The sequence below is a fragment of the Epinephelus fuscoguttatus genome, linkage group LG19, assembly GCF_011397635.1.
Source record: "Epinephelus fuscoguttatus linkage group LG19, E.fuscoguttatus.final_Chr_v1".
Lineage (NCBI taxonomy): Eukaryota > Metazoa > Chordata > Actinopteri > Perciformes > Serranidae > Epinephelus > Epinephelus fuscoguttatus.
Window position 1 is genome coordinate 11,053,617 of NC_064770.1, and position 72,089 is coordinate 11,125,705.

Here is a 72,089-nt window from a genome sequence, read left to right on the forward strand (position 1 = left end):
AAAACAGTCGCGGAGTTCAAAAGTAGAAGCAGCTGTTGCTGCTGAGGGTTTGGAGTAATCAAGTTCATCATATCTAAGTCAGTCAGATAGCTTTGTCACGTAACAATGTTATAAATGATTCAATATTCATGAACAAAAACTCTGACACTGAAAAGTAGTAAGAGCCACCACAATAATGTTTATATACAACTAATCTGAAACAGCAAATATGTTTTCAGGGAAACGTAGAGCAGAGCAAATTACTTTTTCTCTGTTGACAAAATTAGGAAATGTTGCTAATTAACACCTGGAAAGTCACATAAATGTTGAATTTGTTGGACTTGGAGCTTTGTTTATTTTACAAACGTGTACGAAGTTTGAATTAGCAATTAAAAATAAATTCACACTGTCAATCCACCCGCTGCCCTCCATTCATACGCAACAATGTGCTAAAGCACCTTTGACATTAACATGAGTTTATGTGTCACTTTGCATGAGAACAACCGCACACAATATTGACACCAAGAGGCTGGATTGCTTCATAATGTCTAATGTTGAAGACTAGTGATTATAAGAAGTGATTATGTAAGGGATAATGTATAGTGAGCCGGTGACTGTTGAAAAATAACTCCCGACGGGGGAATGGAACCCTGACGCACAGTGGAGTTATTTTTCAACAGTCACCGGCTCACTATACATTATCCCGCTTAGAACATGGCTTACTACTAAAACATTCAAATGTTACAACTGGCATCCATATTATTAAATTGCTGGCAGAGCGTATTGACAGAGGAGAGGCGTTCACCAGACAAACAGGAGCGGAGGAGAGGATTTTACTCCACTTCTCTCAGTGGGAGATGCTGGGTGCCCAGTAGCTGCGAAGGCTGCCCTCACATTTATGGCCAGTGACCGATATGATCTCCCTGCTCTCCAGGACAGCTTGGGAGAGCTGTGTGGACTAACGTTAACTGATTTTGATGCTCATCAGTCTAAGGCTGTTGCTAAGGCGTTCCTAGCAACGGAGCAGCAGAGCAGCAGTGACACCTCAAGAAATAAACACCGCAGAATTTTGTTGATTGACCAATCAGAATCAAGTATTTAAGAGTGCCATGTTCTAAATGCAAAGAATATGGTAGGAAGCCATTATTCACCACCACCACCATTAGCCCAATCCCAAACTGCATCCACTTCATGTGTTGGACTCATGATGACCTTCAGCAGGCCCCAGTACCATAATGTTGGTTTATGTCTTTCTTTTTATTTATTTGTTTGTTTAAAGGAACAGTTGGGTAGGTTTGGTTTTTTTTGTATTTGCCGTCAAACCAGACTCAGATTGGAAAATACATCAGTTTTACCTCTATGTGCTTAGCACACAGATATGTAGATGTTCGGCTGTCTTTCAACATAAACCACACAACAGGTTGTCATGTTTTCAAAAACAGCCAAACTACCATATAACAAACTGCCACTGGTATTATTGGTTATTATCTTTTCCGTTCTCCCAGCTCATTTTCATTCCCAGGGCATCATTGGTGCTTTGTCATGGCCCTCAGCATGTAATACTGACACTAAAGGCATCCTGTAGTGTGTTTATGAGACACATGTGGCTTTCAAATGAAGCTTAGTGATGGTTTAGTCAGGAAGACTTTCTTTACACTCTCACTTCATTCACAGATCTCTCTGCCACTCTGGATTTTACACTATCAGCTGACTATGGGCGTCACTCTGAATTAATCCAACCAGATTTTGCCAAGATCTCCCTGAGGCAATCATTTTGTTGCTGTCAAATTTAGAACTGTCCTGTCATTTCAGGACAAGCAGATGCAATCCTCCTGCACCCCATTCACCTTAGCTCTTCATCACATCCACTGCCCAGTCCTGCTACTCATCCTATCATCCTCAGCCTTCAGCCATCCCTCTCTTCACTTCCATCACCAGTGTTTACTCCATCAGGGGGAATATTCCTAAACAAACCATGGCATCTGTACTCCCTAAATATAAAAGCCATGATGGGGTCTAATTGCTTTTGGTTATTCATCTTTATTGTGCAATGGGGCGTCGTTTCAGCAAAAGCTAAGGTATGGCAATATGACATGACGTCACAGAGCTACTGATGATGGAACTTATATAAAACTTCACTTTGGTCTTTGACCTGTCAGAAATACATACTATGCTACTGAAAACTGTTTGAAAGAACATGAAGCTGTTTCTCACATTCATAACACCTCATGTCTGCATGTAATGCACGACTTGGTGAGAGCAGTGAAAACATCGGACCTGTTTCGGTGTATATTTCAGCACCACGGACAGCGAGCGGACGTTTAATTATCATTAGTCAGGTGTTTAACTTCACAGAAAATAAAGAAAATAAATTAATTACAAGCTCATTTCTAGAAGATAAGCAAGGGGTCCGGTGTATGAAACACAGTAAAACAAAGGCCAATTTGGTACAATACTGTATAGGTGAATTTATTGGAGTGTCTCCAGAGACTGAAAATACAAGCTTAACATGCCAACATGAAGGAAAAAAAAAACCCACATACAATCAGACAGGCTTCAAGACATCATTTAGACAGGCTGTCTACAGCAGCAGAGCAAAATGCTTTTACAACACACAGATAACTCTCATAACTCATAACTCGTGGAGGAGCGAAGTGGCTAACAATTTGATTCAATAACACTCGTATTCACTGATGTGCATATTATTGACCTATTTAAGTGCAATACAATGAAAACAACCAGCCAGTGCGCCTCGGACTATCTAACATATCACATCTGATCACTTGTAACAAATATGAAGGACACTCACAAATAAGATGACTACAGAACCTCTCTCTTTTTTTTCTCCCGATTCCAAGGTATTGCAGCTGCCATACCTCGCCATACTTAAATGACACCTGCAATGTGTAATAAATTATTGTTCACTCTAAAAAATGTGTCTCTGCAGCATTATGTTTTTTTCATTAACATTTAATTGAAGTTGTGATCTTTTCCCCAACCTTAACTGAAGCACTTTTGTTGTCTAAACCTAACCACAGACAAGAGTCTGGATTTGAGCCCAAGGTTCTGGGTTCAAGGTCCTGCACTTTGTACACCCCCCATCTTGCCCAAGCACCTCCTTCTGAAGCAGTACATAAATGTAGTGTTTCATTACCTGAAACAAACGTTTTACAGAACATACTCCTGTAGGGATTACATTGCCATTAAGAGAGCAGTTTAGTAACATACAAACATGAGATGTAGGAGACAGGGTTGCAAATCTGGTAACCATAAAGGAATATGAGAGGTCCATCTGGTTTTCACTTTTTAAATTTAGCTAACAAATTAAAATAATTGTATCACAGAAACACACAGGTAGAGCTCCTACTTCCACATTTACCCACATCGTAAACCACCTAAGTCTTGAACATGCCTTATCTGTGCCCTAATATTTGCATTAAAGCGTGTGGGATGCCTGAAAGGGACAAATAAACAGCAGCAATGTTCCATTAACTTGTAATATTTTTACATGCTGCGGGCCTATTAAGAAATTCACCGGGTTCATTTTCTGAGCCATTTCACGCTGGCTATCTGTACGCTTGTCAGCAAGAATTAATGTGCAAATTAAGCTTTGAGAAGTAGCTGTAGGCCTCTTTCACAGGTCTGATGCATAATGGTCTTGGGTGTATTGTAACAGAGGCTCTCTGTCCATAAGGAGCACAGTCACACTGCAGCTGGAGCCCATCACGCCTACAGCCTAAACTGCTTTGTTATCACAGCCGGCCTGCAGAAGATTTAGGGGTCAAGATGATTAAGCTGTGCCAAAATAAATGCGTTTTTTGTTTACTTTAGTAAACAAACTTAAACATGGAGGTTGTTATGCTTTTGGTGTTCAACAACTTGGACATTTTGATAAAGTTTCAAATATGCCAATTGGGAAATGTAAGATAAATACGAGGGACTCAGTTATTTTATTTTTAAAAAAACACATTTTAGTTTAAGCATTCACCTTATTTAGCTTGCTTCAGTACCTGATCTGATCAACAGTGTGCCTGTCTTTAAGACTTTCTGATGCACAAGAACTTTGTAGTAATTATTGTTTCACCTTTTTTTACCACAACACCTGACAATATTTACTCATGCAGTGTAGCCTTCTGAGGTACTTGTACTTGTATTTCCATTTCTGCTGCACCACATTTCGGAAGGAAATATTGTCCTGTATACTGCTCCACATTTCTCTGACAGCTGTAGTTATTTTTCAGATTAAGATTTTATAGTAAAAAACATAGATGGACTGTATTTATACAGCACTTTTCACATTTCACATTCGTACACTGGTGGCCAAGACTACCACACAAGGTGTCATCTGCTTATCAGATAAGCACTCACATGTTGTGCTGACATGTTGATGGTACAGCCATCAGGAGCAATTTGAGGTTCAGTTTCTTTCTCAAGGACACTTAGACACGTAGACTGGTGGGACAGGGATCAGACTACCAACCCGATAATTGCTCTTCTTTGTGAGCCACAGCTGAGGCACATCAGCTGCATTGAGCTGACGAAGGTAAAAAAAAAAACTTCATTCATAGCATCATGGTTTGGCTCAAAATAACTACGCTTGTTACTTAGGTAATATTATGTCACCAGACACATGATATACATAACTAGCACAGAATGCTACACATACTAGCACACTACGATGTTATTAAAATTACCAGATTGATTTTGGTTTCACATGGGACCCAGACAGCAGTCTCCTGGTGAAAGTCTGGAGGTTGTGCAGACTTTCTCCTTCTTTTTACTACGATAGTGTCTGTAGCGTTAACAAATGCCTCTGCCTGGGTAGTCTCATATAAGGATGCCTCTGTTCGTCTGCATCTGACACTGACAGAAGCCTGCCCCAGCAGAGTCCTGCATTGGGTCAAGTAACTCGCAAAAAGCTGGGTAAATATATATATATGTAAAAATATGAGGTGGCAGCCTGCATCAAGTTTAAGACACCCAAGGAGGATCCTTTTGAGGTTTTATGGTGGTGGAAGGAGCATGTTAAAATGTTTCCTAACCTGGCAGTGATTGCGCAGAATGTTTTCACAATCCCGGCTTCGAGCACAGCCAGTGAAAGAGACGTCTCCACCGCTGGATTTGCAACTCAAGAACGGAGAACCCAGCTTAATGTGAATGACTGTAGCCTGTGTGTGTCATGAGTGCGGGTTGAGTTGTGGGACTTTTATTAACAGATGTGGCTGTGACTTCGACATAATCACAGGTGACGGGTCTGTTTTGGTACTAAGCTTTACAGGTATGGGCGGGTGCGAGTTTTCAAAAATGGACCCATGCAGGACCAAGTGTCGGTATTAGATGAGCTGGAAGTAAGACCAGATTGGTTCTGGGCTGCCGCAGGATAACATGGTGGACTCCATGGGAGAGGAATCGCTCTGTGTGTAGATACAAATGGCTCATTCTAAGATAACAAAAACACAATGATCCTTATTTCTTGGGCTCCTAAATCCTACACATTGGAACCTTTAAGTAAAGAATGCATACTTGCTCCACCACTGTTTAACAGACGTTAGTAAAAGCTGCCATCTCCATCTATCCTCTTAAAAGTAAGGTAAGAATATATATTAAGAACAAGAGATAAAATGAAGAACAAAATAGAGCGAAATCCACAGACTACTTGGCAGTTTGCAGGATATTCAGTGTTGTGGATAGGATTTGTCATCATTTGTCTTCCATGCCTTACTGAGACATCCATCCCTGTCAAAAGTGTGAACAGTGAGGAAAACAAAACTTGTGGGCCATGATAAGCTGTCAGCCGTGGTCATCTAGAGGTAGTGCAGTGTCTGAGCCTACCATAGAGAGAGGATTTATCTGCCCCACTACAAATTGAAACAAGCGTCTAGGCAGAAGATTCGAGAAGCAATTAGTCATATACCGTCAAAGGGAATTGCATTGAGGCGCCTTTATGTATGAGAATCCCCAGGTAGCTGGAAACCTGCTGGTTGTTACGAACAGGCTGCTGGTGAACATATGAAACTCAAACCCAGGCGGCTTCTGTGGTGGCAGTGCCAAATCAATGACAGCTCGAGTTTGAACAGTGACCCCTGATTGTCTCAGAGTCGTGAGGAAAAAGTACAACTTTCCCTGCAAAGTTTTCTCATTTTCACAACATCCGGGTTTAGCTGAGGAGAGAGTCGTCTCCTGACTGCTTTCTTTGCCCTTTATGAAATTAAGAGAGGGGGGAAAACAATTCCATCAGTAATTCCATTTTCCTCTTCGCAAACTGCATATTGCTCATTAAATATTAACTGACAGTCCTGAGCCTTCCCTGCATTTTGATGATTGTTTTTTATATAATTATTTATGGCTGACAGGTTAAGACAGTCTGCAGAATGTCAATAAGAGCATTTCAACTGATACAAATTGAAAAGCAGGAAAACAACCAATTAGATGTTTTCTGAAACATAATTGCCACATAATTCACCTGAAATGAGTGATTTCTGACTCTGAGTGATATCTGGGCCAGAATTATCCTTTACTTCCACGTGACAACAGGGATGACTAGGCGCTGGAGGTTGTATGGAGTCCCAGAGGTGACACTAATAGGCAGTCTGAATAGTCAAACATATAATTGAATACATAAATAGCAAAGTAAATACGTAATAAGAGTGAATTCAATAATTTAAACGGATTGAAGAATTATCAAGTTATATGTTTTCATCTGTTATCTCTTATATATATAATTTTTGTGATAATGAGAAGAGATGCTTGTTTGAAGTGTGCAAAGATCACACAGTCTACATCAAAAACAGTGTGCTGATAGTAAAAAAAAAAAAACACAGTCACACTAGCAGCTCTGTGAGGCTGTTCTTAGGCACAACAATGCTGTGAGCAACAAATGCTGTCTTTGCCTAAATGTGGGACGACAGAAATAGTACGTCCTTTACAGACACTACTAGCCCACAACTGACCTGAGGCCTGTCAGTTGCTTTTATGGTGCATTCACATGGTCTTCACTAGGGCTGGGAGGATATTCTTTTGTCCCGATTTGATTCTATCATGATTCTTGGGTCCCGATTCAATTTATATTGCGATTCTGAATAATTGCAATTTTACAAGTATTGCAATTCGATTTTTAAAGTATTGTGATTCGACATAACTGTCCATGACAAAGTTTACACACAGCTTTGGTCATGTCTAGCTCTGCCTTTCCTGGAAGTGTGTAAAACCCAAAGTGTGTCCACACTTTGGATTTAAAATGAAGCGGTGCAGGCTTGATGTCAGGGGGCTTGGTTGGTATATTAAAACTTAATGTGCCGCCTCTCTTGATGTAGCAGCTCCACCACACCACTAGGTGGCGCACGAGTTGAGTTCACAACAACAAGGCTAAAGTTTAATAGAGCACAGGAAACATATGTCTGTAAGTACATAAGAATGTATTTGCTTATGTAGAGTTGCTCACTTGCACCTTATTGTTTGTCATTGTAATGCCGTTGCGGCGCCGATGCTAATTTCTGTTAGCGCATCTATGAAGATTTCCATTATATGTTAGCATTATGCTAGCGGACCATGCTCTAATTGTTTTTCCACATTTGTGGCACTCATGCCAGCTATATTTTGAGTTAACTCTTGTCTTCTTTTTATTAAGTAAAGGAGCTCCAGGTCATATTCCCTTGATGATGATTAGCCTAAATCTTCTTTTTTTGCCATTGCTCACAGGGCAGCCTACATATTTGTGGCCAGCATGTACTGTAGAAGCTTCAGTGTTGATTGGCTATCACTCTAACTGTGCATTCACACCAAAAGCGTCATGAGCGTCATAAGCGGCCGGCAGCCATTCATTTTCAATGTACGCTTGCTACGAAGGGCGTCTGGAGCATCGGCGGCAGCGAGCAGCGCGATGCCAGCGACCAGAGCGTCACTGTGAAGTTGAGAGAAGTTCAACTTTATGCAAATGAGCAGCGACGCTGCCGAAGCAGCAGTGAGCGGCAGCCAGTTGCAGACTGTGAATATTCTCAAGACGGGACAGTGAAAGAAAAAGAAAGAGAAGACGAAAATGGAGGAGAAGTTGATTGTGACGGTCTCTGGTTTCCCGGAGCTATATGATGTGTCTCTGTTTATTTACAGAGACATCCAGAAGAAGTCAGATGCCTGGAAAAGGGTATCTGAAATTGTTGGTTTGTCTGGTAAGTAAAATAGGCTCGTGTCAATCCTACGAGTCATCCTGTGCACAGCTGATCAGCTGAACGCATATGGAGCGCAGCTTGAAAGCCCCGCCCCTTAGCAGCCTTCTGCAAGCCCTGCCAGAGCTGCCAGGCAGCGCGATGACCTGAGCGACCGCTGGTGCTCATGACGCTTTTGGTGTGAATGCGCAGTAATATTTTTGAAGATGCATGAGTTCATCTTTACCTTCAGGCCCAATTACAGACTCACATTGTCAGTGTCTTTTGAAGCATTCAGCCTATCAATTAAGATACAACTAAGAAATAGCCAATGACGAATCAACCAGGAAAGCTCACATAATCATATATGCAAAGGCAAAAACAGGAAACGTCAGGAGGAAAATTAGACATTTTTAACTTGGCTGTGTAATTTATTTATGTATTCAATTAGACTTTTGACTGCACACTGGTGACATTTGTCGCTAGGACGTGACATCATGGCAGTCATGGTTTGTGGAGTTTGAGTTTCAGACTGTAGAGGAGTCACTGACTGCATTGTTGGCATCGCTGCCTTTCCCCCCCGCCTGTCCCCAGACACCAACGTTTGCTCTGATCATAATGTACCACAAGACATGCTCACTGGTAAGATTTGATTATCAATAAGCCAGCTGAATCCAGAATGTACTTGCCATAGCTTTCTTGACAAGCTCTGACTAGCACCCGTCCACCAGGCTAGTGAATTATGAAAACCATTGATGGATGAAATATGAACATCAATCTTTCTCCGCTCCTGTCTGCTGAATAAATTACTTTTAAAGTTCACTGCCATGTTTGCAGACATGTGCTTCAGACAATGCCTCCCTGCGTTCCTTCTCACTTAAGTCATCTTCTGAGTGGAGGAAAATAATCTCACTGAAAAGCAAAATGAGTTACAATGAGAACATGAGGATATTTTCTGACTTGTATCTGGATTGATGAGAGGTTTGTCCTCTTGAGTACAGGAGGCATGAAGGCAGCGGAAAGTCAGCTTGATTGTCTAATGATTTGCTGTATTGTAAATCAATAAAATAAGATACAGTGCTTTGAAAATGCCCCATATGAGAAACAGTCTGCTGTTCATTCTGACACTGTTCACACTCTGCGGGGTATTTCTGCTGTGTGGCAGGGACATTTCTCAAGTTTTACAGGTAATGAATGGGGCTGTATTTCTTCTCTTTTGACCTGAGTACCTATAAATAATACACTTCCACACAATAGAGGGGGAAAAAGAGCAAGGGGGTGTATGACATTTTCTGGATCAATTTTAAAGACATTCTTTCTCTATCATGATACTTTACTTCTAACTCTGAATCCACTGTTTCCATTTTAAGTCTCATCCCTTATTAAAAGACGCAGTATATGGACAAAATGTCTGGAACTTTAATGCTGTGGGTGTCTGAGCCAAAGTCCTCCTGAATTCTGTGTGGATAGTCAGTCTGGACTCATGAATCTTTTATGGAATAAGCACATCTTAAAATGCAAATACATGTTCTGTCCACAAAAAGTGAGAGAAAGCACAGTTAGACAGGTAGTAAGTTTGGCATTGAAACAGCAAGGTGGAAAGTGAGAGTGGAGGCCTTGGGTTAGAGGAGTGTATGGCACATATATATATTTCTACACTTACATTTAACCTTGAAAGTGAAAGGTCAATATAATATACATTAATGCACAGTGATAAAATGATGCAAAAATAGAAAAACTTATGCTTAATGTTAGAGAAATGCGATTGAGAAATCCGAAAACTAATTCATTAATAATTTTGTAATGGAATACATAATTGATAATGTACATATTAAAAGCTTGATATAAAGATCACCCAAGACCATAAAAGTTTCTTGGTTTTTGGTCAAACTTAAATGGAGAATTGTCATTATTTCTGTATTATTATCTCATGGGGATCATGTGTTTGTGTGTGTGTGTGTGTGTGTGTGTGTGTGTGTGTGTGTGTGTGTGTGTGTGTGTGTTTAAGTGTGTATATCTATTTGTCTGCAGTTAATTTCACAAACTACTGGACCGATCAGCCAAAATTTTCCAGAGTTTTCCAGAAATGTTTGGTCTCTTTTTGAGCCAGAGCATCTGCAGATTAATTCCATACCCAATGTTCTATGATCCACTAAAAGTAGGGACAATACCAGTTCCCAGTTTTTGTTATCTTCATCACCATGTTGACTAAAAGGGAGACAAGAGAGACAAAACCACAGCTGCAACTCTCTGCAGTCCAGTTGCAGTTGTTTTTTTTTCCCATCTGCCACAAAGCCTCGTACCACAGTGTAAGTGTCTCAGAAGGTGAGCATTTTTCCTTGATATTTTTGCTTCTACCGTAAGTAAGCAGGCTGCGTTAAATGGTTTCTTTTTTTGTCTGTTTTGTGTTTATTTTTATTTCCTACTTTGTTGTGCTGTAGCCTACTGACAAAGTTGATACTGAGGGTCCAGTTATTAACAAGATGGATCAAACATTTGGCTGTGTTGTAGTTATTAAAACAACATTCATTCTCATAATTACATTATAGGCTATCTCTATTTCATATACAGTATGTAATAGCAGGAGAAACTGATGATCAGCTCCATCAAAAAAAGACAAGGCGTGTATTTTTATTAGCTTCTGAGACGCTTCTGAAACGTGTTTTGGCCTGTGATCAGCTCTGGCGGCTGCTTGGTGGAGATCTGCACTCTTCTGAGTGCACTTTTCTAGTTGCGATTATTTACAGATGCAGACAGCATTTTACCCACAACTGCGTCTGTTACCATCCCTGCTTCTTAATCAGTTTCCATATCAGGGGTTTCTGAGCTGCATTAGTTCTCATGCAGAGAGAACATAGATATCAACCTCAGAAAAGAACAGCAGGTGATCACAAGTTCCTTTTTTTGTGAACTGTGTTTCTCTACAAATTTAAGTTGAATTATGCTCTGTAGTCTGATCCTTTCTTTCCTGGTAGTAGGCCAGTGTTGTGGGGTGTATGATTATTTTATTATTTGCATTGCATGCAGTCAATACTTTAAACACATCATTTCAGTCTTTCAGTCAACAGTGAAATGGGATTGAACTATGAGCCTGTTCCTTTATCATACATTACTTACGTCAACAATGTATAACAGGAAACTGATCCTGGATCTGCCTCAAATGTTTTAATCACATCTCTGCAACCATAACATCTCACAAATCTCGATCGCAAGTTGTGACTAATATAGTTTATAGTATGAAACTGCTATACATTTAACCTATGTGCTTACACAATAGGATGCATGGTGTGCTCTGTAGCCTGTACTCTGTCTTAAGACAGAGTCCATTCAACTATGTGAACCCACTTATGTACTGTGAATGCACCTGTGTTACGTTGTCAGCGTCAGTCTGGATTTGAAAGTTTTCCCAGAGATATGATAATTGTGTAGTCCTTGTACAGCTGTTTGATTTCTGGCATTTTGGCTGACGTGTGGTTTCATCAAAGTGAAAATGGAAGGAGGTCTTGTCAAATTAACCACCAGTTTTTTTTTAATTGTTTTAATCCCAATACATGCCTTTAATCCACTACAAATTTAACACATTCGTGGGCAAGTATTCCTCCAACAATATTTGTGACATTGTGCCCATTTGTGATGCAAGGTTGTTGAAGAAATAACAGTATGATATTTTAACAGAGTCTAATACCACAAAATCTAAGTTACACTTGGCATATTTGCAGTATATTGGGAAGTGCCTGAAATCATTCTCTCATCATAAAGCTCGTGAAAGATATATCACTAATGTGCTGCAGTCTATTAACATAACCTCATTATAATCTCAAGGCCATTATAATACCTTGTCAGCCAACTCTGTGGCTAATCATCTGCAGATTTACATTTTCATTACTATGTAAGATGTCAAGGGCCTCTTCTGCCAATCTCCACTTATAAACAAATGACACTGGGCTGTATTAATCCAGCACACACACGGAAGCATCAGTCAGCCTCATTAAAAATACACTGGTGGGCCACAGTGTTTGGACAGATCACCGATCCCAGGGTTAAAGCTGTGTGCCTTGTTGAGTGCATTGAAGACCATCCAGACAAACTTTGACCAAGTGGAATACAAATAATTTTTGTTTTGCAATCTGGTGCATGAAAATTGTTCATAATAGAGATTTATATAAGACCACAGCTCCATAAAACTGCCCTATCAATTACAGTAATTCAGTATTTCCATTTATACATTCTGTAAATTACATCCATATTCAAAGGTAGCAGTTATCTCCAGAGTATTCCTGCCATTAAACAGGTGGGGGTCACCCTGCATTAGAAATCAATGCATCACTCTGGGTTACAGTGGAGGTGGTGTTAATAAGGAATCACGTGGAGTGTTCACATTTGAAAGGTTTCATCCTCTGGGAAGCATGAATGTGCTTAATGAATGTCATCATGATTTGCCTGTTTTATTTGGATCTTCTTGGTGTACAAGTCGGAATTTGTTACCAATTGTGGGTATCGACAAAAGCTCAGAGGGTTAGAGGGACGATGAGTAGTCACTGCAAGTTCTGTGGGGCTGTACTTAGGCAATGCAAGGCTTTGTGCTAAAAGCTAACATGCTGATGTTTAGCAGGTAGATTTTACCACAGTCACTATCTAAGTTTGGTGTGTTAGCATTCAAACATTTGCCAAATAGCACATAAAGGTCCAGTGTGTTGGATTTACGTGCATCTATTGGCAGAAATGGTATAGTAAACACTTGCTCGAGATAGGTTCATTTGCATTTGTGTCCCATTTAACTCAAGGCTTTAAAACAGGAATCTAAAACATCACTGTAGCTACATTCATTATTTTTACAGTCCTCCTACACATTTGGTACATGGGGAAAAGTTTCAGTTTTACAAGTTCACTGCTGGATGTCACTAACATTTAACACAACGGGCAATTGAAGCTGATGGGAATTTCATTAGCTTTTTACTTGATACTTGATTATACCAACATATTGGACAAATTACCTTCTGACCTGATGATTAAGTTATCACAATTCATCCTGAGGGGTATATGAATGTCTGTATCAAATCTATCCAAAATATGTTTTACTAAAAATCACAAACACCAACCTCAAAGTTGCACCAGAGGATGAATCATGGGATCACCAAAGTCAGTAGAACTGATCCTCTGGTAAACATGAATGTCTGTACAAAATTTCATGACAATCTATTCCATGCTGGTTGAGATATTCAGTCAAAGTGGTGGACTAACGAACCGACAACACTGTTGGGGGATAAAAGGATAAAAGGCAAAGCAGAGTGTGATTAAAGCAGTCTAAACTGGGCCTATGGGAAAACAGCTTATGAATCATCCTCTGGGGACCAAGAACACCAACATGGAATAAAACTGTCTCTGGATAAATTGACTTACTGAGAGAGCTGTTATTAGTCCTTGCTGCATGTGGTCCTAAAGCATTTATCAATACTTATGACACTGCATGTTGTGTGATGCTTCAAACTAAAAAGTCATCTCAGTCACTTTGGCTACAGCTTAAAGCTAATTATTAAGTCAGTTTGGGCCATTTTAGAACCAGATAATCAAATATATTTATAAGCAATCATATCATACATGTATTCCACTGTTGCTCACAGATTTTTGGCTCCATTTCACCCTTTCATGTACCCTGATGCTCGGATAGAATTATCTAAAATAACAAAAAACATCCCAGAAAACCTCATCTAGTGTCCGACCATTGTCTCCTGACTCTGAAAGCATGGCTTTTGGCTCTATAATATCGTCTCTCCATCAGTACAGAAGCAGTAAATATGGAGGCCTGGGCTCTCAGTGTGATCAATAATTCCTTCAGCCCCAGATTCCACACTGATAAGGCACTTTGATGTGGACCGAAGTGCAGGAGCGAGAGGCCATCCTTGGGGAGAAAATGTGAGGAAAAGAGGCTTCATTATTTCAGACAGCTGTCAGCGGGTCGTATTCAATTAGCTCTAATACGTTTGTCAGTTTGGGAAACAAAGCAACAGTATGGAAGAAGGGCTGGATAAATAAATAAATAAAACCTCTTGTAATTTCGGGATCCTCTCTCAGAGATAGCAAATCAGAGGAGGATGCACAGCAGGCAGCCTGAGAAACATCAGAGCAGGAGCACGTTGTGAAACCAAAAAACAGAGATGCAATCAACTGAAGGGCAGCAAAACCCAAATATCTGATGCCAACAGACCATTTTAGCTGCACTGAAAAATGTTTCTGTGGCTCAGTTTTGAGACATGGATCTACTGAAGTACTGGAGAAAAGTTTAAAGAACGTTTTCTCTCTGATGTACAAAAATTCTGTCTTGTTTTGTGCAAATGTATCTCCAATGTCTGTGGAAGAGTACAAGCCTCCTTTTGAGTCTCTTTAATTTCACTGGATTGAATCATTTGATAATAAATAGTTCACCAACTGCTCTTTGCAAAGTGAAAGCGGATGTAATGTTTGCTAATTAACTCTGTGATGAATGGCTATTCCGAAAAGCTAATTTAGTTAGATTTTTTTTTTAAATGGGACTCATGTTATTTCAGTAGGGTCAGGAATTTATCGAAAAGCAACTAAGACCTGGAGCAATTGAGCTATTGAAATTACATTAGCTTAATTTGCCTCTTCTTTATTTGAATTAGGTCGTCAGTGTTTCCTGACACTATGATTTACACGACAAACAGCAGTTTCAGTCTCAGCATGTGTAAACAAACACCTTTTTCTTCTTCCTTTTAAACTGCTCCTTTGAGGTTTCTGTTAAATTAAATATGTGGCTGCTGCCTTGAAGAACTCACAGACCTTAAATGGAAAATGTTAAGCGAAATCCATGATGAGCTCCTTCTTGGCATGAGAAGAATCTTGTCTGATTTAAAAATCTGTGCACGGCGGATGTTTCTGCCTCATTCAATCAACTGAAAGCTAGATTTTATTTACAGGTTCAGGATTGGATCATTTTCTTTAATTTTTGAACAGCAGAAGATATTTTATTCCCCAGTAGCTCCATCTCTCAAAGGCACAATATCTGTTTAGTTTTATCATGGAACCTGCCGGTACCCTCTTAAGATAACTAATACTTAACCTGCAAACAGCTCACTGATGCCCTATGACCTAGGTATCAGATGGGTTTCTATTTTTTACATACGGAGTTAAACTTTATGCTAGAGACCACTGAAGAAACTTAACTGTTAACTGTTTTTCCCTGATTGTTTGACTTCTGTCAGACCACAGTGTCCTATGAATGTACAGGGAAATGGCTGGAAAAACAACCAAGTGCATGTGCTGTAGTTAGTGTAGTAGTGCTGAAATTCAGTTCAAAAACAGATCTGTCAAATTAAGTAGCAAGTAACTACAGTATGACTGAAAACATTTCATTTGGCACAGAGTAACCAAACCAAAAGATGTAAAAGCTGATTAATGATTAAAATTAATCAAACAGAAAAAAATGTATGTAACCAGGGTTCACTCGCATTTGCAACTAAAAATAGGTGTGTGCAAACTGTAAAAAATATTTAGGGGCACATGTGCGCATAAAAATATCAGCCAAAGCAACCTATATTTTTGTCAATAAAGAAATATGATAATCTAACCGCAAATGGAGGAACTCCAGCCACCTTCCCTCTTCCCTCTTCCCCGTGTGACACAGTTATGGGTGGTTTTCCAAGCCACTGTCGGCACAGTGAATATAAGTCCCACTGTCGGTAGGGTGGAAATAAGTCAAAGTGTGGAGGAGAAGTCTGCTCCGTTCTCCCCGCAGTTAGGGACCGTTCACCACGGTACCGCTGCTGGGCAGGGTGGAAATAAAGCCCTTGTCACACAGAGCGCGCAACGCCAGACCTCCGCCAACGAACCCATTCATTGTGTATGTGCTACTGCGGTGCAAGAGCGCACCACTCTGCCGCCGAGCTGAGCGGCGTGCAGCCAGCCTGCGCTCGAATTGAAATTTTTTTAATTTCACCACAACGCGCTGTGACAACACCTCGGCGCTTCCAGTAGCAGAGAAGAGCCTGAAGTAGACCCGGAAGCGGTCACCATGGAGCTGTAGCTCCTGAACGAGCCTGTACTCCCGCAAATCCTGTCTTACGCGCCTTGCTCTCCACTTGCTCTGCGCTCTACCCAGCGGTGGGCGCCGCGAAAATCGCGCTCTGTGTGAAAGAGGCTTAAGTCCTGCAGAGTTTCAGAGGACCTGGAGAATGTTTTAGGATAGTAATAACATTATATAAGATAATCATATTGCAAAGATAATATAGGCCTATATAAGATAATAACATTAAAGACAAAATTAAATTGCAATACTTTTTCAAAACTTGATGATTTTATCTTCCTGTACATTTTGTATACAAATTCATTAAATAATTTTGCTTGTAAATGTCTATTTGCATCACATTTATTACGGAAAACACATTATTTGATCAATTTACATTTTGCCCCTAAAATTCTTTGTGCGCTCCTTACTTTTTCAACTTAGGAGCACATGTGCTCCTTGGGAAAAAAGTTAGCGTCAAGCCCTGGTAACATTTTCAGATGTGTTAGTTGTATTTAATTGCCAATTGGTGCCTTGCCTCCCTGTTGCTCTGCAGCACAGCACTAACAGTGTGAATGATTAGCTTGTGTTAGCTAGAAAATGGAGTTTGCTAATGTCAAATGACTGACACCCACCACATAGCAGGGTCCACACATGCTCTGTTTACGTTGTACACATTATGCAGGTTGCCCAGAGGCCCCACAGTCCCCTTGCCTCACTACCTGCCGCAGGAAGTGCTGCCTTAACTTTTCTTGTCCCACCTCATTTGCCCCTGATGCAACCAGGTACCATTAAACAACAACGGCGACTGGCTGCATATCATGCAGTTGTAAAAGGATAGCTTTTTTCATCACTGACCAAGCGCCAGGTTTCAACAACTCTAGAGTGACACCAGGTTGCCTCAATGCCCCTCTATAAATGCACCTCTTGCTTGATTTAATTGGCTGCTTGGGCCAAGTGTGACATTGATGAGCAGTGCGAGTCCACGCCTTGTGCTAAAAAGTTGTGAATAACTTAACTGTAATGCGCATCTAAAAACCACTACAAAAAATACATGCACACACCTCCCTGAGTTTTTGGCTGGTGCAAGCTGTGGTAGTCCCCATCCAGAGGTTGCATCAGTGGTGCTGCTGCTGGTAGTGGGTCTTTCTCAAGCCACTAGCGCAGTGTGTGTATGCAAATTAAGCTATAAGCTGACATGTGTAACCAATTAAACATATTCTCTGTCATTATTTGATTAACAGTCAACAGTTGGCATCCTTATTGCAACGCAGGTGATTTTTTTTTATGAGTCCATATTGTTTGATTATTGTCCTCTCTGTATATTAAAGTATAGTAAAGCATTGTGAGGTTGAGCCTTGGTCATTTCATACAGCTGTATCTCTCAACAGTAGGAAACTTCTCTTCTTCTCTTGATACATCGATAGGTGTGGGAGGCTGATCTGAGTGTGCAATTTGCGGATGTTGACTGATCAGACATATTTTCAAGAACAAACCGATCCTCAGTATGTGCCAGGCACGTCCTGATTCAAGGTGGCACACAGGCTTCATCTTTCTTAAGTCTGAATCTCAAGGATGTATCCATCAGTTGATGATTCTTGTAATAGATAAATTCACCTGCAACACAAGCTCATTCATTGTGGTTTTGCCTGGGTCTCTCAGGTTAATTGTCCTTCATTTTTGATGCCCTTTCCAAGATATTTAAAAACCAATACATCCAAATCATTTTACTGCCATTATAGTATCCAGTGTGAGGATCTTTTAGCCAGGAGACTCATTTTACTCAACTGAAAGCATGCTACCCCTCCCTCCTTTAAACACTGTATCACAGATACACAACAATTTTTGAAGCTAGAAAAGATAAGACTTGCTGTACAAGGACCTACCAACAATTTTAGCAGTGTGTGGCAACCTTCATTACATATCTGCGTGAACAGCTGTGAGGTTGTAGTCTCAATCAGTCAATCATTGCTTCTGTTGTTTTACAAATTAAATCCACCACAGAACTCATTGAAGTTATTGATGACGTCCACAGTGGTGTCCTGGAATGTGCTCCACACTCTGATAGGCTCTATCTTGCGCAACACTGAGGGAATGCGTCGTAGTTTGTTTACCAATCTGGACCTCAACAAGATTGTCGCATGGTGCTCCTCCTAAAAACGGACAGCGACTCCACTCCCCCAAACGCTGTAGCAGTGATCTAGAGCAGGAATGGGACAGCACCTCACATTGCCACCATCACACCAGTCTGTCTTCACCATAAAGCACATGCCTGTTCATCTTTTATTGCCACACTGATGTTTACATTTGAAAACTTCAACCTAGCTAGCTAGCTAGCAGATTTCGACAGGAGAGTTTACAGACTGGTGAGTTGATTTCCTCATACCAATGAGTGACACACACACCTTTTATTCATTAACGTTTGAGTCCCCCTGACGTGGTCTTCCCTGACGCATGCCTGTATGTGTTGTGTCTCTTAATGTGTGAGCTGTTTGCCTGACAGTTATGTCGTCTTTTAGGTATATGTTTTTTAGCATTTTATTCCTTTTGTACAGCACTTTGGTCAACATGAGTTGTTTTAAATGTGCTTAATAAATAAATTTGCTGTTGTTGTTTTTTTATGCTGTTTGTTTTTATCATGGGGATACCTTAGTATCTTATTACACTGTTTTCTATTTGTGTGTTTGTTTCCTTTGGAAACGTTGACTCTACTTCTTAAATTCATTTTTTTAATAATAAATAAAGTGGAAAAATAAAATTTAAAAAAAAATCTGTGATGAGGACTAAAGTGGTGAAAATGCATAATGAATAAATCATAGGCAAAATAATCAAGCCATTTGTTAAATAAAAACATACACATTCATCACCTCCTACATGCAGCAGATCTACTGTAAGTAATTAGTGTTTGTTTCTAAATGTCAAAAGAGCCTATTACAGGCAGTCTATGTTGGAGCAGTCATTATTTCCTGGACCTTGTGGAGCAATTAGCTCCTCAGAATTTAGTTACTTACTCTTCAGTGTACTTGTGGAATAAAAACACAGCATCAGTGCACTTGATCGTCTCCACTGTTGTTATGAAAGTCAGTGACGAGGCAGATAAGATAAAAACAGGCGGAGAAGTGCACTTAACAAACTTTATGGATACATGAATAGTGATTTTGTTTGAAACTAAAGCATATTTGAACCATAAGTGTCAAACATCCAGCCTATTACAAGATCCTTTAAGGAAAGTACATTTACATACATTTAGAAATGAAGGTGGTAAAAGTCTCCCATTAAAGCATTTAAACATAGTTCAGAAAGTTCACATATCATGTTATGTTGCAGCCTTGTACCCTATAATGACAGAGCAAAAACAGGATTTCAGACATTTATTTTTGCAAATTTCTTCTTCTCAAAAGTTAAAACAGAAATATCAGACCCTCTGCCTGACACTTCATATTGAGCTCAGGTGCCTTTCATTTCTCTTAATCCTTTTTGAGATGTTTCTACACCTTGACTAGAGTCCACTTGTGGTCAGTTCACTTGATTGGGCATGATCTGGAAAGGCACACACCTGTCTACGTATGGACTTAGCTGATCAGTGCAAAACACATGACGTGAAAGGAGCTGCCTGCAGAGAGACAAGACTGCACACTTCTTACTCATGAATCTGCTGGCTGCCCACTCTAGCTAACAGTCAAGTGTGGTATTATATGATGGCCGGGGTCATCCCAAATCACATTTGACTGGATACATTTATTTAACCGCCCCTGAGTTCAAGATGAGCCATAAAAAATAATTTGGATGTTTTTTAAGAAGACAAAGGATAGGGACTTTGATTCCACTTTGGAATCAAAGCGATGAAACCTTTAATAAGGTCAACACTTGAGCAACACTTTAAGTATAAATAACTATTTTATTGAGAGACCAGTGCATTTTAGGTTGTGGCCCTAATCACATTAAAGAATAGAAATATGGGATGAACATGAGTAAAAACATTCCAATAAGTTAAAGTATGAAATATGTGGTGATCGTGTGGTTTCCATGCCATGTTCTTGAACTGATAGAGAAGCAAAAGGTGTGCCTTATGATGGATATGGGTGACACAACAAGTCCACCAACCTATACGTCCTCATAAGTTGTATGTTCCTACCCTCGAATACGGCCCACAGGAGAGTTTCCTAATTAACACCCTTACAGGTGGACAACAGCATAGCACGTATATGACAGTTAATGGTCGCACTTTTAGACATATGATTGACATTGTGAAATGGTCGCAGTTGCACCCAAAACTATGTGGTTAGTTTCTGGAAAAAGATCATCATGGTTCAGCTTTAGTGTTACTAAAATAATGTATATCTCACGTGACATACTTCATTGCGTTTTTAAAATAATAAGTGTTTACTTTTGGTTTAACACAAGCTGCAACATCCAAGGCTGAAAAATGAAACCAATGCGGAAGTGCCAAAAACCGCAGTTCCACAAATGGCCACTTGAGACTGACTCCAAAACAGAGTCAATCTTCATAGACATCCATGTTAAAATGCCCAATTTTACAGCAATAATAAACATGTTTACTGCCTAGTACAAAAAAACCCTTTTTCTGTTTGTCTTTTTTTGTTTGTTTGTTTGTTTGTTTTTGTGGTCTTAGCTAATTTTAACATTCATGACAATTATGCGGAATTTTTATATCACTCATCCGTTTACATTTTATTAAGGCTTAAAGTTACACATCTTTAGGAGTGGGGCCACTTAAGTGATAGGCTGTCTGAGAAGCGTTGCTACAGTCTATGAGTCAGATCCACCCCTCACTCCTCCACAGCTCTGCGTCTGTGTCCACATATAGTTACTTTTGGCCTAGAAAAAACAAGATGGCGATGGCCAAAATTCCATCCAAAAACCAATGGGAGACATCACTGTAGTTCAATCGATTATTTTTTTTCAGTCTGTGGTTTCATACGTGACACAAACACAAGTCTCCTGCATAAAAGTCCTGCGTTTGTTTGACTCATTCACCCAAGTGGACTTTATCGCTCTTTATACTATGTTACCTGACTTCCTCCTTTGCTCCCATCATAATAACTACAGCCATTAGAGGTTGCTGCTTATTAAACGTAAGTATCTGTTGTAATTGCTCCTTGTACAAACAACATATGTGGTAGGTCGTAATTTGAAAGAGGGCAGTCTTGGGTGACACTAAATTTGGTTTATTATCATTGCAAGTGGATCTATGTGGAAGTACCCTATTTGGAAGAAAGTGTGTCTCCTAAACTATGCTTCGTAAGTGTGACATCCTATAAAAACACTTCGCAAAATGCTGTATGTAATTCTTGAAAGTGTCTAAAAGCTAAGATAGAAAGAGAATCTGCAGAGAGAAAAATAAAATCAAGTGAAATTAAGAATCTAAGTCAACACTTTGGAGCAATTATTACATAAGGGGAGTTGTTTTTTTTGTTTGTTTGTTTTGTACTAGATGGGTGACACTTGGCTCATTCCTAAAAATAGTATGCCACTTATTGAGATGATAATGTGCCAAGAAATGCAAAAATGTGCCAGCAAAGTCAGTGAAGTCTTTTAATAAGTAAACATGGATGGAAACGACGCAGGATTCAAACTGAAAACATAAACTTTTGTGACAATCGGGGCAAAAAGAACTTAGAGGACAAATCTGGACAATGTGTTGTATTTTATCTAAACCTGAATAAGCTGCCTCTCTGTCTCCCATCTCTTTTAACCAATCGCTCTGATGGCCTTCTCTGCCTGATTGGTATTCACTGGCGGTGCAGTCGGTAGCTTTCATTTCATGTAAGTTCTGCTCTGCACCCCCTGATTCAAATGACTTTCAATCTCTTTGTTCTGGGCAGCGGTCCAGGCCAGAGGGCCAGAGAATGATGCATTGAGGTGGTTTATTAATGTGATATGCTGCACAACCAGCGACAACGACATTCATATTTCTGCCCTGCCACCTCTGAGCCGATCGGCCTGAAGTACAAGATCACCCCAAGGTACCGCTTCTGTCAAACCATGCTGGTTCCGCCATAAAAGCTGCGCTCACCGCCACCAAATCATCTACTGAAATGCCGTATATCACATCAAGTCTGAGGTTCTTACTATATTTCTCACTAACTGTGGTACAATGTCACTAATTGAAGCGTTACTGCTTCGTCAAACTGATGGTGACAATAGGAAGCTACAGGGAACATCGCAGGTCCAACATGTCATATGTAAGCAGATTAGTAAGAGGAAGTACATGTTTGAAATTCACCCCATTGTTTAATAAGGCAGAAGAAGTTCTACGTAAAAATGATGCCTTGTGCAGCTGAACAGGACATAAACCATACACTGCTTATTAAGTAGTGTTATGGAATGAAAATAACAAGCAGCACACTTCATTCTGAAGTGAGGAAAACTATAATAAATGCAGAAACTTTGCACTGTGTATACTAATACTATCGTTGAAAATAATCTTGTTGAGGGTGTATGAGTTTTTGAGTAACTGTGCTAGTGGATGAGCACAAACAACAAAGGTGTTATCAATAATGTTCTCTGTTATGTTATGTTTATATTTACACAACAAGATGAGATGAAAAGGCTATCGTAATGATCGGGCATGGCCCAGATCCAGTTATCCTCAAGTCAAATCAATTTTATTTATGTGGTCCCAAAATCACAAATTTGTCTCAAAGGCCTCTCCACAGCATCCTGTCCTTCAACCCTTGACTCAAATAAAAAAGGAACCGCAAAAGGAGAGGCATCTCTCCACCATAATGAGATGAGATGAAGAGGGAGATGAGGATCTGGATGGGAAGAGGAATGGGCTTTTGATGAGCTCACCCTGGGCTCTGGTGACTGGAGGTGAATGAGGTGGAGGAGGGAGCAACAATTCCACCTAGAATGACAGCTGACAGGAGCGGAGAGGAGAACAGATTTAAAGTTTGGCAGCAGCAACATGAATGGCTGAAGGAGATCGTGGCAAAGTGTGATTGGCTAACCAGGAGAGGGAACACCCATAGGCTGATTGGTGGAAGTGATGGGAGTGGGATAGAGAGAGAACTGTGTATGGATATAGCATAAAGAAAGTCTTCCTGATTGAATTGACGCTGAGCTTCATTAAGACAGAGGGAGAAGAGAGGAGATGCTGAGAGAGGATGAAGCAGTAAATTCCAGATAAAACATGATGTGCATGTTCCAAACATGGGAGATTTTGGCCCTCTGGTTCATTTGCTTGGTCGCTCAACACTCAAGACAACCTTAAAACAAAGTTTTACTGACAACGAGGCCATATGAATAAAGAAGAAGTAGAAGTAGTGAGATGATGAGGTTGCAAAACCTTATTGGAAGGAGTTGAGGTGGACATCCCATCACCTAACCCTTTGGTCTTTCCCTAACTTTAACTAAATGTTTATAGTTAATTAATTACGACCAAATTTAACCATGCAGGTGGCAGATCAGATTCAGTGCTCGAAATTAAAAATGTGAAGATTACGCATGAAAATAGTAGAAACGTTAAGCCTTATGTCATCCTACAAGCTTGCTCAGGTGTGTTGTCATGTGTCTCTGATCTCAGTAATAAACATTGTTGTAAGCTAGCTAGTCAATTTTTCATGTGTTTTTACTACACTGAAGATGAAATAGAAATGGACCGTTGGAGCAGATGCAAAAGGAAGTCAGTGAGGATATTTCAACTTTCTCACCAAGTTTGTGTATTATGGGTAAGTTAAAATCTACAGTAGACTACATAAGGGATAAAGGTACTAAGCGACTGCCAGCTGGTAGTGGCAAAATAAACACTGACAGTGTGACCCCAAACTGAAAGCCCTGTTTGACACAAAGTTGCCGATTTACAGTTTGGCTAACTCATTATTTATCAATCATTTATCATTGACAAAAAATATTGACTTAAAACTGGGGTATTTCATTATCTTGCTGTCGGTAGAGAGGCTAGCAAAGTTACCTATGTCAATTGTCAGATAAAGATGCAGTTTGTAGGATTTAGTGGCATTTAGTGGTGAGGATTGCAGATTGCAATCAGCTGAATCTTCTCCCATGTGCCAAGCATGAACTCCCGGTTAGGATCTTTTCAGTGTTCATTGTTCAAGAGGTTTTTACTAGGAGCCTAATTATCCACAAAGGTCTCCTCTACCTCTGAACAACTGGACCAGGTGATAAAAACTGGTAAAAACACTGAATAAAGCAGTTTCACTTTACAAATCAGTGTTTCTCTGACACAGTTTGACCCATCAGAGACCAGACACTAGCCCAGCACCTGCTAATTTAAGATCAATATGTTCAGGAGGTATTATCCGGGAGCGAAATTATTGACAGAGGTCTCTTTCCCTCCAAAACAAGGGACCTGGTGTTTTAAACCACTAAAAACACTGAATAAATCAGTTTCACCTCAAAAATCAATGTTTTTCTAATGCTGTTCAGGGCTGTGAACCATGATGGCTGACATGAAAACGTGAATAGCCCTATTGAGTCCCCCACTGACAAGGACACACTCTATGTAGATATAAACAGCTCCTTCTGAAGTAACAGAAACATGACAAATTTTTATGTGATACACTACAGAAAACTTACCTATTATACTATATTCCATATCTGCCAATATATCCCCCGAAATCCTACACACTGGACTTTAAGATAGTTGAGCTCAGTGGCTGTAATTCAGAAGTAACATAATTCCAGCTAACCTTGGATTCATATTCATTCATATTTCCTTCAGGTGAAGGCGATGTAGAAAAATTCCCAACCTCATAACTTATACTGTGACTGCTATCGCTATCCATGCTAACATCCATGTTATTACTTTGACATATTTGCTAGAATGGCAATCTGGTTTCCATGGTAATGGGTTATATCACACTATTAACCACAACCTAATTTTCTGTTTGAGAAAGAACGCTGGACTGAAAGCAGGAAGTAACACTGGCTGAAGTGAGGCTTAAACATGAACACCATCTTCTGTTTTCCACAGCTGGATGAGTCTGCTGTTTTGTGCCTGCTCCACATCAAGAGACATGAGGAGGTTAACAGCAGCAGCAGAGGCCATTAGTGGGCTGTAGATGTTCAATTAGCAGTGAGATTCACACAGGTGGTGTTGATCACGATGTCCAAGGTGGGAACAAGGTCCAGGGCATCTGTCAACTCCAGCAGCCCCTGCCAGGGGAGCTGCGTGTGGACATCTGTTCATCGTGGAGCTCCAAATGAACAATATCTCCTCCCCACTTAACACGAATGACAAGCACTCAGAATGCTCCTGACGCTGCCTCTAATCACTGACTCAATATTTTATCATCTGCCATGTTACCCTTTTTTAGCTCCACATCTGCAGTCCCACACACACGCACACAGCAATGATCACCAGAATGTAGGAACCAGGCAGTGCAACCCCCAGATAGAACTGGGCTAGAGTACAGTATGTGGCTGCGAGTGTGATCCTCAGCGGAGGAAACCTAGATACACCAGTGATAACCTGTATATCAAGCTCTCAATCTGCCACGCGCTGAAGGGGGGAAAATAAATAGCCTTCATCTCGGTGAAAGTGTGCTCTCCTCGTCTGCAAAGTGGTAAATCTTGCCCATTGTGAAAGTGGGACATACTGAAGCACAGAGGGAAAAGAGACGACGACGACGACGACGACGACGACAAGGGCACTGGAGCAAGACCACGGCAAGGGAGAATGGGGGAGAGGGGGGCATGACAGGTTCCCTCCCTGCATAGCCATCATTATGTTTCACTTACATTATCTACATTATTCACATTCTCCCCTGGGCCGTCCCGCTCGGACGACCTTCCCCTTGCGATACAACGCTGAGATTACATGTTGACAAAGCAATCAATGAGAACTGGCCCAAGTCTGCAAATGTCATTTTTGTCCTCATCGCTCAGAGTTGGTGGTTTTCGCTTTGTGCCCTCATCCTGTAAGGAGTCGGTCATCCAGACCAATTCAGAAGTGTCCCATAATTATAGACTTGTCAGTACTGATTTTCATCAACAACTGTGCATGTGATGATCCGGCAGGAATGTTAATGAGTCCTCAATTGGAGTTAATCAGCTGCAGGCACCGCAGTGGCCGCCTCAGCATTCCCCCATGGTCGTTTGCGCAACTGTCAAATGTACACTCCAGTGCTGTGCATTTAGTGATGGGGCCAGTGGACGATAAGACGTTACACGACACGGCTCTCCTGTTCTGCTCTCCCCCTGGGTTTCATAAAAGAAAGTGCTTTCCCTGCAAAATCTTTTATTTTTTAGTCAAAGTTTATGTCCACTCGCTTCGCCACTCTTGACTCGGCGTACAATCCCTTCACTTAATTAGGAGAGCTATTTCTTCTTCAGACAGGCCTCCCAGAGGGTCACGGATTCAAAGAAATTCTTCAGCTAATGGGAGCTGGTGAGCACTTTGTTCATTTTAATGTGCCTCGGCTGGGAAATCTTTTGACACTTTGTGAAGGGGGCTCTCTAACAGAAAGGTCTGAGAATGTGAAAAGTCCACGGCACAGCATGGCAATGTAACCAAAACAGTCAACCTTAAAAGTCACTCCTTTCTGCAGGATGGTATGTTACCGTAATTAATTACGTGTCTGTGTGTGTGTGTGTGTGTGTGTGTGGTGTTATTCATGCTGTTGAAAGAAGCTCAACTGTAAATGTCATGTGATTATTGCGTTGGAGATGACAAATCCTCAGGAGATGATGCAGAGGTGACCGGGAGTTCATCTCTCTATGACTCCTGTCTGTTCTTTTATTCTTTTATTGCACTGATTTTAATTAACCTCGATATACTAAGACACTGTGGTGAAATGTAGCTAAGCACATGTTTTAACAGTCCCAAGTCAAAACAATTTCATTTATTTAACCAAAAATTACAAATTATCCTCAAATAGCTTTACAATTTGTACAACATATGACACATGTGACTATCCTGAAAGAAAACCAGAATGACTAAATTAGGTAAATAAAATGAGTTTATTGTATTGTTAGACATCTCCAGTTTTGTAATATTCTCAGAATGATGACAAACTACTAAAAATTATTCAGTAATGTAGGGCTGTAGTCTCCTGGTCGACTAGTCGATTATTTGGTCGCTATGCTCTCGTCCGACCAAATTCTCATTAGTGGAATAATCACTGTGTTACTTTCATAAGGACAAAAGTGCTACATCAACAGCTTTCCAGGATTAATACATTATTTCCTGTGGCAGGGGGGACAGGCTAAGTTACCTGTGAAAATGGGGGTGTTTTCAAAACATCCCCGTTGTTGACAGAAAGTTGGACTCGCCCCTCCTAACGCTCTGTGTCGCAGTGACGCAGACCTCCTGTCTGTCGCTGTATAGAGCTCATAAGTCGCATGTTTCCGGTACATGGGACCTTAAAAATTGATTTCTCATAATGTGTTTCAATGGCTAGATGAAAATTATTTTCTGGTCCCTTTTGAAATGTGCAATGAATTTCACATATGTTGTTTGTGAATTTTTTATATATATTTTCGTGCAAAGAAGGCTACAATTTAGCGGGAAGAAGTTTGATACTTTTAGGTTTTGTGTGAGAGCGCTTTGTGGACTACAGCTCTTCGCTGCTCCCGACGCGTATGATATACGTCACCACTCGCACTCGGAACATGGCTGTGTCTCTGGTACACTTCGCCTTCTTCCAAGGAGAGGACAAAAGCCTTAAGTGTGGCGAAAACCACTACAAGTCTGGACATGTGGAAAGTTTCAGCTACGAAACATTCTTGAAACACACTGGCATCCTGATCTGATTGCTCCATAGATGGTGGCAGAAGACGCAGCAGCAGCACTGTGAGTTGAGAAGAGGAGGGAAAGTGTGATGACATGACATCACATAGGCGACATGTAGTCTTTCTCATTATGTTGTTTCCATAGCCTTTAACTGAAGAATCATACAATAAACTGTCAAACTCTTAACATGAAAAAATATTATTTAGACCCACACAAAACATTTGTGTAATCCAAGGCATTTAATGACTGGGACCAGAAAATAATAATTTTCTCTCCATTACTCTCATTCATATTTTCCGAGCCTAGAGGTCCCATGGGGGTCTACCGGAAGGGGCGTGACTTATGAGCTCTATAGTGACACCATTTCTCTTGAAGCTAGTATTACTTGTATTTCACAGATAAGAAACAAGAAATTGTGAAGACAGTAAGGCCTCCATTTAAAAAGCATTTTAAGTCTTGTGTGTGATTTATCCTTCAGGGATTTATACTTCGGGATTTATCCTGGTTTCATATGAGAAGAGGAAATCTCCACTCGTTGCTAGGCTAATTTGTAAAATGCCAAAGGCTGGCACTAATAGCGTTAGCATGTTCTATGTGCTTGGAAAACGTGTTTAGTATAAGACAGTTGTTTTGTCGGTGAATGTTGTGAATTGTAATGGAGCCAAATTATGTACCGTTACCTTTGTTAAATGTTGCCGTTGTCCCTGGTTTTATATGAGAAGAGGAAAAGATCGCTATATGCTAGGCTCATTTATATAATGTAAAAAGCCATAAACTTGTGCTAATAACGTTAGCATGTTATATTGGTGGGGGCAATGTGTCCAGATAAATAAAAGTGTTTGTCTGTCAGTTCTGCAATTTATAGTGAAGCCAATTTGCGTACTTGTGTTTGAAATTGTCTCTATTAAGCCATATTTAATGCGTGTTTTGAATCAACTATATATAAGTTTGATTTGAACTAAACTTTACAGCACTTAACACAGTCCTCCACCGTTTTGGAGGTGTAACTGCACACAGACATAGTGACACAGACACACCACCACAGAAGTAAAAATTGAAGATTATGTGCGACTTTAGTCGACCAAGATTTTCCTTGGATGACTACAGCCCTACAGTAATGTAATAATTACATATCGTCACCTTGAGTTGAACATCTCAGCAAACAGTTGCTTATTAGAAATCCTGCAACGTGATTATTAATTTAGAGTCATGCTTGAGTCCACCTGATGAATGTCAGTCCAATATTCACTCTATTTTTACCTCTGTTTCTGATCTCTACCAACTCCTCAGGGAAATATCTGTTTCTTTGGCTGCTAAACACCCACTATGTTCACCAGCTCGCCTCTCAGGCTACGTTCACGTTATAGGGCTTAATGGCCAATTTCCCCAGATCTTATCTTTCTGCCTGGACTGTTTACATTCATTCTTAAAGGGACCCCTATCTGACATCAGTGTGAACTAACACCTAAAATGCAACAAATAACATCACACACATGCGAGTTGGAGCAACAATGAAAATGTCATATTTATGAAACAGGCATTTGGGGAAAGATTATGAATGACAAAGAGATGCAGGCTTCCTCTTTAAAAAAAACCCACCATAGTCAGAAGGTTCAGTGATGTCTTTCTGCATAGAAATTAGGAGTGTTGAGCCAAATACTCAGATGAAACAAGTATCTCGTAAGGATAATGTACTTTTTACAAGTACGAATATAAATTGTGTCAATATCTGTGCTCATGACTGAGGGAAATCCTTATTTGAGTAGCAGTGTTTAGTCTCTTCCTCTTTTAGTCCAAAAATGATCTGGGGCTCAGTTCAGAGATTGTTCTGTACATAGTTTCCTCATAAGTAATAAATAATGTTTAAATTACAACTTCCAGTTAGGTGTCACCGGTATCTAATTTTAAATCTGCATATTCCAAGTACAGAAAAAGATACAGACACAGATAGGTGTAATGGTGTACTCACTCATCCGTAATAATTAGCCATGTTCTGTTTGGGAGAGTGTGCAGCATATTTTCATAGAAATGGCCCTTCAGAGCAATGGGAGTTTGTTTTCGGGATAAGAGGCTATCATACAAATGGGTTTTTGGTCCACTCGCTCTATTAGCAGCTATTGCTGGTAGTTCTGTGGAGAAAGAGGTGTGGGTGCGGCTGAGAGGGGAGTAAGGAATGATGGGGCCACGATTCAGAGAGTTTCATAGAAGAACAGTTCCTCTAAACTTAAGGATGTCGAGGGCTACATTACTGCTGTCCCTGTCATAAATTATCCGATAGTTAGGCTCTATTGGTTGGTGACTGGGGCAACATTACAGCTACGTAGCCTATGTAGTTTCAATGGACCACTATGGCACTGTATGGTGAGTGATCTGCTCCTGCACAGTGAAGTATGCTGTGTGGAAACCATGAATGTAAAGGAAAAACATATATCTATTCGCATATGATCGTTCTCATAGAGGTCACATGCCCAGTGATCAGATATGGGCCAGATGTGACTGGACAAAAATCCAATTTTTGTTATTACATGAGACCAAAAAAAGAAAGCAATTCTGATTTGGGACACATTTGCTTGTAATGTAAACTTAACCAAACTGTGTCTGTTTGCTGTTTGTCGTGTTCGAGAGGTTTTTAGAGCTTCTTCGCTAAAAGCTGTCTGCTGTGGCTGAAAACAACTCTGTTCGGTTCTCTGTTCTGCTCAGTGAGAGTGAACCAGAATGGTAAAGTCACGGGCTGAAAAACCTGAACAATGAGCTGAAAGACGCTGAAAGGCTCCTCAGAGCCGAGGTTAAGAGATTATGCTCTGTGGCTTTGTCACTGTGAACGACCCCCTTCACATTATTCATAATAATTGAATCCAATGTTGTTATCAAAAATACGGATGAGTTCAGCTCTGAGTAAAATTTTAAATGCACCTGCAACGTGGTATTTTTACATTGTGGTATTTATTCATGTGATTTTTGCATTACACATGGAAATAAATCAATGTTTTCTCAGTGGGAGTCTCTTTCAGTCTCAGAGTGGCAGCATGATACAGTGTAAGACTCAGTTTAATACAGAGACTCTTTAACCTGGCTGACCTGCATATTTGTTAATATCATCGTAACATCCAGCTTCTCTCACCTCACTCCTGTATGCTCCCCTCATCACAGCTTGTCAGACATAAACAAGTTTTTGGCATTTAAAAAGAAACATCATGGAGTCACAAATCACCTTGCCTGTGTTTGACATTAATCAGTGAAGCAGTTTAATTACCTTTTGGAAGCGTACAGACTCAAACAGAGCCTGCTCCTTGTCTAATCATAAAGCTAAAAAACTGCTTCTCTGCTCTCTTGGTTGTAGAAATTCCTTTGAAAATCTTAACTCGGTTTAATCATCAGGCTCAGCCGTTGTTCCACTAATGACTAGCACAGTGTGTGTTTGACGCGCCGGCACCGGATCGGCAGCAGCTGACTGCACACGGAGCCCCAATGCCAGTGGTACTGACAGTGAATTCTAAGTAGGACACCGGGGCTGTAAGAACAAGCTCCTGAAAGCTAGTGGAGCTTTTTTTTTTTTTTTCCTTCGTTTAACTTCTTCTGCCGGCTCAAAGCGGGGATGAAGTGAGGGCAAGCAATGAATCACAATCCACAGTTTGTCCTTCACCTAATTTCTCACAGCCACTGAGGCTCAGGTGATTTAACCTGTTGCACAAACACGCACATCTTCAAGGAAATGTATCTGTGTTGTATTTTTCTACTGGAGACTTTGTGTTTAAGGACACATTATGGAAGACTCTTTTTTAACACATCAGAGGAATTATGAAAAGTAAATCCAGGGATGACATCAGAGCAGCTCTACACAGGGTTCCTGCTACAGATTCCCCATGGGGTCTCTGCAGTGGATGTTCAAGAGCTGGTTCACCCATATTTAAAATTAATAAATAAATTATCACTTAGCTGTTGTGGTATCTAGTAATACTGAAAGTTTTGCTTTTATTTTACCATAATTTTTAGATATACGGGTGGACAGTAACAGTTTTCCCCATTTCTGTGTCCAAGATTTTTTGGGTGGGACTGAAATCATGCCTGGAAGGTGCACCTTTTTTTTGCCCCCTGTCCTTGTGCAGTGAGTTTGCTGCATCCCACAAGCTCTCTCAGCTCTGTCAGTCTAATAAACACATGAATAAACATATCCGGTGAATGCCACAGTTATATAAACTCAAGCAAAATAACCATCGCTAACGTACCTTTCAGTCTTTTGCCTTAAATTGGCCACCTGGCCTGCAGTTACTGCTGTGGGTGTGTACTTTGTGCTAGCATTAGCTGCTATTATGCGCTGAATGAGAGGCTGTCGCCTGTCTCACTAGTCAGGTCAGGGAGTGTGTGCGCTGTGCTGCTATAGACTGTGTGTGCCACTGGGTAAGCTGCTAACAAGAGTCTGTCATGTCATTCTTTGGCACAGTTTCTTCAACAGACAATCAACATTTCAGAGCAAGGAATACCTCTTTTTTTCACAATTTTGAAATTTAATTTTATAATACTTTCAATTTCTTTAATCATTCAAATTTACCTGGACTTTCCTGGCATCCTCACACCATTAGCAACGCACATAGCAGAATTTTAAACCTGGTGATTTGATGTTTCTTACTAAAATGCACCCTGGGGATCATAGTGAACTTGGCCAAAGTTTTTGTGTACACAGGCTTCACCTTCAACTCTTTATCAAAGAATCAGAAATTTCTAACACAAGTGAGGATTCAAGTAGGGTAGTTTCATGCCTATTTAAGCTGTGGATTATGTAACATGAAGAGGACTTTTACTTTCATGAGGCGCCCTCTATACTGTGCAGCTGGGTTGTTTGGTTGTTTGGTTTGTTTGCAGACGAGGGCAGTCACATTAGGAGACTTTGGTTCTGAGTATTTGACATTGTCAGCATGTTTTTTTAGAGTCTTTAAAGCTTTAAATCAACTCGTAGTGGACATGTCTCCCAATAAAATTTGCAGTAAAAGTTGCCTTGGTAACCAAAGATTTCATCACATTTTTCCCAGGATAGTAAACTTTAGCTTCATACAGCCCACAAAGCCACAGTGTTTGGGATCTGCTCAGATGAAAATAGGAGAATATATTTAACAAATGTTGACTGAGATGTGTGTTTCATTCACATTTTTTTTTTTTTTTTTTTTTTTGCATAGACTGAAACTATTCTGGATAAGTATTTCTGGATTTAGGGCTACAAGCTGTACCCCGAGCTGTATATTCTTTTTTTGTCCATCGAGGGGATTTCAGAGGATACTGGCTCTCCTTCTAGCATGGTTGAAAAGCAGAAAATCACAGTATCCTGGTGAGATAATCTTTAAATCACTGGCATTAATCACCAGCTCTACCAGCTACATATTCATATACAACTTATCATGATGATTTTATCAAATGAGGTGAAGAAATTACTTTTCCCTGAGAATGATAAGGCTTTTGTCTGCCATCTGTGAGAGCAGTTATATGTTACAGAAGGCACGGGCAGGCCTGCCGTACTAATATAAGTACATTCGTGTAGAAAAGAGAGTGGCTTTATCGTCATTTTCCACATTTGCACTTTCTATGGCTGAAAGCTCCGTCAGTTGGCAGCTGTCCCTTTCAGCCTCAGACATAATCATCCCCAGCAGAATTTGAGGCCTCAATCAAAGAGCTGCATGCACGACGTGCATCGTCACAGGAGCACTATACCAGACAGATCTACATGAAACACCTGGGGACAGTCATTACAGCCCTGCAGCCTATCAGACGCAGAATCCAAGAAATACCCCCAAGAGGAGAGAGTGGCCCTGCAGATTGCAGGAAGAAGGGACGCTGGCAGACAGGAATGATTGATGGTTTCTTGATGGTTGCTATTGTCAGATGTTAATTTTTTTGGAAAGAGACAGGGTGTCCATTTGGTTCACAGCAAAGTTACATAATTTAAAGGGGAACTCGACTTGACTGGGGCTGAATGCAACAACTTTGAAAATGAAAAAGATCTAAATATGTGGAGTTAGAAAGAAATGATTTACCAGAGGTCTGTAGCTCACTCATCATCTTTACTGCAGGCCAGAGGCTTCAGGCTACATTAGCCACTAGCATAACAGACCTGAATCAGTTGGTGCTTCTCAAATTCCAGAAAGAATCCTTAAATGGCTGAATTTCAAGGAGGCTGCATCAATGAATCCCGCCAAAGGACCTTTTCAATATCAAGAATCCTTTAAATTCTACTAAGGATTGAGTCCTTCCTTCAGAGAATTTTCAGGCATACATGTGTGTATCCTGAGTGAGTATGAAGTACCCATAATTCTTTGTGCACGATTTGCCAGAATTTAAGGCGGGGCCTCTTCAGTGACGCACACCTGAGCACTTGCTAGCCTGTTCCAATGTGTGTTCACTGAGTGTGGAGGAAGTCTTGCCCAGTCTCTGTAGGACCCGACTTGGAAAGACCTGGGGTCCGTCCCAGGTCTCTTAAATTACTGCTAGTTATCTTACCTAGCCGACCGAGCATTGTTGGTTTAAGAGACATGAGATGTCCTTTCCACTGAAGCATCACGTGAAGCGACGTCCATTCCTGATGATGGCGGCGCCGCTGGATCTGCTCCTTAAAGCAGCCAGTGTCTGGCGTTACTATGGGTACATCCCAAGTCTCATTATATTCGCTGACCAAAACAGTACCCCCCCCCGTCATTACTCTGGTCACACACTTTTGCATGTATTACCATTGTTACTGAGTCATTTGCCGAAGTTTGTGCAATTACAGAACGGTCTGTAGCCCTGCTATTCCACTGTCACTGTGATGAGCATCATTATCATTATTACGATCATCATCATTATTATCACTATTATTAAATCCACTCGCCATCATTCAACAAGTCAGCTGCTGAGTGAGTAAGACATATCAGACCTGTCAGTCTGCCTCAATCAATTCAATTTTATTTATAAAGCCCACTATCACAAATCACAATTTGCCTCACAGGGCTTTACAGCATACGACATCCCTCTGTCCTTTGGACCCTCACTGCGGATAAGGAAAAACTCCCCAAAAAACCCTTTAATGGGGAAAAAATGGTAGAAACCTCAGGAAGAGCAACTGAGGAGGGATCCCTCTTCCAAGACGGACAGACGTGCAGTAGATGTCGTACAGAACAGATCAAAATAATACATTAACAGTAATCTGTATGACACAATGAGACAGAGAGAGAGAGAGAGAGAGAGAGAGAGAGAGAGAGAGAGAGAGATGCAGGACAGACGGTAATGACAGTAGCTTACAACAACATTAAAGAAAGTAATAATTCATTCATTCATCTTCTAACCGCTTCATCCTCTTGAGGGTCGCGGGGGGGCTGGAGCCTATCCCAGCTACATCGGGCGAGAGGCGGGGTACACCCTGGACAGGTCGCCAGACTATCTCAGGGCTGACACATAGAGACAAACAACCATTCACGCTCACATTCACACCTACGGACAATTTAGAGAAATCAATTAACCTAGTCCCCAATCTGCATGTCTTTGGACTGTGGGAGGAAGCCGGAGTGCCCGGAGAGAACCCACACTGACACGGGGAGAACATGCAAACTCCGCACAGAAGGGCTCCCACACCCGGGATCGAACCGGCAACCCTCTTGCTGTGAGGCGACAGTGCTAACTACCACACCACCGTGCCGCCCGAAAGTAATATAATTAATATAATATAATTAATATTATTAATATATTAATATTAATTAATATTAATATTAATAAGTGCTAGCACTATAAAAATAAGAGACTTGGGACGGACCCATATTCTACCTGTGCAAGCACTGTCTGACTGAATTGTTGCCAGTCAAGTTGCATTATGGGAAACAAACAGAAGAAAGTATGAAGTAAAAAAATATCTCTGGTTCTGCTGCATTAATCTGCTTTTTTAAGGGATTTTCAACCAGCTTTGTATCTACTATGGTAAACCTTCCTCCATCCTACCAGCACCAGATCTCCCTGTTCATCTCTCAGCTCAAATCTGCATTATCCAGTGGATTTTTGATGACTCTAGGGCTGTTGCTAAAACTACAGATTGTACTTTTGTATTTTTGAATGCCACCACCATGGACACAAAGAGTATAGAAGTTGATGAAGAAAGAGTTGCCCATCATTCTCTCTGAAACTCAGACCAAACATGTGGTCGAAATTATGGTCAAACTGTAAAACTGCAGTGTTGATCAAATATAACCCAAAGTTCTGTCACTGTATTGCCTTTTTCCTGCCTAAATTGTCTTCAGACACATATTTTAGTGCACTGTTTAGCTGTAATATAACAATCTGTGAACAGGAAGTGGGCACCATACTGTTTCCTATATTTGAAATATGGAGGCTGAAAATACTGAGATCAGATACTGCATTGCTTATTTCTTGCCTCAAATGTTTTCAGAAACATACGTCATTGTACTGTTTAGCTGTAAATTAGAAAGTCTGTGACCCAGCTGCCATGTTGGATTCTCATTTTACAGAAACAGTACACTAAAACATGTTGTTTTTAAATATTTGAGCTGAGAAATAAGCAATACAGTAACAGAATCTTGATTTATATTTGATTAGCGCTGCCTAGTTTAACCTCAGCTCTGTGGGGCCTTTCAGTGTCTCTTAGCTCATTGTTCAAATTTTCCAGCCCGTAACCTCAATGTCCTGGTTCACTCTCACACCTTAGTGTTGTTTTCAGCCACAGCAGGCAGATCTTAGTGAAAAAGCTTTACTATTCACTACCTGCTCAGCAGCAAACAACAGACAGACACAGTAAGAGATTAGCTGGTGCAAACAGTGGAGCATTAAGCACATAAAGAGACATTTCCCTCCGGAGTCGGTGGAGACCAAAAACAGAGCTAAAAGACAGTGAATATTGGATTCATCAGGTGGATACACGTACAACTCCAAATGAGTGATCATGTTGCTGGTTGTCTAAATAAGCATCTGCTGTAAAATGAGAAAATTGGTCCAGCTGGTAGGTGGTGCATGTACTTTAGTTGACTGTATCAACATGGCAGCGGAGTCACAAACTTTCTCATTTTACAGCTAAACAGTACACTAAGATATGCTTCAGAAAGCATCTGAATCAAGAAACGGGCATTGCAGTAACTGAATCTTGATTCATATTTGATCAGCGCTGCCTAGTTTGACAGTTTGACCAAAGTTCACAGAGTGTCTGACTGACAGCTGTGGTAGAGACTCCTTGGCTCTGATTGGTTGCTGCTGCCGTGCCACAGTCTGAATCTACCAAATGCTATAAGAGGTAGTAGAAGGGGAGGAGGGACATTACGTTTTACACAGACTATCTGTCTCATGTATTTTTTTCAGAGTATACATACAGTATACATAGTATACAGTCACAATTTCAACAAATATAACGCAAAATAATTTTCATAAAAGTTACCAACTGTAGCTTTAACTGTAATTCAAGATTGTTTGTTACCCGCCAGCTGCCTTATAGTTTTTCTGTGTCAAAACAGCCAAGCTTGCATTACGTCAGCTGCCAGCAGGGGCATTTATTGGTCAGATGCAGCGCAGGGGTATGTTTTCTACCTCTTGGGCAAGGCGAATGCCACAGCCCTTTTCCTCTGTTTTATCTGGTCATGTAGCACCAATTTCAAAAGTATTTTTACTGCATAGATAGCACAGTTTTATAAAACGACCATCTTTTCAGCAGTGAAATACTTCATCTGTTCACTGAGATTTTTCTGTAAGCATTGCATTTTGTGATTTTATATCCCACTTTGTCGTTGTCGTCGTCGTCGTCGTCCTCCGCTTATCCAGGTCCGGGTCGCGGGGGCAGCAGCCTCAGCAAGGAAGCCCAGACAGTCCTCTCCCCAGCCACTTCCATCAGCTCTTCCGCGGGAACCCCGAGGCGTTCCCAGGCCAGCCAGGTGATGTAGTCCCTCCAGCGTGTCCTGGGGCGGCCCCGAGGTCTTCTCCCGGTTGGACATGCCCGAAACACCTCCCAAGGGAGGCGTCCGGAAGGCATCCTTACCAGATGCCCGAACCACCTCAACTGGCTCCTCTCGATGTGGAGGAGCAGCGGCTCTACTCCGAGTCCCTCCCGAATGTCTGAGCTCCTCACCCTATTCCTAAGGCTGAGTCCAGCCACCCTGCGGAGGAAACTCATTTCGGCCGCTTGTATTCGCGATCTCATTCTTTCGGTCACTACCCAGAGCTCATGACCATAGGTGAGGGTTGGAACGAAGATCGACCTGTAAATCGAGAGCTTCGCTTTCTGGCCAAGCTCCCTTTTCACCACAACGGACCGGTTAAGCGCCCACATCACTGCTGACGCTGCCCCAATCCGTCTGTCAATCTCCCGCTCCATCCTACCCTCACTCGTGAACAAGATCCCGAGATACTTAAAGTCCTCCACCTGAGGAAGGACCTCCCCCCTGACCTGGAGTGGGCAATCCACCCTTTTCCGGCCGAGGACCATGGCCTCGGACTTGGAGGTGCTGATTCTCATCCCAGCCGCTTCACACTCGGCTGCGAACCGTCCCAGCGAGAGCTGGAGGTCACTGTTCGATGGAGCTAGGAGGACCACGTCATCCGCAAAAAGCAGGGACGAGATTCTCCCATCACCGAACCTGACACCCTCCACCACTCGGCTGCGCCTAGAAATTCTGTCCATAAAAGTTATGAACAGAACCGGTGACAAAGGGCAGCCCTGGCGGAGTCCAACCCTCACCGGGAACAGGTCCGACTTACTGCCAGCCACGCGAACCAGACTCATGCTCCTTCGGTACAGGGACTGGATGGCCCTTAGCAAGGGGCCACCCACCCCATACTCCCGTAGCACCCCCCACAGGATGCCCCTGGGGACACGGTCGTAAGCCTTCTCCAAATCCACAAAACACATGTGGACTGGTTGGGCGAACTCCCATGCCCCCTCCAGCACCCTGGCGAGGGTAAAGAGCTGGTCCACGGTTCCGCATCCGGGACGAAAACCACATTGCTCCTCCTCGATCCCACTTTGTATTACTTTAAAATTATCATATAATATAGCAATATACAACCTGTTGTAGACATAGCAGTGTAATGTTATGGACTGTCATGTCATGCCCAGAGGCTCTAGATAATGGATGAGAGGTGACCTAGTCTGAAAAAGATTTTTTGAAGTTTTTCTAGTCCCCGATGTCTCTCTGAGGGCTGATGTGGCACCCTTGAATTCCTTATTTTGGTCAAAATGCAATTATTTGTCATTGACTATATCGCTATATCACTTGGATATCAAGACCAGAAAGCTAGTGGGGAAGCACCTTAATATCTACACCAGAATTTGTCCTGTCTGTTGCAACAACTCCAACATGTACCCTGTTCTTTGCAATCACCTGTGAGGCCAAACAGTGCTGATACAGTTGTTAGTGTCCCTGCAGCTTTAGAGAGCCAGCAGAGGTAAGTTGGTTTTTCCACCTGACAGTCACCTGAAAGGCTGTGTATCCTGATAAAGACTGAGGTTAGGCTGAGTTACGGCGGTAGGGTTAAGCAGAAATAAGACGGTTCCTTCTAGTCTGAAATCAAAGTGGGGAAACACAGTCTGACTTTCAATTAACATTCTCGTGCCCTCCCCATCACTCCACATTTGCATCATGTTGCTCACCTTGCCGGGGCTGGCCTCACACATATACTTGTTTACGAGGAAGGAAATTGGAAACTGAAGTGTGACTTGACTTTGTGGAGGACATCCTGTTGGGGAAATGATCAACCTACCGTATCAGCCATCACTCCAAAAACAGCCCCCTCCTCCCTGATGTCGCCCGGGGCATGGCAGATGTCACAGCCCACAGAGAGAGGGTTCACTCCAGGGTTAAAATCGTGAGAAGGACTCTGGGAACAGGAGCACATATGTTACTGGAAGCACACTTTGAGATGCCACGACAGTTTGAGTTTTCGTCAGTGTACCCAGAACGAGAAAAGAGTTTTATTTATTATCTTTAGCAATCCAAATTTATCTTATTTACTGAAATTATAGCCTATAAATGAAATATCTAAAGTCTGTTACGCCTGCAACTAATGATTATTTCATCATCCATTAATCTTACAATTATTTTCTCACTTAATTGATTAATCCTTCAGTCTTTAAAATGTCAGAAAACAGCAAGCATCAACAGTCTAAAAGGAGAACGAGAGGATTTTTGCTATATTTGCTTGAAAAATGACCTAATTAATCCACTGCCAAAATATTTGCTGATTTAATTTTTTCCCATCAACTAATTGATTACCTGAATAGGCTAAGTACTCACTACAGCTGTTACATGGCTAAAAATGTTACATATGGCAATGAGGTACTAAAATAAGGCTTTATCCTCTTGGGAGAATAAATTTGCTCAGTAAACTTTGTGAATCAAATTACATCGGCTCATGCATGCAATCTGCCATTCTGAAGGTGGTGAAAGGGGGTCAATATGGAAATGGTTCTTTCTCCGGAGAGCATGTTTAAAGGTAGGCCTATATAAAATATTGTGATTTTGTTGTTGAGTTGATTTTGATATATCATGCATACATTTTTTTGGCAGTATGGTGGCACAAAAGGAAAAGCCAAGGCTAACCAAAAAAATACTGCTATCTCAAGAAAAACAACAACAACAAAAAAAAAAACAACCAAATCTAAATCATAGTGGTATCAGACCATAAAATTGATTAATTTTTTTAAATTTAATTATTTGTAATGGTTTTGGATCACACATATATTTTGTTTTCATGGTTTTAAGCCTGTTTTGTAGTGAAAATTAGCATTAGCATTCATTAAGTTAACAACAAATGCACCGTGCCAACCAAGCCAGAAGCTAGCATCTGGGTTAGCTCCAGCCTTCTACCCAAATATGGCCGCTTCTCATCACTTCTGGTTCCTAAAATCCAAGATGGTGACGGTCATAGTGTCAAACTTAAAGCTTCAAAACAGAAGTCAGGATTCTATGGCCGCTAGTCAAGAGATCAGGAGGGAATAAGGAATCATCACTGTGGGACCGTGGGTTTCTAACCAAATTTCATGGCAGCGTTCCCTGATATTTTTTGGTTTCATCACGGATTTCCTGATTGATCAATTTACTAATGTCCACTCTGAGCTGACCTCAATCACTAATTAGTCTTAAAACTCTTTTCCCCACACCTCGAAAACCAACTGTCAGATTGAGACACATCATTAAATTTAACAAAACATCCCAGCTTTTGGACTTTTCCTTCTTTCGGGATAATCTGGCTCCTGGAGGGGGGGTGCAGATTTTGATGTCAGAGATTGATGCACAGAGTTACCTTTCTTGGTGGTATGATACGCACTGAGTGTGACAGGCAGCAGGCAACAAGCCAAGTCATCAAACACCGCCGCTTGTCAGTGGACATCGGTGTCAGACACGGTTGTTGAAGGGAACCCTTCATGGCGGTATAATACACACTGGTTGGAGGCACTTTGATAAGAATAAAGTTATTAGAATTATGAAATCTCTGCTTGTCCATAGTTTTCTTTGTTACATACGTCTGAGCCAGTCAAACAGATTTAGAGGGTAACAATGAGGTCCACAAGAATGGAGCAGACCTACTTCATAGTAAACACTGTGATCAACAGGAAGCATACATTACAGATGGGGGAGAAAACTGATAAATGTTAGCATCTGGTGAGAGAAAAGCCACCGTTCACCCTGCCAGCTTAAGCGTCAGGTGACAGAGAGCCCAGGCCTGCTGTGTCCCCAACAGCTTAGCAGCAGATGTGACACTATAGTTACAAGTCAAAAAGCTCCAGCAGTTAAAAATGTACTCAATACAATTAACTCCATGATGTGTGACCGGTGTTCTGAAGTAGTCTGTTAAATTTCATTGTGCATTTGAAATGTTAAGTATCCTCACTACCTCACCTGCTCTGTGCTGCAGGAAAGGACCCCACTCTGGGTTAGCTCACGTGTTTGCATTACAGTGCTGAGGATAATACCAACTGCCTACTGCAAGATTGCACACAGAATGTCCAAGATGCACTCCCTAGTTTTGCTATAGCACATCACCAGATTTCCTCCCAGCTCACCACTGATGATGTTAAACTCATTACAGTTTAAAATTGGGGATACTATTATTAAATCTGCAAGTGTTTCTTTAAAGTATCAGCAGACTTTCGGGTTCCAGTTTTCATGTCAGTTTTTTGTTAAGGCTTAAAAAAAAAATCTATGTTGATATAAAGTTAGGAAAAACTGTTTCATTTCTTGGCTGCAGTGACATATAGAGGATTACAAAAACTCCTATGTCAGAGCCCTGCGAGGCATTAAAGGTAGTAATTACCAAACTGAGGGAAAACAACTGGATAACCTGATTGTCTATTGATTCTGTATGTTCTGCTGTGAACAGATTTAGGATCGCCAGAGGCAGAATGTGCAATAGGACCAGCTAGCAGTGTGCGGTTAAACACAATTGCTAGCATATCATATTCGGTGTGTGTCTCAGTCACACTAAAGCCAAATAAATCAGTTGGAAAAACTTGTGTTGCCCAATAAAATGGCCCCGTCTGTCCCTCGCTCTCACATAATGAGCTGTGTTCTCCCTCCAAATACAGATGCAACATACTCCAGTATCAGCAGGACTTTGATGTGATGGCTGGGTCGTAATTTCAAAAGAACATTCGTCTTTTTTTAGTTTTCAGAGGATGAAACATAAGCCCAGCTATTTATGCTCCATTATTTAATGGTGCATGAGACTAGCCCAGAAGAAACAACATTTGTCTTGGCGGCAGCAGTCTTTTAGTATCTGCTATTGATCTAAATCCTCATTCCAGCCTTTGGAGAAGATCGGTGTCCCTGTATACTTACCAAACAGGCTGGCTTTGTTTACAAATCAGATTGATCACTTGGTTTCTTTTTTCTGCTCCAAACAGAAGAGAGCATCTGAATTTGAAACACAGAGGGAAGACACGGAGCTCAGCAATATTTGCCCCTTTTTTCCTGACCTAAACAGGAGCCAGTGACGCAGATTGATTTTGTTTTGTTGTGAGGTTGTGTGATAAGCAGAGGGAAAATAATGAGCATTGTCTCATTAATGAATAGAGAATGCATTATGGGTCATACATTTCAAATGAATTATGCATAAGGAATAAACAGCCACCGTGGCAGCTGGCTATATATCATCAGAGAGGCCAAATCATTTCATGGTGAATGTTTGATCGCGTCTTCTGCACCTGAGTGATACTTTGTGACGCTGCATTGGAAATGCATCACTGCAAAGTGTGAAGGTGGAGTTGTTTGCCTTGTATTGGAGTGTCGAGGGCCTCCTGTAATGAGCAAACACTTTGCCACCACAGTATTACAAGGAAGCAGTATTACCTTTTACTGCTACAATCATTACTTATCTCTTTTTTCTCCTTTTAATAAAAGCACTACGTTGTCATTCATGTTTCTCGCTGCCTTTAAAATGGGTTTTTGATGTAGTGACAAATTTAACATAAAAAACGATCAGCAGAATCGGTCCCACTGATAAATATGTATTTTCTATGCCATCCATCGTGAAATGAAACTCAAAAACACATGCAACCACCATTACAACTACAAGACTTACAAGTCCCTGAGCAGCAAAAGTCCTGATGCTGAGCGACAACCACTGGAGACCAACACATCATGTAGTTTCGATTCCAGTGGTAAACAGAAGTTATTCTCTGCCAAGCAAGGGATTAAGATCTAAAGCCTTACTGGCATCTAGCGTCTAGTGTCTTATGTCCCTTCACACAAATGTGTTGAATGAAACTGAGAGTTAAGTCTTACTAGTTTGGGCAGGGTTGCTAACTTAATGGCTTTTAGCATGAGACACCTACTCTCAGAATCTCACACCAAATAAGAGGGGATGACAACACCACTCCTTGATATGAAATTTAAATGCACAGGTTATGCTTCCTCTACACAGAGCATAATGTATTCCAGTCAGGACTTAATTCCTATTTCAGTTCTAACAAAAGATTCATAAACATTATAAAGAGCACAAAAGCCATGGCTTTAGTTGGCAGAGGTGTTGTGCTCTTAAACAGTGGGAATAGTATCAGAGAGAAATGAGGAGAAACCCACACACTGCTCCAACCTTCAGTAAAGTGCTCCAGAGATGACATTTTTCTGTAGGCTGACGCGTAAGTTAGCATCGCCCTGGTTACCTTATCAAAAAGCCTATGGGATTTTCCAATTGGATTTTGGATTATTGCAAAAAAAAAAAAAACCTCGAGGGCAAACAAAAGTTTCTGATACTTACACGTTTTGTTCAGCAAGATAATTTTCACCAATGAACACCACTTTTATGATTATTGAGGCCTGAAGTAAAAAGCTAACTCTAGGCTATAAATGAACTACACTAGAGTTGCATGACAACACAACATTGCCCCCACAGCACGGCTGTGCTGACTGCTAGCACGGCCACATACAGTGTGATGACGTTCTGTAGCCCCATTAAGCCTCTTGTTAGCAACTGCCTTTTTGACGTAAAGGATTCAAAATTTATGAGTGGGGTTTTTACTGACATATTTTATGTGGCAGACAACACATTGTCACTCTGACCTCGTCACATATTGATGTGTTTGATTATGAACTTTCCACGTCCACAAATGACGTGCAAGGTACCCTGGGTACGTTTGTTCTTAATGTTCTGGGACACAGTGTCAAGTCCTTGTCTTCTAAGATACACACCTTTTTACAGGAAATTTAATGTTTACATACAGTCTCTTTCAAAATAAATGTCAGTATAAAAACTATGTCAGTATAACATTGTGACTTTTTTTTTCCTTCGACCACTAACACACGTGGTTAGGTTTAGGCAACAAAAGCATGTGGTGAGATTAAGGAAATAAGGGTTAGGGTTTGGCTTTAGAATCTTACAGGATGCGAACACCGCTCTCTCAAGTGAAAGTCATGGGCCAGCTTACCAGTAGCTGTTGAGATATTTTCTTTGGATGCTCAGACATTTCTGTAAGCCCTGCCGCTAGTGGAACATGCTGCGAGCTAGTAGTGCAATACTTTCAATTAATATGCAGAAAAAGTCTCACTTGTAACCCGCCAGAATTACAAGGAAGGAGTTCATCAAACAATACACTTGTTTCTGTCAGTCCAATAAAGGTTCACCCAGCTGCTCTAACTATCTGGGCCTTTTACAGCTCAGTTAATTACCTTTTCTTGCACACAAAAAAGCACATAATAGTCAGTGAAGCACCAGTTACAGTGGCTGGGTTAAAGTCCAGGAAATCCATTTCTGAATGCACTGAGGCACAAACTGACAGAAGCCTTTAGAGATTCTTATTGTTACTAGCTTTTGGTTTTATCTATAAAGTCAGCAGAGAAACAAAGGAAATGTCACAAGTCAAACTCAGGGGGGGTCAAATAAAACATATATTGGTTTACTGGAGCAGCTGTTTCCTTGAACTCTACTCGACCTCAATATGATAAAAGGGGCTGTTGAATAGTAATGAATTCTTCTAGTTTTGAGAATCAGTGCATTTAATTAGTAACTGAAAAATCCCTCTGGTGCAGAGATTCATGATCCCCAGATGATGAATAGTAATTGGTTAAAGGATAACCTTTCTTCTCCCCTAATCTCACCGTGTTTGTCTAACACTAAAAATAATATGTGTCCTTTCCATCCTATTCTAGCTGTTGTGTTACATTTCCCCTAAAACAAAAGAGGTGGAAATGCATATGTCTAAAACACCTAAATGTTCACCAGAAGACAAACCATTTTGTTTTAACCATGTCCATGACAACTTCTCAATCTAACTATTTTGTTTTTGATGTATAATAATTACAGCCTCACAGGACCAGTAGCAAGGTTATGGAGTTTAGTTTGATAAATTTTGCTTTCTCATAACAATTTCAGAAAAAAACATATATCTATATATATTTCTACATTGTGAAAACAAATTTTAAATGGATTTTATCAAGGCTATTCGTTCCTTGGTGACCAAAAATCTAAATAAATGCAATTTTAAAAATAACAGTCTTGGTCTTTGTGATCTTCCATACACATCTGATGTTTTCTAATCACTGTAAAACAAAGTGGTGTCACTCTGGTGCATTGGAGCTCTTAAATCGGGATTTGACAGCACTGCAGTGACAGACAGTAAATCTTATAAAAGACAATTGTTTTGACACATTGCCAGTTTATCTAAACTCACATTAGCATGGAGGACAATGAAAGGACAACAGTGAGAAGAACGTCAGACTTGATTGCCATTAATCTTAAGTAAGTTTCAACAGACATACATAACAAAGTAAAGAAAATGTTGGATATGTTTACCTGCAAAAGCACAACTATTATCTTTGTCACTAACTCTTTATATTATCAGATATGGGTCCACCCTACTACATACATCGTCCATACAAGCAAAACTGGGTATGATCTTTGCAAAGTCTTTGCACTGCAGACAACTGCAGCACTGCAGCAAAAAATAACTGTAACTTAATGTGACACTTGTGACACAAATGTATTGGAATGCAATATTCATACAAGCCGTAACTTAGATTGTGAAGCATAATCTCATCATCCCTGCAGAATTATAAAACTGTCAGCCACTGATTATTTGCAGACAGACAGTAGGCGAGTGTGTGTTGGTGCAGAGAGTGAGTTTCAGAGAGGAGCTCTTCAGATGGGCAGGAGGAATGATGCTCATCAGTGCTAGCCACACTTCTGCTTCCTGAACCAGAGAGCTTGAGTCCATCAAATCCTGTTTACAAGACATTTGAAGGACAGAGATAAGGGGTTTACTATTTCTTGCCAAAAGAAGAAAAAGTATACAGGTGGATGGGGTGGATATAAAAATGCTGGAAGTGCCACAAGAGGATTCTAGCTCCTGAGAACTGGTCACAGACACACATGTATGGGTTATGTATGGCAATAGTATCTAAGAGCCAAGTAGCACCTTATGTATACTGCTGTAAGTGTATCCCAGTTGTGCAGATGTCAATGTAAACACATCATCCTCCTGTCTCCTGCTGACTGCATGAATCGCTTTCTCTGATTTTTTTTTTTTTTTCCTTGTTCCCAATGCCCGGAGATTGAGCGCTGATTGCCTGTCCCCTGCTGTCCTGCAGCATGGGAGTGATCTGCAGGCGTGAGGACAGCAGGCCATTATTCAGTCTTTAGATGTGCTGCTTCTTATCAGCGTGCAGGGTTGACTGAAGCAGCTGCTCTTGTCAACATGCCAGCACCCGTGTGTCCTCCGGGAGGACAGGATTTGACGGGGCTGCTCGACAAACCCCTCCAAAAAAAAAAAAGAAAAAGAAAAGAAATACACAAACACACAATAACTCCCAGACAGCAAGTGTCGTGCTCTTGAAAGTGTATACGTGTAACCCCAAACCCCCCCCGCCTCACTCCACCCAACATCATCACCCATCTCTGGCTCTCAGTGGGGGTTGATGTCAGCGTGGAGGGCGTGGAGGAGGTGTTTGACAGGTGACTGCTGCAGAATGAGGCTGACAATCTTTAGTCACTTCAAATAGAGAGAAGATGACTATCTAAAATGAAAACGCTTCCTGCCATGTTTTCCCTTTTTGGTGATTTGCCAGGTGGGATTAAAAGATATCGGCTGTGATGTTCAGAGGGTGTATTTACCCGTGGTGATTAACTCATTGTGTTGTGATGTCCTTAAGTCGCTTCTTACTTTAAAACAACAAGAACAATCAAACATGTTCTTATCATTGTGTGATAATAGTGAACCCATGGGACCTCCAAACTCGCCACCCCAACAAGGTCAGGGTGTGGAAACTTTCATTCAACAACATTCACCCCCAGAAAGTGTAAGAAGCTTTGGTAACGTTAGACAGTATGGAAACAGGAATAGAAGTCAAGGTTTTATTGTTTCTACTGATTCATCAGTATGTGAATCCTGTCACGATCAGCACTAGTTTGAAACTGACCAGTGTGCCAGTGTGTGCATGCTTGTGCACGTGTGTGTGTGTGCATTAAGTAAAGGATGACACACTTACTGACCTCACAGCACCTTACTGCTGAAAGCAACATAGTGGCCTATTGGTGCAACAATTGTTCGCAACATACACGACCTGTGGATCGATTCCGGAGAAGTGGATTGCGCTGCAGGAGCTTTTTCAAAAGTTTCTACAAACATTTTGATGTGATTTTTTTTCTGTGTCTCTGGTTCACCATTGGAATCCTTTTGGAACTGCTGCCCACAGCTGCCGTCCTCCAGAAAGGAGGAGGTTATAAATTAGATAAACTGATTGTGGATTTTTAAAGGCTGCTATAAAACAAAACAAAACAAACAAACAAAAGGAAAAAGCTGAAAAAGTGACAATGTCAGTAATAAATGACTAAATGAATATATACTGTAGATCTAGAAGTGAACATCAAACTCAAAGTAACTAATAAATGGGGCGATGGTGGCTTAGTGGTAGAGCAGGTGCCACATGTACAAGGCTGTTGCCGCAGCGGCCTGGTTCGACTCCAGCCTGTGGCTCCTTGCTGCATGCCACTCCTTCTCTCTCTCCCCCTTTCACACTTGTCTGTCCTATCCATCAAATGCTAAAAATGGCCAAAAATATATCTAAAAAAAAAAATAAGTAACTAATAAATCAATCTGAAAGTGAACATCAATCTAACCATAAAAAAAATTCTAGGTGGTAGTGATTTTTATTTTTTGAGGTATTGTTTTTCCTTTAAGTCCACTTGATATTCTCATGTACACAATGACATTACCTTGACTTTGTGTATGGAGCCTTCATGTAAAACAGTTACTATATAATGACGAAAACTTTGTCTGTCTGTGTGTGTGTCTGTTCCCCGTTTTTCTCCTCACTGACTTGGTCAATCCATGTGAAATTTGGCACAGTGGTAGAGGGTCATGGGAGGATGCGAATGAAGCAATATTACATCAATTGGCCAATGGGAATATCTCATGCCCAAACTTTGCACAGAGATGCCTCTCCTCATGAGGAACAAATTTGCCTCAAGAACCCATAACTTCTGGTTATATAGATTTTCCGCCATTTTGAATTTTTTGAAAAACACTTCAAATCGATCTCTTCCTAGGAAGTCTGACCGATCTGCATGAAACTCGGTGAACATAATCTAGGGACCAATATCTAAAGTTCCCTCTTGGCAAAAGTTGGAAAACTTCCTAAAACTGAGCTTCTATAAGGCAATGAATATTGCGGAGGGCGTGGCTCATCACATAAAGGTGTATAACATCTCAAGGGTTTCACGGATCACCACACAACTTTGAAGGCATATGACCACACATAATCTGAGGGGACCTCTCCATGATTGACCCCATCAAACAAAATAGGGGCGCTAGAGAGCTAATTTCTTATCTAGGCCTTACTGCCATATCGATTTTTACTGTGTAGATATGTAGAACAGGACGCCTCAAGGTGACTGGAGAAATTGAACTCTAATTGGCAACTGGGTGGCGCTATAACAACAGAAAAATGCTTAAAAACGGCTAAAATGCGACCAATCGCTGTGGCTCCCCCTGTGGCCAATGTTTTTGGGTTTTTTTTCCTAATAAGTCATGGTGTGGTATGCTGTACATAATCACGGAAACTGTCAGTGTGTCATTCTGTCATTCAGTCATTCTGTCTGTCCCACGTTTTTCTACTCACTGACGTGGTCAATCTATGTGAAACTGCACATAGGCATTGAGTACTGGCATAGGTAGAAGGTGACAAAGCTACCAATGGATATGGACTTGTTACTGAGTATTTTGTAATTGGTAAAAAAAAAAAAAAAAAAAAGTTAAATGTAATTGGAAACTTTAGAGTGGAGTAATTTTGTATTTTCAAATACTCAAAACACTTTCTCAGTGATTCATAATACATAAAAAGTAAGACTAGGTCAAAACTGTGTATGGCCGGATGGTGTAAGGAGGGCTTTTATTTTGAAACAAGGGCTTTTAAATTGTTACAGGAAGTGGCAGCATTCACTCGGTCACAGTATAGATTTTAATAATAATAGATGCCAAGATGGCCCCTATTTATTCCAGTGGAGTTGCTCGTCTGGCGCATACAGCAAAAAAGTTTCTAGCTTCTGGGTTTTCTTCTGCGGTATGCTGCTCAAACAATATGTGCTTTCTAGTGTTCTGTAATTGTGTTTCTCCCGCTGGCCCCGCCCACAAATTTCCACTCAGCTCAAAGACTTTACATTGTGATGATGTCACATATTTTTAAATCAAATATGAAACCTCCAAGGATCAAAAATTTACAACTGAAAGATTCATAACTGACCTTGTTTGCAGTTAGAGGTGTCCTGTCAACAGTTTTACAGATGTGTATTTTACATCGCTGGTCTATGGGGAAATCCTCTCTGGGCTGAAAGGGATTTTTTCGCTGCAATACTGCAAGTGACCACTGGTACTGTAGCTCTAGCAATAATAGCGTTTCTGCACTGGACCAGTTGTTGTGATCCAGACAAAAACTTTTATAAATACATTAAAAAGTGTCAATTGATCATCTGAACTAATAATTCTATTCCAGAACTTTTCATAAGCACCTGTCTTGTATTAGTCTCATTTGTTCATCATCTTCATCTTCTTCTAACCGCTTCATCCTCTTGAGGGTCGCGGGGGGGCTGGAGCCTATCCCAGCTACATCGGGCGAGAGGCAGGGTACACCCTGGACAGGTCGCCAGACTATCGCAGGGCTGACACACAGAGACAAACAACCATTCACACTCACATTCACACCTACGGACAATTTAGAGTCACCAATTAACCTAGTCCCCAATCTGCATGTCTTTGGACTGTGGGAGGAAGCCGGAGTGCCCGGAGAGAACCCACGCTGACACGGGGAGAACATGCAAACTCCGCACAGAAGGGCTCCCACGCCTGGGATCGAACCGGCAACCCTCTTGCTGTGAGGCGAGAGTGCTAACCACCACACCACCGTGCCGCCCCATTTGCTCATCCAGTTTTTGATTTTACTTCTTGTCTTTGCTCCTCTTGTTTATGTTTTGTCTGTCTGTCTGTTCCCAGAATCTGCTAATAATCATTTTCTTCAAGTTTCGGTTGCCCGCCTGTTGCCACTGCATTTGGGTCCACCTGTCTGCATAACTGTGACACCCATGAGTATTTGGTAAAGCTGAATTTCAGTGAAGTATTGCTCTAACTGCAATCTAGCCAGCAAATATGGATGTTTTTGGTCTCCACTATCTCCACCTCATCTGATTGCTCAGTGCATAAAACTTGTATAAACTTGCTACACAGCATCTTCAGACTGTCCTCAACAAATGATCCAGCCAGATATATATGATTTAGAAAAAAAAAATGAGCCCACGGTGCTTCAGAATGTTTTACTATCAGTATTGTAAACAGCTGGTGCAACTCTTCATGATATAAATCTCCACTGAAGACAAAAGACCCAGTTTTGATGCCATGGGTGGAGAAGTAGTATTTTGAATTCTATCCTCGTGTTAACTATTGTAATTAGTGAAAATAAGAGCATTAATTAAAGATGAATTTGTGGTGCAATTAGTCTATATTAGAGACATCTGTGTTGTCCTGATGATGTACACACATTTTCAGAAATTTGTCTTGATAACTGATTTTTGACACTAATTTTGAAATCAGCCTTTTTATGCAACCTGGTGATTGTCTCAGTCACAGTGTGAAGTCATCTGCTGCTTCTCACTTGGCAGGTAGCTCAACAGATCCTGACTTGCTCTTGGTGCCTAAGACAGTGAGTTTGAGGCCTGAGTGATGCAGAATAAAAATGCTGATGCCTACTCCGGCATTAATTCAGTAAGTTTTAAATAGTTTTGATCCCAGCACTTCTGCTGATAGACCCTGCTGTACTTCTCATTTGTCTTCCTCCTTATTCTTCCTCCTCAAAATGCCCAGCCCCGACTTACTGCTGCACAGCGGCTATAATTATTTTCCAGTTTTTCTGAGCAGTTTTTAACAGCAGTTTGGAAATTATTCTGGGACACAGATAAAGTCTGCAGTGTTGTTTTCTGAAAGCATAACCTCAGACCTCCTGCCTCCTCAGGTGGTCAAGTCCTAACTGTACCTCTGCAACAAAGGATTTTAATCATCTACTTTTCACTGCAGAGTTCTCAGTGAGTGTGTTTACATGGATATGAGTATCCTGGTTTGAGGCCTAACCTAATTTTGATCATATTTGGTATATGATGTTCACATGCTAGACAGAAATCAGTTTATTCATATCCCTGTACACATGATAAATACTAGTTTGCTGGTTTACTATTTGCACAGGCGCCTGTGATGTTTACAAAATCAGGCCACTACCACTTGACAGTTTTACTGCTAATTTCTTCTCTGCTCCTACTGCCAACAGCTGTTTGCACTAAGCACATCCACCGTGACCTCTTTCTCTCCCTCTACACACTCGCTACACGTACGCTATGCACTAAGGCGCGACGCCACTCTCATAACACCATTCTCTGCATTGACCGCTGCCAGCCTGTCACTGTCACTACCAAAGCATAAAACAGGGGAGCAGCGGTTGAAGATATGCAGCCTCTTTTATTACTAAAAGAAAGAAGTCTGTTTCTTTATCGCTCCAGAAGCTGTCTCCATTGACTGTGTTTCTGTCATGTCACCTGGCTGAAGACATGCCTGCACAGGTCATCAACAGCGCTCAGTAACCGATATGAACAAGTCAATGTCATGAAGTTCAAAAAGTTCATGTCCATGTAAGCACACTCACTGAAACCAGTTCCAAATGATTCCACATAATCAGCAAATTGAAAATACTTCACCAGCCGGCTTAATGTTGCTATTAATGAATGTGATGATTACAGATTATGATTGAAAGACTCCACATTCATATGATATCCAGCAGGTGAAAACTGTATCATGATACTCTGAATCTCCCAACTGAGACTTTGTCTAACTTTGCTAAAAATCATCCTCTGAAATTTCTGTTCCAGGGAGAAACAGTAGAGAATGGTAACTGGAGCAGCGTGGGACCATTTAGCAAAATATGACTTCCATCTTCCATCCACGACTTTCCAAATTTACTGTGTTTATAAAATCCTGTGGGTGAATTAAAGCTGCTGATAGCGAGGAGTGCACGTGTATTCTAAACTAAATTTCACATTGGGGATGTTTGATTGGTTTTATTCTCTAGCAATTAAGTCTTTTTCAGGGAACACTTTTTTTTTTATTGGTTCACTGTCAAACAAGAACTCATGTGAGTATTTTCTGCAGCTCGGGGATTTAAAAACTTTCACTCGTGTGGAATGTAATGAAAATATCTTATTAAATACAACTTCCCACTGACAGGAGTGAGGCACTGATCAAAGCATGCTGCCAAATCATTTTATCAGTTATGATGGCTGGCTTGTATACAGTTTTAACAAGATGAATAAATAATATGAAACTAATACCATCCAGGTGTATTTCTACATTCTCCCTCTGTCTCTTCCATTTCATATTTTAGTGGCCAGTGTATTCCTAAGGATCAGTGTGCTGCAGCAGTATATTTATACAAACCTCAGTGTTTACTATTATGTCTGCTGCAGCACATGCATAATACAATAAAGCGATAAAGTGACAGTCTAGTATAACTTTAATGTATTAAATTTGTGTGATAAAGTCTCAGGGTACGAAACAGCAAAAAGTAGGTAACCATAATCAGTATTATAGAGCTAAACATAAAACTTTTCACAACAACCCGTCGTCTCTAAGCTCTCTGCAGACCGTCTGCATACAGGTATGTTCAATGCTGAGGCATTCAGACTGTTTTGTGGTTTGAGTAAATCTCAGCCTCGGGGATACAACGGTGGGTTCTCATTTTCTCTTTCTGTCCTTAGGCAGGAAATCATAAATGAGTCAAGTCTCTGACACATGGAGAAATGTGGGAAATGAGAGGTAAGCAGCAGGAATAGGGGAACGTTCTGAAATCACTGAGAACACAGAGTCTCTGCTTCATGATGATGATGTTCCTCAGACAGTTTTCACAGAGACATTTTATGAAGGAAATAGATGACATATAGACGAATCTCCGGCAATAAAAGCTCTCAGTTGTTGGTCCAATACTTTAACATTTCCTTGTTTACACACATTAAACTGGCAATTGCCTCACTTTTCCTCATCCTTCTCGTTTTGTTGTTTACACACACAGAAAACATTTTGACACTGAATCAATTATGATGATGCAAGTTTTCTACCAGCATTGAAAACCTGCCTGAGTCTACTGTCAGAAATCAAATGGCTTCTGCAGCTACCTGCCACTGCATGAAAATTGGATAGAAAGGTTTGCTTTGTGTTTTTTTACATCAGTTTCCATAGATGTTCTATCCATCGGGACAGTCGGGACAGGTTGCCAGGCAAAGACCCATAGAGGCAGACAACCATACATGCTCACATTCACACCTACTTAGAGTCAAAGTTTACCTGAATATCTTTGTTCTGTGGGGGAAGGCAGAGAACTCTAGAAGAACATTCACACTGACCCAGCACCCTCTTGCTGAGGCGACAGTGCTAACCACTAGAATAGAATAGACTTTATTGTCATTGTACAGGGTACAACGAAATTATGCACCCCGCACCTTCAGAATATGTTGATCTTACTATATAATGACAAAAACTCTGTCTGTGGGTGTGTCTGTGTGTCTGTTCCACATTTTTCTCCTCACTGACTTGGTCAATCCATGTGAAATTTGGCACAGTGGTAGAGGGTCATGGGAGGATGCGAATGAAGCAATATGACATCAATTGGCCAAAGGGGGGCGCTATAGCAACCGACTGAAATAGCAAACTTTGAATGGGCATATCTCATGCCCTGTATGTCGTAGACACATGAAACTTTGCACAGAGATGCCTCTCCTCATGAGGAACAAATTTGCCTCAAGAACCCATAACTTCCGGTTATATAGATTTTCCGCCATTTTGAATTTTTTCAAAAACACTTCAAATTGATCTCTTCCTAGGAAGTCTGACCGATCTGCATGAAACTTGGTGAACATAATCTAGGGACCAATGTCTAAAGTTCCCTCTTGGCACAAGTTGGAAAACTTACTAAAACTGAGCTTCTATAAGGCAATGAATATTGCGGAGGGCGTGACTCATCACATAAAGGTGTATAACATCTCAAGGGTTTCACCGATCACCACGCAACTTTGTAGGCATATGACCACACATAATCTGAGGGGACCCCTCCATTATTGACCCCATCAAACAAAATGGGGGCGCTAGAGAGCTAATTTCTTATCTAGGCCTAACTGCCATATTGATTTTTACTAAACTTGGTAGATATGTAGAACAGGACGCCTCAAGGTGACTGGAGAAATGTAACTCTAATTGGCAACTGGGTGGCGCTATAACAACAGAAAAATGCTTAAAAATGGCTAAAATGTGACCGTGGCTCCCCCTGTGGCCGAATGTTGTTATTTTTTCTTCTAATTTTTGGTATGACTAAGTCATGGTATGGTATGCTGCTGCAACAAGGGCTAGCCGCACCTTTACCATGTGAACTACCAGTGCACCCCACTTGTAAGTCAATACAACATATAAACACTTTAACTATCTGCCTTTCTACGTGCTACCTCAACTGCTAATGTACAGTTTTAGCCCACTAACTATCCCACTATTGGCAATGGTACTACTGTACTTTCAATAAAGCATCATACTATCAAATTCACAAAAACTCTGTCTGAATACATTGCTCGTCTTAATGGGTTCAGCTGACTATTTAATCTGCAATTTCCTATGACCTGTATCCCAAACACACACCATGTGAAACTGTACATGGGCAACTGTGCACTCAATGGGTATGGACTAGTTAAAATGGCAATTAGTAACATGAAATGGGTCACTAAGGCTATATTCACATTACAGAGCTGAATGCTCAATTCCAAATATTTCACCAGATCTGACCTCTAACTGTTCACAATCATGTTTGAAGTGATCAACACCTGACATCAGTGTGAACAAATTTCTGCCCTGAAATGCTTCACATGCAACCAATAACGTCACACACAGTTTCTAGTTGGAACAACAAAACAGGCATTTAGGGGAAAAACGAATGCCATACAGGTGCAAGCTTTATCTTTCAAATGACTGCCATTGTAAGAGGGATCAATGACATGATTTCATATAATTAATAACCATTGCATTTTTTCACAGTAATAGCCCTTCACAGCAATGGAAGTTTGTTTTCGGGGTAAAAGGCTGTTGAAAAAATGGGCGACATTCCAATTTTCTGTCAGTGCCTCACAACAACGTTGCCATGTAGGCCAGTTATCCCCATCAGAAAGTGTCTGGCAGTCAGGCTCCAATGGTTGGTGACTGGGGCAGCCTACTGCAGCGATCCGGCTACAGTAGCCATCTGTAGTCCCAACGGACCACTGCAATACTGCATGTAGAGTAAATTGTGAATTCCGGTATGACTGTTCTTTCAGTGGTCACATGGCCAGTGATGGGATGTGTATCTGATTTACAAACGTAGCCCAGACCTGATTGGGAAAAAATTATTTCTGTGTCCACACTTCTCTGAAAAAATCTGGTCTGTGTCATGTGAGATCAAAAAAATATACTGTAGATTTGGGCAACATTTGCTTGTAATGTGAAGGTAGCCTGTTGATCAACCCATGGAGTATTATCGTCCGAATCTGTAGTTCCCATCAACTATTGGGAGTGTTGGTTTAAAGTCCCACAAGTATTTTGGTTCACTCTCACCACTCTCATTTTCATCTTTTCAGCAGCAGTCAGCTGTTTTCAGTGTGAAATAGAGACTAGCTATGGATATAGGAACATTTAGCAGCTACAGAGCCGGATATTTCCTTCAGGAGTTGGTAGAGACCAAAAATAGAGCTAAAACAGGAGTTAATATTGAAATTACATTCAGGCCCACCCACAGAGATGGCTGGCCCAATGAAAAGGTGCAGTGAATGGGCCCTCCCTAGATCTGCTTTACTCATATCAACCTGCCTCTTGGCTAGTAACGTTACCCTCCTGGCTATCTTTTGCCTGACTAGGAGCAGCGTTTTGAGCTGACTGAAAAAGTTGGTCATTACATTATTATTTGGGGTTCAAGGCCTTTCCAGCTGCCCCTTTTTCTTCTCCTTTTTCAGGGCACATCAATTTATGTACAGGTCCTGGCATAGCAAGGAAATTCACTCCAAATTATCTAATTTGTAAATCAGGGAGGTTTTGTTTTGAAACAGGTTACATTTTACTTTTTGTTGTTTTAGGCCTAATCAATTATGGTAGATATTTTGGTTCACAATCAAATATGGTAATCGTCACTTATATTTAAGATGAACATGATTATTGCCAGCCTCCACGGGCCCCTTTAGTGGTTGGGCCCCAGAAAGCTTTTCCCCTTTTAACCCTAATAGAGACTCTACTTACATTTCTCAGGCAGATACAAACACAACTCTAAATTAATACTAATGTTGCTCTGTAACTGCTGGATGTGAAAATAAGCAAGTGTTTGCTAATGTGTTAGCCGTGTCAACTTTATAAGGTTGTCACCAGTTAATGTTTTGTTTACAGGTGCCTCTAAGCAAAAGACAGAAAATGCTGCTTTAATATGCTATTATATTGCAAACACACACATTCAGTTCTCTAAAGTCCATGAACTTTTTAAATCTGATATTTGTTCGTCAGTAACATAATATAAAATATTCATGAGAGAGTCAAAACATTTTAAACTGTCCCTGGGAGACAAGGTAGTGACAGAGATCTGTTTGAGGTGCACGGCTTTAACAGAAACACCTTTGTCACACTCAGCCTTCACTCTCATTCAGACTCAATGCTGCTCTGCACATCCCGAAATGTACTCTGAAGACTCATTGTGAGTTTTTTGACACTGTAATTTAAAACTTTCTGATATATGCTATGGGTATGATTGTTTTGATGATTCGTTGTGGATGTTGATGGAGACTTCTCTGAAACAATTCAATATTTTTTCAATCAAGAGTGACAGTTTCCACTGACTCTCCTCAGTGGAGCTTTCATTTTCATCTTATATTCAAATTTCACTCCCCCTGTTTACACCTGACTGGCTATTGTTACTATTATTTATGACTGACTTCATACCTTAATTTTGTATCTATGTAATTCTTTGACTTTACTCCTTGATAATATTCAGTATTTGTTACTTTTCATGCTCTTATGTCTGTTTTGCAAGTGTTAATGGTGGTTTTTGTTGTTAGCTTTGGACAGTGGTGGTTCGTGGCTATGACTCACTTATCGGCATGAGGAAATCAATCAGTCACTCTGTAACTCTCCTCCTGGCAACTTCTGCTACCTAGCCAGGTCGAGGATTTCAAATATATACATGAGTATACATCAAGGAACAGATGGAGAAGATAGGCACCAGCTTAATTAGCCATTGTATTGGCGCTGGATAATAAAGACGACCTCTGTGCCGCATCAGTTTCTAATGCATATGAGGATCTATTTTATCCATTGATTCAACAAAACTTGGGGAAAATCCTGGACAGCTCCATTCAGCCAGGCAACTCTTTTTGTATATGCCAATCTGACAGAGCAGAGGACTCTGGTAGGAGAAGGAAAGGAGCCCAGTGCCTTGCAGTGAATAAGGACTGGTGTGACAGTTGGACTGTGAGGTGCTGTCCTGTTCCTGCTCACCCTGTGCCATGGAGGGAGCGAACACTCTGAATCCCTGCTACGCCCTGTTCAAAAGTGGCTGCAGAGCGGCACTTCCTGTCTTCCTGTGACAATGTGGCCTTGGTGACCTCTTGGTGAGGTCAAGATATGTAAACAGCCTATCACACATAACCCCAGTGACAAGAGAAATTAAGTCAATCAGACTCTGGAGCGCATTCCAGGACACTACCATCTACATCAATGATGACATCAAATAATTCTCTGACTTTGTGGTGGATGTTAATTTGTAAAACAACAGAGGCAACTGTACCCAAAACTACATTTAAATCATTCCACAACCAGAAACCATGGATTACCGGAACCATCTGGAAACATGGACAATAATAAAGCAGCAGCCCGTATTGTAAGAGGAGGCAAAAATGGACTAAAGGACAGGGTCGCATTTCACTGGAGGTATACTTTGTATGATTAAATGTGACAAAAAAATGATTGATTGATTTTGTGATACATTTCCTGTATACACAATGTTGGTTTGCACAGTGCACCTTGCATTTTATTGATCCTGGCTCGCAGATCTACAGTACACTGTTCTTGTGACTATAGCCACATGAGTGAGTGCAGTACCTCAGTACCTGATGAATAGCTGCACTTTTCTTAAATGTAATGAAGTTAAAACATTTTTTAAGAGAGCAATTTTTAGTACTGCATTTGACTGGTAAGGAGAAATCACCATGTGTGTGTGTTCAATAGAAATAAAGATCCATTTTCATCAATCAATTTTCGGTCAAGTTGTTTCTAGAATTGGCAAATGGTCAAAGTGACTGGATGAAATCTTGATACAAACTAATTTCTTTATACACATAAAACTACAGCATGTACGAAATAAATGGTTCATGTAGACATTTGTTTTCACTACAGCCACTTCAGCATTCTGGCTTCAATCAATACCCATGTGACGTCAAACATTAAAATTGTCCTGTGTGTATTGCAGTCTTCTCCATCAGTGTATTTCACTGTGTTGACATGAATATTTACACATGCTGAGGGTTGCATCGATCCTTTTTCCCTGCAGCTTAGTCGTTGTTCCCTCAGCATTAGTCACTGCCAGCTCCTCTTAAGGTGACCGAGCAGAGTGCACATTAACCATGTCATTCACCAGCTGTCCCCATGTCATACATTCTTTTAGTCTGACAGAAGTTGGGGCTTAAAATAGCAAGTACTCTTGTCAGAAAATCCAATCTAAAATTAAGCCCTGTTCAATCATACATAAGCCAAATTTCAAAGGAAGGCAGTTGAATAATGGAAGACAGGGGAGATTTCCCCATGCAGCCATTGTGTTTTACATGCTCTGAGTTAGCATACAGCAGCCATTTTTCACTCTAACACTATCTTATATATACTGTAGCTGGCAGCATGCTGGAACACGTAACTCTGTCTCTTCTTCATCCAAACAGCTGTTTGTCAATTCCAACAAACATGTTGCAGCTCAACAGCATCTCAAAAAGCCATTTACGCTACAAGAGGGAATGCTGAGGGCTGCGGTCGTTCCTCTGTTATTTTGGTGGATGTCTTCAGTCTCTTTGCATTTTCACTTTTCCCATGCCTGCGGAGGAAATATAACACCCAGAATGTCTATAATTCTTTATAGAATATTTTTAAAAGGTATGTGTATAGGGTGCAGTGTGCACAGGGGGCTTTCAAAATCTTGTTTTCGCCTCTAAGAATACATTTTCCGAAATCAAAGAGAGCTGCATGGGGTATTAAAATATGTTTATATTGTATTGAAAATCCATCCTTCATGTCAGAGGGTATAATGCACTGGCAGGATGGAGACTCTCACTTCAGTCAAATTAAATAAACATCAAACTGGCAATGTACAATCCTGACAACCTTGATTACACCCTCAATATGTTAGAAAATTGCTTTTTTTCACATTAGGTTCTGTCCTGGAACAAATACATATTAAAAAAAGCTTCATTAACACTTTCAAATATCAGGATACACCTATATTATAATGTATGTTCAATAACATTTTCAGGTGCTTTTGAGTCATTTTAAATGACAAATAACATTCTAGTGTTATATGGTCATGGTGAGGCAGGAACAAAATTACTATTATTATTAATCAGTCTCCAGAGATTGTTGTGGCCTAAGATGCCTGAATTTCTAGGCAATGATGTCTCAAATTCGGAGGCAATTGTTATGAACATTCAGTGTTTTCCGCAGAATTTGAATTATTATTATTTGTGATGTTGGAGGCCTACATTTAGCTGTTGCTGCCTTTGAGCCAGTGCTGAAGGACAGTGTCTGTGAGCTGCCTTACTCCTGTTCTCTCTGCGCCGTTAGCTTGACCATGCAGCAGCAGCAACCGCTGACGTCTTAAGAGTCCTGAAAAACGAAACTGAAATGGCTCAAACCTGTAGTGAAACTTGTTAATAACTATTAACCATGTGTTTCTAATAGTTAGCTCTGTCACTATGTGTGTGACTTTTTCCCAGTTGCGGAGCTCACACTCCCGCAGCAGTAGTCTCATGATGAACAGAGAAAGAGGGCTGAGCTAATTGCCACGATGTGTGCAGCTCCACACCAAAATAGAATTACGCCAATTTTAAATGGTCAAATCTGCAGTAAAGTTGCAGTGATTGAACAAAATTACAAGGCTGTACAGAATTTAAAGGGAATTGCTGAATTTACATTAGCTGTTGGGATCGCAACAACCCGGAGAGACCGTTTCTTATTCTGTTTCTCATTTTGTTGACAAATCCAATAAAAAGTGTTGGGGTCAACACATTAGGCTTCACACGGAGGCACCAAACTGTTGGGATTTAATTGGCTATTGGAAATAATTAATAATTATCATTAATATTTAATAATCATGTTAAATAATGTGACTTAATTAACATTAAATCACCTTGTGGGGCAATGATATGATGATGATAAATGATAGCCAGTTAAAGATATCAGTCTCATAAAATACGCTAAACTATTAATTTGGAGTTTGATTAATAATTAAATTAATGACAATCACCAACATTAACAGTAATGGCTGAAGGATTTCGGAGTTCTTGACGTAGCAGAGGTTGACTATTCATTCACCCTTGTGCAACATTAAACAGACAGCAGGTATGATTCCAAAGAATTATATTTATTCACAAACTAGCAAAGCAAAACCAAACACACAAATTCTAACTAACTATATACAAGCTTGGAGTGTATATATATGTGTGTGTGTGTGTGTGTGTGTGTGTGTGTGTGTGTGTGAGAGAGAGATAAAAAAAAATAAAAAAAAGAAAGACAAAGGCGGGTGTGGTGATCAAGGAGCCTTTTGGCCTACAAAACAAAATGGCTGACAACAGAGAACTACCAAAATGGCCAAATTAAGGCTGGCTTCAGATCGGGGGAGGTGTTTGTCTGACCGTGTGATCAGGACAAAGACAAAGGAAAAGAAGTGGGAACTTTGAGATGCCTGTTTGGGTGTCGCTCTGTTGAAAGCCTATTTGTTGATGAGTCTGCATCAATGTGACGTGTGTTGCAAACGGTCTGGATTAGTGCAGAGATTGTTTAGTTGTGTGCAAGAATCTGTTTGTGAACAGTATTTGCAAACAAACACTTTGCTTTGGCAAAGCCAACTAATCAATGACCTAACTGCAAACTATCACAACAATAACTCAATGACAGCACTAAATCACATACAACAAGTTAAACAGTCTTGCTTAGCCTGTAAAGCTGTGATAAAGCTATGCCCAGCTGTTACGTTACCGATCCTTGAATGGATGGGAGAAAGAGTCACTTGGTGGTGTACTGCTTTGTTAGCCGGCAGAAGAAGGCTGGGAAGATGGTTCCAGCTGCAGTCTTTGCTGTGTCCTTTGTTCCAAAGATGTAACTCCGAGGAAGCTGGTCGCTCAGGGTTTAGCAGAGTTAGACGCTGGGTGCTAACTCACTTAGTTCCTTGTTGCTGGAAAGCTAGTTGCAAACCTTGTGTTTGCAAGAGAGTCTGTGATCAACTGCCCTCCCTTTAGTGGTTTGGGGCAAGGAGCAAGGGTCTGGGCCTCTGCTGTTCCAGGCCCAGCCAGAAAGAGATGTTAGCTGTTCAACAGCTGGAGAGCAAGAGAGAGAGATCTGTTGGAAGGGAGCAGATCTTTGCAGGCCTGTGACATCACAGAGTCACATGTCACTGTAAAAGTCCTGTCCAATCAAGCTGTGAGACTTGTGTCTCACTGAGGTGTGAGGTGAGACCTCCTGTGGAGATGGGTGTCACCTAGCTCTCTTTGTTTGAAGACAAAGAGCATGCAGAGGATAAAGCCTTTAAATGTCCAGTTATGATTTTACCAAATGATAAATCATCTATGGTCCTGTGAATCCCAACAAAGTATTTCTCTCAATACCCTGTCTGTGGTTCTTAGCTCCAAACCTGTTGGTTCCTACTGAAGATGTAGATATTTAAAAAAAAAAAAAAAAAAAATCCTTACAAATATATAGTTTCTTTTTCAAATAAAGCCGAGTAATTTACCAAAACAGCAGATCACTGTAACTTTTAACAAACATAACTCAGTCAGGAAGAAACAGTGCATTTGTTGGGGACTATTTTCAGATGTGGGTTAATCCATGTTTGGTGCTATATTGAATATTTGGGGCAGCAGGATGGTATATTTGGTATTGAGTCCAAATAAACTACAGTTGTTGTGTGTGTGCTGTGTGTTCATGATAATGGAGAAATATGTCACCCAGTGCAACAGTTTGGCTCACTGATATGTTTTTAATAGTTTTTGGACAACAATGAAGCCCTATGGCACAGAGGAAGAAAATTAGGCTTTGTACACACACACACACACACACACACACACACACACACACACACACACACACACAGTACTTGTTCATAGACATTCATTGTTGGTTTTGGTCTTTTGTGGGATTAATTGGCCAATAAGACAAATATAGAATATCACCTGATTTACACATTAAGACAGTAAACAACATTTAAAAAGTTCTAAGATGCTTTGAGAAGTGTAGAAGCTGTTTGTTGGGGTTGTGTTTCCACTCACAAGATGCCAGAAGTTGTGTTCTGGTAAACACTCAAAACACACACACACACACACACACACACACACACACACACACAGTCTGCAGCAGGACATGTCTCTGGCTCTCTCCGGCTGGCACTCTGACAGCAGCATCTGCGAGAATCCGAGCGCTGCAGTGGATGACACTCTGCTCTGAACTGTCACGGGAGCAGATGGTTTATCAATTCAAAGCAAAAGAGGGAAAAATACAGAATCAGGCTTCAGAAAAGCAAACAAACAAACCACTGAGCGATCAAAGTATCACCGGCCTTTGGATCCCTTTCCTCTGCTCAAAAATGCATGAAAGGAAGACAGAGCTGTTGAAATTTATACATACAGCAGTCTGGGACTCACACTTGGAAAGGGAACTGTGTGTAGTGGGCAAATGTTTTATTCTCTTTCAGATTGATGGTTGGAATATTGCAATCCAGGCTATCTAGAGAGACACACTTTAGCTTTTTTTTGTTCACTGCATAGTGTTGGAACGAGCACTAATGGAGGAGCTATTGAACAATAAAATCCATATTGACATAACAGGGGATTATACAGGATAAAATAAAAAGCCTCTACAATGTAGAAACACACAAATGAGTCCAACCTAAGTGCTGAGTTTGTTTCCACAGACAGAGTTTGAAAGTTTATAATTTATAGGAACATTTCCTTCAGGTGTTGATGAGTTTCTCCCTCTGGATCAATGTTCAAAGGTCTAAACACAAACGACGGCACGGCTTCATCAGTGAAAGTTTTCCGCTGGTCTGGATCTTGAGGCGTAACCAAAATGATAAATTCATTTCATGTGCCTCAATTTGCATCTGAAGTAATGAGTTTACAATCAGTCGGATCTAATGTGATATGTCTCTCATGGTGATGCAGATTGTCACGGCAAATTGAGTTTTACACAACCTGCCAAAGCCAATGTACGGAGATGAGCACGGGCCAATCTGGCTTCAGAAATAATCTCTTATATTTCACATTTCACCCTGTGATTTGTGGAGGCCTGGACGCTCCGAGTTTATCAGTCAGGTACTAACAAGCGCAGCTAAAGTCCTTCTTAAAGGTCAGCCATCCATTGAGAGGTGTGGACTTTCTGAATAATTCATCCTCACTATTATCCTTTGGAAATTGAGAGCAGGAAATCAATTCCACATGCATGGCACCACTGTCCATATTTACTGCCTCCGTGTCTTAGGCAACATTTACTCTCTAATTAGTAGATAATCAACAAGTATAATGGATTTTACAAGGTGGAGGAGTGTAGTGCTGTGTGTGAGAGAGAGAGTTTAGTTTCTCAAGACAAATTGTTTCCAGGTGGTGGAGACACTATTGATACAACACAGTCATTCTTTATGACAGCATCTATGATATTGTGTCAAAGTCAGTGTAAACAAGCCTGAAAAGCTCTCCACAGTAAAATGGTACCTAGCAGAGCTCTGTTTGAGTGTTTTGGGGATATAGAGGTAAATCTTTCAGGTCTCAGAATGCTGACTGTAACAGAAGTGCAGCAGTTGTTCTGCTGGATTTGAACATTTTACATAAACGCTGGTCATCCATCCATCATTCGGACCTCCATCCTTACTTTATGTGTCACTGCATTAAGGGCACTTAACATCCTCCATCAGCACTGAACAGTGACACTGGATGTAAATCTTTAGGTATGGAACAATATGGACATAATTCCTACAGTGGAGCTGTTTTCCCGAATGAACTCCAGAAAATGTCCAAAGAATCAGGTCTGCTTTCCCTTTCACTCATGTAGCACACAACAGGAAATTGTTCATGTCAGGCCAAGTCTCACCCACTAGAAATACTGTTTGGTTTAGGCGAGGGGTGGCGTTTGGGTGGAGCATGCAGAAGGCAAGACATGATGTGGATTACATCGCGGTCCTGTAGCCGGTTCATAATTGGTCATACACAACAGAGTTCTTGATGTTCCCTCAATTTGTTGATTTTGGCGTTGGTCCTTTCCCACAGAAGTTCCTGAATCTTGTCATCTCTCCAGTGAGACATTTTTGGCGCCGTCTTGATGTAAATGACCCTTCTTCTTCACCCCCGAATGTTTGTTTTCTTCCCGTTTCCTGCAAGCCACATGATAGAAATGTCATCAACACACCCACTTGCTAACTGTGATTTCTCCCAACAATTACCTGCTCTATTCACGCATGGGCTCGATCAGACAATACACAGACTTTGTATTAGGGAGCTTGCAGGGTAAAGTTGGCGTAATGTCCAATCCAACTGATTTGGACATTTGCATTGTCACATACAACTCCTCCATGTCTACATAACTTCAGGTTTGCACTGCAAGTGTGAAAGGGGCTTAGGATACTGGGTTTGGTCTCACTTTGGACTCAGATAAAAAGAAGAACAGCTGTTGGATTTTTTTCATGGACCTACTTCCTTTTAACTGGACTTTTTGGTTTGGCTTATACCATGTCTAAATTGGTTTTCATCTACCCTTTATAGTACAGTGGCATAACAGATTTTCTGAAATTTCTTGGGGAGCCACTGCTTGAGGTTTCTCCTGGGGATGACAATGTTAGTCTGTTATCTTTTTAAAAGTACCTACCTATCAAAGGCCTGACGACTAAACACACAAGAGTTTTTTTCCAACTCAAGTCTCCAGTTATCATTTTTATGATGAATTCAGTCTGACTCAGTTCCAAATTTCATGTCCATAGCACTGCTATCCAGCAGTGTAAAAGCTGACTGCTTTTTATTTTACTTCAACTGCAATAAATCCCCCCACGGACAGTTCCCACCAAAGTGCTGTGTACATGAGCACTGAAGAAAATGATCTGACTCTCTTTACATGTTCCTCACAAGCACTTCACCGCAGGCTAATTTTTGGAAATAATGGCCCTGTTTTATTGTTCTACTTCTCTTGTACTGAAATAACATTTTCATTGGAACATACGTCTACGGGAGTTATTGAACAGGAGGCAGGCCTTCTGTTTACCTCCCAGTACTAGTAAGCATAACTTATTCAAAGATGGTTCCCCTGAGAGATACACACTGGTTAGAGGGATGATAGAGAGAGCTCATAAATAACAGAGACAGAGAGAAAGAGAGGTGCGCCTTTGATTAAATTCAATAGGAAAACCATGATGCAAAGTGTAAATACATGCAAAAATAAGGTGACAAAAACACCATGTATATAGTGTAAATCTTAAATGAATGAATGGGGTCTTATTTGATGCTATTAAAAGGATCGACAAAAGTGAAGAAGAGGAAGACAGCACGTTGGTAAACACGGATGTAAACAATGCATGATGTGAAGTCATTTTTGTGAAAAAAAAAATCAGCTTTGTAAATGTCTTATGAGAAAGAAAATGCATTCAGCACAGTTGTTCTTGCTCAAGGAGACACACAGTGTGTTATGTGATTAACAGTGAATACCTTTGGTTTGTTCACAAGAACACTCCACAAGCACCTTTAACCAACCGACGGCCCCAGAAATGGAAATGTTCAGATTTTTTTGTAAAATGAAGATTTCCATTTCTCAAAGCAATTCACCCTTCACAAAATCCCACCTCTGGAACTCAGACTCGCTAATCATAGCATAGCATCAGCCAACTCCAACCAGGGGGCTCACTAAAACTTAGTATTTCACCCAGGGGTGGTGCCTTATGTCTTGTGTAATCTCAGAACACATGGGCTATCGATCTGATGACGATAAGCCTCTGGGGGTGAGGGCCAACTCTACAAATGATGCAAATTAAGGCAGATATATGTTTAGAAAAAAGGCAATTATAAACTCACATTGTCCGACTTAGTAGATGGGTTCCAAAATTGTATTTCAGCCATTGCACTCCGTCTCTCCACACAAACTGTTCACCTGACATTCAAAAGTGATTGGTCAGTGCTTCTCTGACTACAGTACTATGCAAAATCTGTTGATAGAGATTATTTCCTGTCTCACACAGAGTGTTGTTTGCCTGATGCGGGTTCTCGTCAACTTGTGTTGGGTTGTCTCCTACATTTTGGATAAGCTAGCAAAACGTGAAGCTACTTTTGATACAACACAGTCGTACTGTATGACAGCATCTGTGGTGTTGGCAACATGGTCAAAGTGTAAACAAGTCTGAACAGCTCTGTGTCTACACTCCACAGTGAAATGGTACCTAGTACAACTGTGCTTGAGTCTTTTGGGACAAAAGAGGTAAATCTTTCAGGTCTCTTAATGCTCTAACTGTCACAATGTTGCAGCAGTTGTTCAGTTGGATTTGAACATTTTCCTTTCAGGACTGCTGTTGCTTTGCAGATTCATCCTCCATGTACATCAGCAGCCTCACACCACACCAACCACCATTTTTTTCTTACAGCTCCTGTTGCACATGCAAAGACAGATCTTCATCTTCAGAGTGGAGGTCCACCTTTAATTGCTTTTTCTAGTCAGTCAGTGATCTCTGACAGCCTTCCTCCATATTATAGGCCTATTTTTTTTCCTAGCAGAGATGTGGAAGTGGCGTAAAAGTGGGATTGATTACCCAGGACTCCACTGTGAGGGAGGGCCTTGAAAAGCCTGGAATGACACGTTTGGTTTTGTTTGCAACTTTTTTTTATTATTTATAAGTAAGTAGTGCCATAACTAAATTAAAATTGGCTGAATAAATGAGTTGAAAAACTGAACTTTGTATAAAAAAAAACAATGGAAGCTCTTCGAGGCCCCTCTCATCCCTTGAAAGGCGCAAAGTGGTTTAGTCTGCCCCTGTAGATGGATTTGTCTCTAAATGCAGCTAGAGTCGAGTGAGTGACTGCTTATGCTGGTGGAACACCAACATACACTGTCATGTCTTCCCCTAGGAAGGGAAATCAGGGTTCCAAAAAAGGAAGGAAGGAAGGAAGCAAGGAAGGAAGCAAGAAAGAAAGAAAGAAAGAAAGAAAGAAAGAAAGAAAACTGCCTTTGTATGAAACATTTTTAAAGGTGCTTGGAGAGGCATGAATCCAGAGTGGAGGGCCAGAGGGCCCACAGAGACTGCTTACACAGAGGGACCTACTTTCCAAGTCAAGGCTCCAGTTATCATTTTTATGATGACTTCAGCCTGACTCCATTCCAAATTTTGTGTCCACAGCTGTGGTATCCAGCATTGTAAAAGCCAACAGATTTTTTTCATTTGCCTGCAAATGAAATCAATCCCCCCCATTGACGGTTTCCAACGAAGTGCTGTGTACATGAGCACTGAAGAAAATCACCTGATTCTCTTTACATGTTCCTCAGCATGCGTTCCACCACAGGCTAATTTTTGAAAATAATGGACCTGTTTCCATCATGCTGCTATTAGGTCTACTTCTTTACTGTACTGAAATAACATTTTCTTATTGGAACATGCTTCTACTGAAGTGTTTACCATCCAGTACTAGTAATAGTAGTTGTAGTAGAAGGGGAGAGAGAATGTTATCTTGTTAAATGTTGCCCTTGTTCCTGGCTTCATACGAGTAGAAGAACTCCACTAGCCACAAGGCTAATTTATATAATGTAAAATGCCACATAACTAATAATAACTTCAGCATGTTGTATTTGTGAGGAAAATGTGTCCACCGCATGACAATTTTTTTTGTGTTTGAATCTTGTGAGTTATAATGAAGCTGATTTGTGTACTTGTGTTTGAAAGTGTCTCTATAAAGCAATGTTTAATGTGTGTTTTAGGTGTGTTTTCAAACAGTCGAACCTCACAGCACTTCACAGAAACCACACCGCCGACAAATGATTTAGGGGTGTAACTGCAGAGCGACACAAACACACTACTGTACAAGCATATGTACCAAGGGGAAGTCCTTGGCATGTTGTGACCAGTCATATGTCTTATGGTTGGGGGAACAATAGTTTCACACATACAGGACCTGCATGAATCAGAAAAAGCAACTAAACTGGAACTCCTAAAAAGTGCAAATGCTGTCACATTAACCGGGGATCACTGAATGTCAGTGAGTAATCAAAATTATATCAGAGTTACTGCACTTTTTTAGCTGGTAAAGGGTAATCCTTTTAACAAAAAAGTCTCCTTTCTCTAAGTCATGGTTTCAAGACCACACTATTGTAGCAGTGCAGCACTGATGTGAAAGAAATTAATCAAAAAATCAAGAACATAACAGTAAATTTTGTCGCATTTATTTGATTCCCACTCAGGACACTGGTGAGAACTGCTTTACCTTGTTAATATGGACTTAAACATGCCATAAATATGTGAATCATTCAATTATCTCTTAAAATTCAGTGATTAATCACAATTCTAAAAATGTATCATTTTACAGTCCAACTATTTATACATAGTAATTCTGAATGATTCAAAGATGGGGCTTATTCAAATTATCTCTGTCATTAAAAGGCTCTGCAAAACCTGGAGTGAAGAACAAGACTGCAAGCTGGCAAACATGATGTCAACAATGCATGATTTGGGACACTTGAAAAAAAGCCTCAGCTTGATAAATAAGGAAGAAAATACTTTCACTACATTTCGAGCTCAAGGAGACCCATGATGTGTTATGTGATTAACACTGAATACCTTTCGTTTGTTCACAAGAACTCTCAGCAGGCCACCTTTAACCAACTGACAACCCAGAATAGAAATGTTCAGATTTTTCTTTGTGAAATAAAAATTTCAGTTACAAATATTGTTGGACATGATGCAAAATTAGCCAGTTGGAATTTCTAACTGTCAACAAGTGCTCTTCATGATAAATGTGCTCATCATATTGCTTAATATAGAGACTTTAATGGTAGAATTTACAATTTTGCATTTATAAAAATTGTGTTCAGTAATAGTACCGATGATTTGTTCTGTGCTCATTTTTGCCTGTGGTTTTGCCTCTCAGGCTACATACAAGCTCCACCTTTTTGTTACAAGTTGTTGGACCCGTTGTAACAACTGGTCAGCCAGATGAGAGTGGACTCAAACGCACGACTCTGGAGACAGTTCAGGTAAAATAACAGTCTTTACTGGTCAAAAGGTAGGTTCAGTTCACAGAAGGACTACCTGTGATGGCAAACAAATCCAATAGAGATAAGGCAGAGGCAGAGTCAATCAACAGGCTAAATCCAAAACTCCAAGAAAAGGACACTGAGAAACAAAAGGATGGGGCACTAGATGCACAAGGAGCTAGGATGAACTGGCACTGAGAGAAAACAAGACACACACAAAATACTCAGGGGCTGTCCACACCAACGCGGGTATTTATAAAGCCGTGACTCTTTGCTCACGGTTTGGCCTTTCATCCACACGTAACTGCAGTTTTGGGCCCCTGTAACCAGAATTATTTGTAACCGGAGTCCAGGGTGAACTTTTTGAGAAAAGTCCGGTGTCAGCAGTCATGTGTGGACGGGATAACCGCAGTTATTTTATCTCGTCTCCATTGTATGACATCACAGCGTGCGACGTAAACTGAAAAGAGCTGTGTTATTACCCGATCCAGTGTGTGCAAGAGACGATTTGAGGAAGGACCTAAACAACATACTGCTGCTATTTAGCAGCACATCAGCACTTTGTGGCTGTATCATACAACTAACGCTACTCAACCACATCCAGCAACAGAGGCGCAGGAGTGTGCTATTACGGATACTGCTCCTGCTGCATAATAGTACACTTGTTGTTGTTTTTCCGGTAATGACGTTTTACTGCCTTCTGATTGGCTACAATGGCCTTACAGTTAGGAGTTATATCTCCACCTACTGCTTTGGCATGTGTATTACATTGCTTGATAGTGGAATTTACGGTGTCATGTGGAAAGAGTTTTTTTTTATTACACTGCTCGTATGGACGCAGATTTTTGTAAAAACTGGAGGCCAAAAAAGTTAGGTTTTAAAAATACCCATGCTCGTGTTGTGGACTACGCCTCAGAGGGGAAGGATAACAAGACACAGGTGAGGCTAATCAGGGTGGGACAGACCATCAGACACAGGTGAAGTCATCAGAAGGGAGGGGAAGCACACAGTGGCAGGAAGTGAATTGGATTTATCTTAATTGAATTGATCTTAAGTAAATATTATATATATATATCTATATATATATATAGATATATATATACACACATTATTATTATTATTTATTTATTATTTATTATTAATTATTTATTTATACTATTTATATTATTGTGGGAAACATAATAAACTTAGAAAATGCACACAGTAGAGTGAAGATCTCTGCCAGGCAGCTGCCTGGGCTGATTGCACCACTTCAGACAATTTTTATAATTTCAGCAGACGCGTAGTATAATTCAGAGGCATTCCAAAAGCTAAGAAAGATACACTTCTTACTTATTTTTGACAGAACCATGGCACGTTGCACAGAGCAGATTGAGCTAACAAGCATCGTATGTGAAATGTAAATGCAAAATAATTATGAGCAGATGATGGAACAAAATCGTGTTGAAGGCGGAGAGCTGCATCTGGTGGTCCATCCCAGCTCCCTTAGTCAAGATGGCAGGGAAGATAATTCATCTCGTAACGTACCTAACTTCAGTATAATAACAAATCAGATGTTCCAATTCAAACTGAGATCAAACGTTTCTATGGATGCCAGTTTTTGAGCCATGATTAAGGCCAAACTGTGGCAACAGACGGTGAGGCTTTTTGTTTCAAGCTGAGCTGATTTTCTCTAAAACTTTTGGCCCCCCCACCCACTGATTAAGAGTGAGGAATCAACAGTTAGTATAAAACAGTTAGTATAAAACAGATAGT